General features: G+C 29.9%; 1 long non-coding RNA gene across 1 annotated transcript; it reads left to right on the top strand.

Annotated features, from left to right (window-relative positions):
* Positions 1–16,901: 16,901 nt before the first annotated feature.
* Positions 16,902–61,042, top strand: LOC125067295. Its single transcript, XR_007119717.1, has 3 exons — positions 16,902–17,139; positions 26,391–26,428; positions 61,005–61,042. It is a non-coding gene; the product is annotated as an uncharacterized LOC125067295 (long non-coding RNA).
* The last annotated feature ends 11,047 nt before the right edge of the window (positions 61,043–72,089 follow it).

Below are 72,089 nucleotides of genomic sequence, written 5' to 3'. Positions count from 1 at the left end.
TGATTTGTTGTATAATTTTTCATTGTAGTTTTATTACATTGTACTTACACGAATAGAATAAAAAATAATACATCACATTTGTTTTTTATATATTTTAATAAATGTACCATGAAGCGACTGTTAAGGTTCTCCGATGACGTAATTATTCAAACGAGTTCGAGAGACCAGCCCCCTGTGCGGGATTAAGCTCAGGAAACGACGCATTGTCGTTTTTCATATCCTTACTTTCATTCCTATTATTGACTTAATAACTAATAAGAATAAATTAGCGTCCCTGTTCGATTAAGTTTATTAGTTTTTTTTTTTTTAACTGGAACTTGTGGCATTCGTCTAACGAATGTAGTAAAGATAAATGATGCTGTGTCCTCTAATTAAATTGTTATAATATTTTGTATTTATTTTAGGATTTTAATGTAGGTATAGGATTTTATAATTTTTTAAGGACTGACTTGTTTAAAATACGAACCGGCCGTGTACTGTCATCGCGTCGTGAATATTAAATAAGGAATTACGTTTAAATATTTTGAACTTATACTTAAAACGTGGAACGGTAGATGTACTTTTGTAGACTTTGACTATGGTTTGATTTTTAAGTTTTGAAAGGATATAGCTGGATTGGACGGATACAGGTTTCGTAGGGTAGTGATTTGTTATTCATTTCAAATACCGTCGGTATGAGACAACCTTCGTAACTCGATTGTTATCCTGGTTTAAGCAGTTTAGCCCGACCAACCTGCATGGATGTAGTAAAACTAGAGTGCAGTGCATTTTTAAAAAGGGAACGCCCAGGACCGTTGTCCGAGCGTTTCATTACTTTAAATTATTCAGTGGTGTGCAGTGAGCCCGAGCTAGACCTACCCTAATTCGCAGAGGTAAGTCCTGTTCTCTTTGTATATTTTAAATAAATTTCTGTACTGTAATGTTTAAATGTTTATTAACAGTCTGACCTTTATTTAATATTCAGCTGTCTTTTTGGCTAAGCGCAATTCGAAACGACCGCAAAATTATTTTGCAAAGCGCTCTTAACATAAACATCAAAATTAATTGTCAACTCGTAAACCAAATTAAATTTATACCCTTCATATTAACAGAACAAGTTGAGGGACCCATTGCCTCATTAGTTCCCATCGCAGCTTTTACAGAACTCATTTCAGAGATCATTTTCGTCCTTGGTCCAGTGTTACATAAGCATAACGCAGACCCAGCGAAACGACGGAGGTCCGACATAACCTTATATTAAGCTCTCCCGAGCCCTGCATTGTACAATTATTCCCTCAAGTAAAACCCTTCGCAGCCTACAATTACCTTCCATCAAGCTAGCGGCGTTCCGGTTAAGAAAATAAAATAAAATTGATGCGGAATATAAAATATCGGAAGATTCATTCCAATTACTGAGTTTCGCTTTAAGGCTTTCCGTATAATGGTTTCAAGTAGGTGTCTCGTTCGAATTAACTGTTGTGTACTTAAATGATATTACCTAGAACTGAAATACAAATTGGCAACACTTAAACAGCGTTTAATTGAATTACTGATTTAATATACATGAAAACTTAATTCAGCTACTAGCTTGCATACAGACGTGAAGACAAGTCGGTCGGCTTAAATTACATTTTTACAATTTTTAATATTAAAATGTAGACGCTGGGAATCCACAGACTAATCTTACTAAGTAACACTACCTATATTGTACCTAAGTATATTTACACTTTAATGTATTTAAAGCATATTATATTTTTTTAATAAATGTTTATCATATCACATTGCTTAATAAGTGGTTAGCTCCTTCTTTCATGTTTTGAGCTTACAATAGTATGGAATCATACTTTACGGTCACTAGACGTTTGGTAAATAGCAAGTAACGAAGAGTTTATGAATATATGACTATCTACATATTTATAAGTAAGGAATGTTTTTGCAAATGACTACATGAGTAAAACTAAGCCGGCTAAAAAGTTATTCGACGTAGATTACATTGCGATTCGTTCAGAAATATCGGAAGGGTTATACAAACATCACAAGTTTTTCATGGTAAGCTTCTGAAAGCGTAAAATTTATTTCGGCCCGCGGGCGCTGTATTAAGAACCTCCTTAATCCTTTCGAAGCGAACTTAACCTAATATCATAAAGATGGAACAAGCCAACTTGTACCTACAGAGAAGTCAAATATTATCCTTAGAACACATCAAAGAGTTATTAAATTTACGCCGGAGCAGATCGCTCCAACGCAGTAACGCTAGTTCACAACGTAGTTTAAAATGTAAAGATATGTTCATATTGTGCTATTTATTTTTATTTTCAAATTAATTAATTGTTAATGCTATTATAAAAAAGATTAATTTTATTCTAAATATTTTAAGTTTATCCATTTTTTTTAAATTTTATCATAATTAATGAAATAATATACTTAGATATTTATAGGTAACTAATCCTATTTAATTAATTAAAAATATAAAACAGTAATCACATTTTTTTTAAATATTTAATACACATACTTACTTCTATAACTAGTACAATTTTAAAAAGGAAATAACAAGTAGAGGAATGTTTGAAAGAATAAGGGCCGATCAGCTGTACGGCAATAGTCGGCCATTTTGAAAGCGGGCCGGGCCGGGGCGGCGCATGCCCGCAGTGTATGATTTATGTACTTAACGCTTCTCATGCTTTTTGTTGGATAAAAATATTGGTATTTTAAATAAATATTTTTTAATAATTGGATTATATATACATTTTTTTCTGTTATTACATCGCATTTAGTATTTTTTTAATTTTAATAACTCGTCAATATTTTGTATTTTTTTAAAATAAAGTTAACTTTTAAAAAATAATCTTAAGCAGGTAGTTTCTTTCCCACTTGATAGTTACAAAGTTTAAATCTTTAAAATTAGAGTTGTTTTTGAATTGAGACCTGAGGTTGTATTATCAGGTTTAGCTGAGCCATGAGTTCACCGTCCTTCTCTAACACAAATAAAGATGTATTTCGATAAGGCCATCTCTGTCTGTGGGACAACTTTAATACCCACTGAAATAATGTTACGTGCGGTAGTAAACGATAACTTTCAATAACTATTGATAAGGTGTTTGATTAAGGATATGAGTATAAAATAAGATAAATGGGCCATTTGATGCTATGTGGTCACCGCCGCCGATGATAAACTAAACAAAGGATTAAAGTATTTCAGTACGATCCACCTAATTAATTTGTTGCTAGATTATTTTTATAATTTCTTTAGAATTCTATGAATTCTCATTTGCACTACAAACATGTTGCTTTAACTAGGTATATCATTTTTAATTACCTTCATATTTCATATCATATAATGATATTGTAGATATATATCTTAATTTCAAGTAATTAATTTTTTTAATTTAAAACGGTATATGTGATAGGTAATTTTTTCTACGATTCACTTAAATCAATCTCTATATTTAAAACTATAACTTACATACAAAAAATAAAAAGTTGTAGTAAGTCTAATGCTATACATACCTAGCTGCTTGCAACTTAATAATAAACCCTACAAAATATAATAACAGGGATAATACCTCGATGAAGTCATTCAGTTTTATCTAAGCGACAAAATTTCCAGGCCACAGAGGTCTAAGCGGCATTATCTCGTTCAACGCAAAATGCTTCGCTCGTCTATCGCGAATATCGACTAAGCGCTGCCTTGCGTTCATACAGTCATAATAGATAGATACTTACCTACTCTTAGATATGAAACAATAAATATCGTTCTAATAAAGAACACCGCTCAGTTAGTCTTGATATTTTATAATAGACTCGTAAGCGCTCCTTTAATTTATATTACAATAGGAACAACTATTTAAAAAGTTTTAGTACCTATGTACCTACTTAAGTGGGTATAAGCAAACGATCATGATTGTCCATTTTCTTGTTCTATAATAAAAACATATTTTCAGTTAATTCATCATTATTTAAATTGTTCATAGTGGTTTAGGAAAAGAAAGAGTAGTCATTATTGATAAAATGATAAAAATTTCATCCGTAAGACTAAATTATCAAGACATTATATAGATCCTTAAACTTTAGCCTGGCGCGTCCTGGTAATTTCACAATTTCACGCTGAGACGGAGATCTCGTTACTCGGCCGGGATTTAGTCCCGGCATTCGACCCATCGCTAATGTAGTGGAACGAATCACTCGGCATGTGAAAAATAATTATAAAGTCATCCGCTTTTCGTGAGAACAACGCGTTGGTTGGGCGGAAATTATTTATCGCAAGAAATATTAATTTTAGCTAGCGATTTTTGGAAGGGGTCGCTGTGGGAGGCCCAACACCTGCTCATTAACATTGTTACATTTATAGCTGAAAAACTTTGGTTTTAAAAATATTTGCAAGATTAAGTACTTACTAACATAACATGAGACTATGGTATTCTTTAATTAGCGTGTTGTTAAGCGTAAATCGCTATATACAATGCAATTCGAACAGTTTTTTTTTTCCAACAGAATACGTCTGAATTAGAATTAGATTTTATGTTCCTGGATCCCACAAAACTCTTGTCGGCGCTGGACGATAATCCAACGCTTACGCGTCGTTTTTTTTTGCGTAAAAACTTTTTTCTTTTGAATAACTCCCTTATTTTTGCCAGAGGCGACCCTCTTTATTCATAAGCCGCTGACGTAACTTGAAGAACCTTAAATGAATGGTTGTTCGTTGTTTTACGCGCCTATTCACAATATTTAAGGTCGGAAACTTCTGAGATTTTCCCATGGAAAAATATAGTGTTATTGCCCGATTTATCTATGATTTCGATCTACTTATTTTTCGCAATATTCGTATACGTAAATGATTTACTAAGTTTTTATATGGATCATAAACAAGGACATCGTTTGTTTTATAAATGTAGGATCGAAAGTTCCGAAAGTATTTAGAAAATAGTTGATTTTTACCAACTGCTTTGATAATAGTTTTATATCAGTAAATTTAATGAACAATGTTAGGTAATAAAACTCTTTATACAAAATGTGCAATTTCGATTCGAAAACGGAATTAATGCAATACTTCTCGTGTTATTTATTGCGTTAACCTTGTATAAACCATTTCGAATCGCGTGGTCCGCCGTCCTTACATACATTGTAAGATTTAATTAGTCGGCATGCTCAAAGCGTATTTATTCGCAAAACAAACCTCGACGTTCAGTGACATTTTTCTTTATAATTACTTCATTTGACTGTAGAATCTAAATTCTACTAACGAGTAATAAAAGTTTAGTTGAAGCAGATTTACTTTGAATATTCGAAAACATTTCGAATACAATTCGATTTACTCGGAACCATATAGACTGGTATAAAACTCAAGATCTAAAATATATTTTAAGTTATGCAGATTCAACGTCTTACGCTATACCTCGAAATAGTTTGAAAAATTTGAATACAGATGTCGATTATTCGTTGTAAAAGACGGGATCTTTCGCTTTACGACGCCGGCTAAAATGCTGCTAGGTGAAGACTGTTTAGTTTATACGAAACGGAGACGAAGTATCCAGAGAGTCAAATGGCCACCTCTCGGGGCAAATGCTACGGGCGGCCTTTTCTACGGGAATGAAAGTATTTTGACCTTATTACATAAACGTAAAGCCATAGACTCTGCATGGAAATGTTTTATATTTGCTAATACAATTTTATTATTACAAGTAAAATACCAGACTCCATAATCAAGTTGCTTAGCTTGAGTAACCAAAACCTAAATACCTAATGGGCTAATTATTATGTATAAAATATTTATTTATATGTCGGGTATTTCTACTGGTTTTATTATTCATATATATTAATTCTTATATCGGATAATTGTTGGATTATTTTTTTCGAATAAAAATGAATGGTATCGTAACTAAAATGAGAATCATTATCTTCTATCGGAATTATGCGGATTGCGCGAACGTTTTATAAATTATTGATACGTTGTCTGTCTTAGAAACAGTGATCGTATCTTCAAATCGATAGCAACAGTCACGCACACTTGCTATGCTGTGTATAGGATCAATACGTAATGAGAACCATTATCGAGCCCGGGAGGAAACTTACTCGAGTCCGTTACATACAAATGTCTTTCATTAACTTGTCGATGTTTCATCCAAAATACGGTTACACAGCATTTCTGTTTTAAATCGCTTTGCGCATCACCCTTAAAAATTTAATACCCATTGTTGCGATCAAATATTTTGTGTAGATTTATAAATAAAATTAGTACCTAATAAACATAAAAGCATTAATAGCAGCCAAGTTGGCTCGGTGGCTTGAACACTTGAAGCTTTACTGAAGATTACGGGTTCTAATCCGGACCACCTCTAAAAGAGGACCTCTGTTCCGGACTAGCATTTACAGGCTGTTAGTAAAAGTGGCTATCTAACAATTTACAATTTATAAATATTAGACTACGAACTTATTACCATTAATGAAATTTAAAAAAGAAGATGGATATTTCGTATCTGTTTAATCATAAAGCTCATCGCAAAGACAATAACTTTACAGTTTAAATACAGTATAACTTACTAGTAAAAACGTCGCCTCCCAAACTCGAAACAGGGATCAATATTCAACGTTTGTTTGTTATTTATTCTATCATTTTCTCCGAAGGTCGAAGAAAACAAAAGGAAACAGCTCTGTTATTTAACTCGTTTCCGATACGGCCTCCCGTATCGACGAATCAAATTTCCTCTTCTATAGGAATAAGTTTCTGAGATCTCGTTCGAAACGAAGATGGCAGGCGACCCGGAGAATAACAATAGGTAAATTTATGTAAATGAACACTCTCTACGCAACAAAAAGGAAATGAAGTGACGGTGCTATACACGACAGATGAGCGTTACGTCATGCTAGTTGTGACTGCGGCTTTGTTTGCTTTGATTACATGATATATAGTGTTACCTATCAATATAAAAAAAAAATTGATAATTAAAAATAATAGTAACAATATATTATATCAATAGATCGAAATAATCTGTGTATACATAATGTTATATACTTAGTAATTTTCGCCTGCGGATTTGACCGCGTTAGTAGCTTTTGTCCTTTTTTAGGGTTCAAACTTACCCTTTACTAAAATTCATCAAATTCGGTTCATTGAACTATCTGTGATAGCACAACAGACATAGTTATTATCGTATTTATTATATTAGTATAGATAAATACGATACGAAAATTGTAACAAAATGTAGGAAACATTCACAAATCCAGTATATAACATGAAATAGATTTTGTTATTGTTGTAAAAGAGTTCTGTTCTGCTAACAATCAGAGAAGGATTGGACAGAGGTATCAAATTAAAAATTCTATTAGGTACTATTGTGTCATTAGTAGCACTTCCTTATAGTAAGTAAAAAATATAATACAAGTTTATTGTTTTTAGTTAAGTGTATTTTTATGTGTAGAACTTTGCTTATGTGTATTAATACCATTTGTCACAAATAATATTTTTCATAGAACAGATAATATATTAAATTAATCATGTCTCTTCATACTATCATATGTTAAATATTTCATTCGGTAAAGTAAAGATACACATACCCAATATATTAAAACTTTTAGTATAACATATAACGCTCAAGATACCTACATATGCAATTCTATATGTAAGTACATGAAGCATTTTCTTTATTAAATTTAGTTGATTGAAGGCTTGCTATATTTGCGAGGCTCGCGCATTTTTGCGACATATAGCTGAAATATCTTCCAATTTCATTTCTCTTTCACCTCCCTGGAGCGCAGTAAACACCATCTCATGCCACCCGCCACCCTCGCTTATATTTGTCCGACAGATATTCTTACAGATACACAAATGTAACACCAGCTTAAAAAGAACCGTCTATCTATTTATCATACAAACAAACGTTCGTAGAAGTGAATACTACGCAATTGCTTTAAAAGTTCTCCATTAAATGGTCGGGAATTCTCTTCGTTCTTTGAAGTTTAGTAAACATCACAATGTCTAGAAAGTTTCGTAGAACTGTACGTTACGAATGTTTGTAACGAATTGGTGAACATTGTTGTTATTCGCATTGGGAATAAAACTAAGTATATTTCATATTTTAGTTTGGTTCTATGTCTTGACTAATAAATAAAGTCGTTCAAAGATTCCGGGCTTAGAACAATAAACTTAAACTATGAGAATATTTTAGTTGTGATATATTTCCCCAAGTACTAACAAAGATCATGTCTTCATTAGTCATAACTCAGAGAATACACTTTCCAGAGACCTAGTTTATCGTAGCAGCTAATTTAGCAGCACCTATCACCCTGTACATTAAGATTTAAATACAAATATTTTAAAGAATTACAATGAAATAATACAATCAATATAATAAATCTGTTGATTTATAAAAGTATTCAAGAATTTATTCGATATACGCAAGAAACACATAAATGCGTCTAACAAAAGCAAATACATCAGAATAACGCCCCTCTGCAAACAATCAGGACAAGCGTGATCACCCTTATTGGTTACAAGGGCTCTTCACACTCAATTGCGATGTTTGCTCGCTCTCATTAACTGTGTTTGTGTGAAACCTAATTTACGACGTGTTTGCATTTCGCAAGACCTTGCTAATTGACGTACACTAAAGTACATGTAGGTACCATACGTATGTTGCTAAAGTGTATTATTTCGGTATGATAAATTTCAAGATTTTCAAATTGTTAATTTTATCAATAAGTGATCGGCTTGAATATCCTATAAATGAAACAACAATAATTCGTTCTTTGATCCAAAAGTTCACCAACCAAGTTCAAACTTTGGTGGTAAAAATGCCATGAGACAAAATTTACTCATCAAAGCCTACAAACTTTCGAAGGAGGAAAAACAAGTCCTTGTTACGTAGCCATAAAATTTATTGATAGACTTTATTCGGTACTAAAATCTTTCAAACCTATCGATGTCAGAATAGTATTCACTTTTTCAGCACATACAAATTACTTGGCAAAGTAACAAGATATATTATATATATATATTTTTGGTAAGAATATAAAAACAAGACATCAGCATTCATTTAAAACACCACGTATATCTGTTCACACTGCCTCTTAACAAGCTTGACTTTTAGGTCAACTAAATACATTCGTCGACAAGATTTATTCAGGGCTTAAAAATAATTATGGATATTTATACAAGTATCTTTGGACGCTCTCAATGTAACGGGGCACTGTATTTTTTTTTTAATTCTAACCAATAAATAAGAAGAAACATCACTTTCGAAGTTTCTTTCTCTGTAAAAGTATTATCTATGTCCTGGCCAAAACTAACTATATTGGATATCCCCAAAACATGAATAAATACATAGATATATTATATAAAGTGTTTTGCGAGGGTACCAATAGCGACTTTAAGTCAGTCTTGAATTCCTGCCAAATAACTGTGCCAAAGGCCAGGGGTAATGAGATATTGGACAAAATTTCTGGTCGTTACTTTCGTTCAGATTAAAATTCCTCTTTATTGAATGCGACACGATTTTTTAATATTATAAAATTAAATCAACGTTTGTGTTATCATTTATGGTAGAGTGATAGTTAATACTATAGATAGGCTTCAGCAACACGATACTAGCTTATATGCTGTTTTTATATAAATCCCTCACCAATGTTCAATATCAAAGTAAAAATATACTTTATTCAAGTAGGTTCTAAGAAGCACTTTTGAACTGTCATTTTTCGAGATTATTTTTAACATTTCGCTAAAACTGGTTCGGTTTGTTGATTCTACAGAGAAAACCCGGAAAGAAATTCAATAATTACTAATTTACAATTAACTAATAATTAAATTCGCTAATCGCAAATCGAAACTTTAATATACCTAATTGACTGGTTTTTATGATTATTTATCGAATAAATTAGTAATATGCTATTTATGTATTCCTAATTATTATATTTAAATTTTGTCAATAATTTACATAACTTGTTTTCAAGGAGATTCTTAAAACAAAGTAGGACTATTCATGCATCATATTTTAAAGAGGAAGTTGTTTACTTTATATGTTAATTAGTTCTACTTGTATCGGTGTCGTTACGTTGTCGTAAGATAAACGGCCCTGTAATGGCAGAAAGGTTTGGATAGACTGAGTCCTCGCCTGTAACGACGGGCCGACCAATATGTAAAAGCTTACCCGCTCCGACATTATGTTACGCACACTGCTGACAACATTGAGAAATTTTAATGTTTTATTTTTAGTTTGGCTGTATTTTGTATTACATTTTTTTTTATAACAATTGGTGTGAATGACATTGAGTATGCTCTAGATATCGGTTCGTTAAGTATGTTTCTACCTTTATACTTTAATAAATTTTAATTTACATTATGTAGGTAAATATTTAATTTAGACCATAAATTAGTGTCTCGGTGTCCAATTGTTAATAAAAAGCCAATATTTTTAATTTTCAACGATAAAGGAAACAAGTTTTATCTAATTTTAAAATTTTAGAATCTAACATAGATTCAACGTAACAAACAATACAAAAACCAGACGAATTTATTCAAATCAAAAATAAGAGTATAAAAATAAATGTTTATTTTTTTACTTCATATTCATGTTTATCCTGAAAGGAACAGTCTCTCCGTGTGCGATAATAGTGTTCATATTAAAACAAAGTAAAACACAACACACTGAATACGAACGGGTTTCGTAACCTTATAAAACTTGATATAGTAGGTACCTACTATATCAACAAAACAAAAATGTCATAAGTACTACTACTAATAATAATAAATCCAGTTTGTAAAACTAGTTTCGTATAGCGGTTTTAAACGACGTTTTACATTGTATATTGCTATTTACTTGTTTCAATTGCCGTACAATATTATTTTTATTATTTATTTTACAATTCCAACCCATATCTTAAGTATAAATGGTATAATGCTTATTGTATTTTATATAGGTAAGCCGAACAAAGTACTAAAAATGTGATGTTGATTGTAAAAATATAAACTGAACCTAAAAGAAGAAAATATTTAACTTCGACTAGGATAACGTACGCTGTGTACGCAGTGGGGACAAATACGGCACCAATATGAGACATTTTAGGTTACGCCTCTTCGTATATCCCGTGTTACACCTCGCACGGCCAAATGAGACCATTACCCCAACCTTATCTATGATATTTCAAATCGAACCTTATCTCCTTATAATAAGGATCATTGTCTTTTGATTGTCATTTCAAACTTAAGTGCAGATACAAGCATTTTTGGAATATGGATCATATAATAACCTATATCTAACGCTTTACTTCTTACGACTAAATGAAAACGTGCCTTAATTCTTGAAGGCCCATCTATGTATATTTTTTAGAAATTAGGTGTTTTAGTAATCATTACTATGATCCACTTCAGTTTTATTATTTTTTCAATGAATTATGAGATAAATACGAAATATAAAAATAGAAGACTTTAAATAGTAAAGTAGTCATTTATTCTATTTAGGAAGGTTTAATTGATGAAGATAATAAAGACCTAACAGTATCAGATAATCTTAGTTTCATTAAAGTTTGAACATTTAATTGTACAGCTCTATAGCTGATGATCAAATCGAGCCATGAATAATCTCAGTTCAAGTTGAATAAACTGTCATTACAAGTGTCTTACGTCTGTATGTACTTCATATATCCAATCTTAGTATCCTGCAACGGCGGGTCATGGCCGCTTAAAGCCCTTGACGATGTTGCAACCGAATTCATTGGACAAGCGATAGCGTTTTGTGTAACAGTATCTTAGACAACATGAATACATGATTATAATGTTAACGAGTTCAAACACATTATCTCATAGTTCAATTTTATAGTAAAGATTTACATAATAAGCATTGCTACATTGTAATAATCACTAGAGTAGAGCCGAGATGGCCCAGTGGTTAGAACGCGTGCATCTTAGCCGATGATTTCGGGTTCAAACCCAGGCAGGCACCACTGAATTTACATGTGCTTAATTTGTGTTTATAATTCATCTCATGAAGGAAAACATCGTGAGGAAACCCGCATGTGTCTAATTTCAACGAAATTCTGCCACATGTGTATTCCGCCAAACCGCATTGGAGCAGCGTGGTGGAGTATGCTCCAAACCTTCTCCTCAAAGGGAGAGGAGGCCTTTATCCCAGCAGTGGGAAAATTTACAGGCTGCTGATGATGATGCTGATGAATAATCACTTCACAATCTTAAATGTTGATTATACTATCTGATTATTATATATGTTGATTAGATTATCTCATCTACTTACATTGAATTATGTAAAATAAAGTTGTTGCAATATAATTTAAGAAGAATTATAAAAATACGTAGCTTTGAACATCCTGGAAATAAAATAATACTAGTAATCATCAGCTATTAAATTTTTATTTCGATAAATATTTTTTGACGCTCGCTAAGCCTACCACTAAATCCACAGCAGAAGTTAAAGCTTCAATCGTTGCGCTCGGTCGAACCCATAAATCGTAACGAGTCCATGATTTATACGCAACTGTGCATATATTTAGAGTACACTAAAAAAATCTGGGCTGATGCTCGTAGGGCAGATTAATGTGTAGGTAACAATAAAGAGTCAGAGGAAATCGATTAAGTATTATAATATATAGGTTGTTTGCGATAAAACAAATACAACAATATATGTTTATAGTAGGAAAAAATATTAATTTCTCTTTCAAAATTCCACTTGGGTTCAACGAAAGCTGACGCATCAGCAAAGTTGAGGTTTGACATTCGATTGGCAGACTGTACATCGTTTAAGAGATTAAATTTGATCGTATCGAATTATTACAATTTATAAAAAAACCTAATTCGTCAACGTTTTTGTTACTATATAGAATTAATTTATTTTTGTGTATATAACAATAGTGTACATTACTTGAGTATACACAAATCAAAATTATTAGGTAATTAAATTTAAAATATTAAAGTATCTTATATAAAAAGTTGTACATGTGTTACATAACTTCTAATAAAATTTATCATCATACCTTAATGAAGAAAAAAAGAATGTAATGAAGTAAGTAGGTGATTTGTATTATATTAACTATCTTTCCATCCATAGCTTCAATAATTATTATTATTAATTGTTAATTATATAGTTTGTTCTTACTGTTATCAACAAATGAAAATATATTAAATTGTTATCTATATAAAAGCGAAATTCCATGATTAATTTCGAAATGTCAGATACTGTAACACCTACAAACACGAAGTTTGGTAGGTAGGTATCCTTATAGGATTTTTCGAAACTCCACCCATAAGGGGGTAAAACGGGAATTTGAAGTTTGTCTTTTATAAATTTTGTGCAGGTAAAGCCGCATATTCAGCTACTTATATTTTTCCATAAACACTTACAATTGCTTGTTCCTCCACGGTATTATTTCGCTTCTTAGCTGATTTCTATGTATTGAATATTATCAATTATACTTATAGGTATTTAGTTTATTTATACATACATTTATATATAGAAAATTGAACATAATATTAATGAGTATTTGCGTGTCTAACGTAATGCTGTTCTGATCTTTATTAGGATCATAGTCAGCTTAATATTTTCTCTCACAGTCACGGTATGAGCTGTCCAATTTTCTTTGTTTATAGCCAATTATCTGGATACAATTGTTTCCGTTTAGAATAATGTCTTTTCCAGCTTTTGATATCTTGTTAGTATTGCATTATGGACACATAAAATGCAACATTGCTTGTTATTTTAGTGTTTTTTGTCTATAATTGTATCTATAGGTCATGAAAATGATAATAGATATTCTTGTAGACGTTGAATATAAAAGTAAAGATGTTTCTTTCTTAAGGCTTGGAGTTTATTCCAACACTTAGGTATCTTTAAAGCGGGTTGGTGGATACACGTGTCAGCATTATCCGACTCGTGTAGGTTTCGTCACAATATTTACTGAGCACAAGCACGAGTTAATAGGTAATACATTTATTAACACAAACTAAGCACATGAAAAATTGGTTTTAAACCCGGAACTTTAGTTATGTTTCACGTGTCTGTTAAGGTTAGTTGATGGAGGTTCGAATATGTAAGTACGTTATTTTAAAATAATGTTGTTTTCTATTTAAACGTTCGCGCCATACATAAACTCAATGCAAAGTAGGTAAATGGTCACGGTTTTAAAGAAAATTATAAAATACGAATATTCCAAAGTCGTTTGATTTTCTAAAGAAATAGTCCTAACCCTTTTTTGCATATTGCATAACAACTTAACGACTTCCTTGACAAAGATTTGAATAAAATAGTTTAAACTGGAGCAAAAAGTTTCCTCATATTGTTCGTTCTTCCGTTACCTAGAAAGGGTTCAAACATTGCGGTTAACTGTTAAACAATCGGTACAGTTATTGTGTTGGCTTATGGCTGGGCTGTAAATCATTTCAAGAAAAAAGTCCGTGTGACGTCATAGGCCATAAAGGTTTAACGGCGAGACGATCAGCTGAGGTGAGGTCGCTGAATTCGATGACCCGAGCTTTGTTCTGGTGTAACCACTTTTTCGAAGTTGTCTTGAACCTATGTATGTAAAACATATAATTTATTTTTGGACAAATACTTTAATACTGTTTTCTATAGCAATTATTGTCACGTTAGGAATGTATACCTACATAGGTATGTATAGTGAATAAGTGTAGACCAAAGAGTATCTAAGCAAATTAAATAACATGTTACAATCATGTCAAAAAAATTAGAATATCCCTATTTGTCTTTATTTAGCGTATTTCATAGCTTCAAACCATGGATCATAAATCCGGATAGGTCCGCATTACAATACATATTGTAATTCGGATGCTATCCGGATTAATAACGTTTTTCATAAAACATTTTATGTACCTATATTGTAAATAAATTAATATATTCCTTTATTTTAAAAGCAAAAAGCACCAACTCTGCAACGAATAGACCGATAGTATATATTCCTTTAAATATTCATTTATAAAAAATCTAGAAGGAATAAATTATATTCTCAAAGAATATTATGCAAACATTGCAACATCTAAATTTTGGCAGCGTTCATATAAAAAGCGTACGGATCGACAATTTTCTTTAAGATTACGCTGACGTTAAAAGCTATCTCATAAGATCTTCTGAATGTATTATATTTTTATAAATGTACATAAAAATATATTGTTATAACTTGTATGTCAAATGAATTATAATTTAAGCCGTAAGCGGAAAACCTAAAAAAACTTATTTAATTATATTACTTCGGTAAAATTAAATAAGTAAGTATAATTTGTAATATGGATTTTTTTGGTTCTAGTAAATATGTTCATTAATATTTTTTTTTTAATATTATTTTTATTATAAATGTGAAATTACGTTTATGTTGTTTATCATTCAATCACACTCGAAGAAATCTGTTCGAAATTCAATTTCCTATGACGTGGAATAAAACAATTCTAGAAGTATTTTTGTTTATTATTCTTTAAATAATAATTAGGGTCTTTATTTATATTTATAATCTGTATTTTATATGCAAGTGTTTTATTGATATATCATCAAACAAAAAACATCAAACATCTTATCTGATTATTTGAGATAAAGTAATATTTATTATTCTATAAAATTAAAAAAAAACGAACAGCACTCACACGATGTCATTTTTTAAGATATTATTTTTATATTTGCATTATAATTAAGAGTAAAAAACATTTCAATTAAGAATAATGTTTGGATTAGTTTCGCTTGAATTTAATTAAATTTTTTATGAAATGTCCAAAGTGTAATAAATTATGAAATATTCTAATATTTAAATGTTGAATTGCAATTATTGTCCAAGTTACCAGCGTCGTCTTAGTTTCTTATTATCTTGACGTTAATTGACCTCCTGTGTATATTATTATAATTACTCAAGTAATTATCTTAATTCACTTCCTCATATAAATTTATATGGATAGAATAGTTTTTGTTTTTAAACAATGATATATTTTTTAATGCATAATTATTAACACTTTTTTGCAATTTGATTGTGTAATGGTTTTTTAATAAAATATGTATTGTTTGTTCGGAAGCAATACTAAGTCAGTTCTAGCAATTCTTATTCAAATAATTATTTATTAGAAGTATGTTATGTTGTTGATTACTATTTGTTTTATCCACTCGAATCATATTGTGTTTTATTCATTAAATTTATCTCCATCCAAAGTTTTAGTAAGAAGAACACCTTCTTTCACCTCAAAATATTAAGTATACCCACCTATAGTGGGTTGGTATATATATAATTATATACTTGTTAGTTACTAACAACTAACTTTAGATCAATACTTAATACCTCAAATGTATATTCAATATTAAAACTAGTAATATAAATGTATCTAGGCTGTCGCTTAATCTCCTCAGACCATATATTAAGCACAATAACAATTTCTACGGCAACCTGCACGATAACAAAATGGAACGCGTCCCTGATAACGAATGCGACTTTCTACGCATATTAAACTCGATAAACAGCGATAAGACTGGACCATTGTTGTTGAATTACTAATCAAAAGATCGCGATTGAAAATCCTTCGAGAAGTTTTAGATAAATGGGAATCGATTTTGATTTATTCATTACTGAGACCTTAATTTATATTGATTGTGTATATTTTCAATACAATACGAAGATTAATGAGTTTATTTTAAGTTGCATAGTGTAATAATTTTGTGATCGATGCAGAATAATTATGAAGAGTCAGGGAAGGCTATATGTTGTTTTAAACTGACCAAAAGTGTCTGTAAAGACTTATTAGTAGAGTCTGCTACGCGTTGCTGGTCGAGTCAGCGCAGTTTAAATCTACTTATGCTACATATCGTCATTAAAATCTGACTATAAAACCTATTATGACTCTTTTTATCGGTAATGCTTCAATAAAAGGCGCAAGTGTAACCGAGCCGTATAAATCGGCAAACTAAACAATAGCCAGGGCAGTTTCGCTTCACATTTCTACGCGGCATGTTTTTTATTTAGTGAAACAAATTTTACGTTTTATCACAGTTATTAGAACACCACGCGTTGGGCAGCACGTCTTTGTTTTAATTATATCTGTAAGAGTGTCAGTGTGAAACTGAAAGTTTCTGAACTCAAGCGTTTGTATTATGTGTTTCGACCCGAATACTGTCCAGACGTGTTTAACAGAAAACATGTGTGGAAAACACACGTAATCTTCCCGCCTTGTATTGGGTGAGTGTTTCAATCTACCGATGTAAGCTGTACTGTCGTATCCATACGATACACCCAATGCCATCTACCTAACCAATAGACAACTTAAGGGCAATGGAACAACCGTTGTACATGGGTCCTGACAACACATAAAAATGGCTACTACACGCACAATTTGGAACGTGTTTTTATGTCGGTGTGCGTAAATATTTCCACGCATACAAACGTGCTATAAAGTCGTAAAAAGAGCGATTGAAAAGCTTCAGCCGTTCGCCGCACGGTGGCGTTGTTGCCAAGGTTCGTAACTTCGTATCAACATTTACTCCTGAGCCGAAAGTGTGGCGCCACTGTGCGCTTAATAATTTATTAATCTTAACTTATCATCTCAGTAAAATATAAGTGGAAAGTTTGTTATACATCAATAGTTGCAAAGCAATAATTATTGAATTAAATGTTTTATTTTTAGATCTATTTACAGTATGTATTATTTAATTATGTGGTATTTGAACAAATTAAATGTATTCAGTTAGAATACACTTTTATGGTTATTCAATAAACGAGTTATTAGTATAAGTTACGAATAAATATTATGATCAGTAAGATAATTTAGATCGGAATGAGATAAGTTGTTCTGTCAAAGTTAAATAAATATAAATCATACTTACCTTTTAATATTATTCTAATAAGAATAAATACTACTACAATGCAAAACTATAGATATAGATAGATAAGTATCTACCTATATTTTAGAGTAATAATATTATTCTGTGAGGTAGGAACTTGTAGGTACGCACTTGAGTCTTTTTCATTATTTTAAAATGGCCGTAGTTGGTAAATTTAGTCAAAGTTCAAGTTTTACTTTCGGGCGGTGAAGGAATGCCCCTTTCCCCTCCACCCCCTTTCATCTAACTTCAGCCATTACTTGGGTCTTCCGTTCGTTCCAATTTCAAATTTGAAGCTGATGCTACGATATATGGCACCGCAACTTTGGAACGCGGAATTGAGCGGGACCATAAAGTAGATGAGGCAAAGACCTCGCTGTATGCAGCCTATATTGTGATATCAATACTTTTTTATGTTACCTAATACAAAAACTATTCTTCTTTTAGTATCTTTTCTAATATAACGGTAGAAGGTAATTTAGTAGGTACCTACTAGTAAAAAGATAATTTTTGTTTTTATTATATTGTTAATATTTTTTACTCCATACCTATAAATTTTCATTAGACATTGACACAAACAAAAAAAAGTCGTGAATACGTTAGATATGCATTTTATTGTAGATGAATAATATTTATTGATACACTGATTTGCATCAACAACATTTTATAACATTCACATATACCGAAAAATGACGTGAAAATTTTAGAATAAAATAAAATAAAGACAGACAGATAATAAATAAAGACAGTTTGAAAATTATAAAATATACACAAATAAAAAGAAAGACTAATTTGAATAAACATTTTAATGAAAACAAACATAAATTATAATATTTGTTACGATATCTGTTACAAAAGAACGGCTGCTTATTTCTTATTTCCAATTAACAGCTAAGACAATAAAAACATGCCCACAAAATGCTACATTTAACAAAAGCACGCGCGTCTCTACATTTGGGCAGCTTAAAAATAATTTCTTAAAGTTGCAGGGCACGTACGTTCGTTATTCCAGTCGGGCCAATTCTACCGTCTCGACTACACCCGATGCTGATATCTGAAATCATTCCATTCTAACACAAAGAGAAATAAAACTACGTTTTTCAGTAAATAATATATTTTCTCATCCGTTCTTACATGGTGAAGTTTGAATGAAATATCGTTATAATTCTATTTCTGTAATCACTATTTTGACATAATATATAGTATACCAGTAATATTTATATTGTTAATACTTGGTAATAGTTTTGGCTTATTTGGAATAAAAATGTATTGTGTTTCTAACTAATCTATATGAATATGCCGAGGCAATTTAAATAATTATTGTATTGGGATTGACTATTTAAATAGTTTCGGTATATTTTTTTTAATCATTACACGCGACCTTATGTAGATGTTGTATTTAACCAAGACTCTTCTTGTAGAAAGACATAAGCTTGAATATAAAATATGCTATTATCGCGGCCAAGGTTCTCTGCTAATTAACCTACGTAAATTATCTACAATGTAAATATAAATGTTACGTATGTAAAAATGAATTTTCAATATTCCCTCAAGATATACTTATGCATATACAATGCGTGGGTGGTGTCATAGAACATTTCTCTTATGACGCTTTGACAATGTCAACAAGATCCACTTAATTTATATCAAAACATAACTCGTTTAGTACCGTCGTTTTTATAGTTTTATTTCTGTGTATTTAACTTGACTGGTACTTACGCTTGGTTCTATAAATACAGAAACTGAATTGTTCAAACATGCATAGATTAAATATAGGCACTAAAAACCGAAATTTGTTTTATGATGTGCAAAAATACTAAATTATAATAAAATTATTGTATTTTGTGATAAATATATAAATCATATAAATATGATTTATATAAGTTATTCCCGTTTACATTTGATATATAAATGTATCATAAATCGTTACAGTTGTTGTAGTATCAAAATCTTTGACGAAAGATATGTTAATGTAATAGGTATATAGGTGAGGATGAATGAAACGAAGAACTTTTGATAAAATTAAAACAACACAGTCAAATCCGGTATTATCTAAAAAAATATAATTTTTTAAAGTAAAAAATAAAATTCTAATGAAATTATAAATTACCAAAATTATTATACTTATTGATGTATTTTCTATTTAACTCTCTGATCTATGAGTAAATACTATCGCCTTATTACAGCCTCGTGAGAAAAGGACACCCAATCGTTTTATAAAGTCAACTTAAACTACTTGTATTTCTAAGATTACGTGATTTCACTTATAACTTTATAAAATAGCCTTTGAACCTTACTAAGTATAATACATATTTTGAGGTTATATTTTTAAAACAATTCAATATGTTTAATTAAGAAACAACTTTGGAAATAATGTATATATTTAATACTCTTGTACAGATAACAATAAATACCGACATTTAATATAATACATACCATAATGTAAGGTAATGTAGGTAAAGAACAAAAATATAATGAAAATGTCCGTTATTAAAATTATTAGGTAAAACTATTTCTATATACACATTCATAGAATAAGTCAATACTAAAATGACCTCGATTGTTGACCTTTACTAGGTATTAAGTAACAATATGCCTATTAGTAGATAAGGTGCCCATTACCTCTATAATTAAATATCACATTATTATTTTCTTAAGCTTTACATAGAGCTGTATAATTTAACTGATAAAATTATGGCGTTTGGTAACTTAAGTTAATAAGTAGATTTATGAATGTATTTAAGTTACTTAACATAACTTATTATACACATACATGGCCAAGTAGGTTATAAATGTAGCATATCACTTAATGTATTGTAAGGACTGCTGCCAAATTAATAACACTAAGTGATAGTCTTGAACTGCAACAATAAAGTTTTCAATTTCATAAAGTTGTGGTTGTCAAAGTAAGTTCTCTAATCAAAGAGTTAATTTATATACTAGTAACACTTGACGGGAACAAATAATAACTAAAACTCAACTATTAACAACGACATACATATATATTACACGATACTTATAATGCAAAGGTTGTGTATCAAAGTTAAGCCGTGCTATTAAATTGCAAAATTTGGCATTTTATATTTTTTATTTATTCTTCAAGAGTTACATTATACCTTTGTGTATACTTATAAAAAAATTAAACTCTCTTGATAAATACAAAATGTTTACCTTTAGTACTAACAATAGCATCTGGACCCTTAAAACAAATCAATGAAATATTATTAATACTTATAAAATTATAAACCCCAATCCTTCACTAAATAGTTTACCAAGCGAGTGACCATGCATACTCATACCATTATTCATTCTCCGTTATAACCCATCAACGGACTGACAGCCTTACCATAAATCTCAGCATATGCTTAACGATGAAGATTTTGTTTCGTCGAATAAGTATAATATTACAATGCTTTTATATTAGAGAAGCTTTTACTTTGATAAATCTGGGAGTATTTTTTTTATGAAGCAACGAAATATTAGATACAAAATTATTAATATATTTTTTTAATTTTTAAACAATTTGTATACATGAGGATTTTTCTTTTACCTTTTAGTTTAAAGGTTATATTAAATGTTATTTATATTATATATGTAAATTGTTAAGATATCTAAATATATAGGCTTATATCATTATTTATTGTCTTCGGAATGCATTCACCTGCCCAATAAGTAAACAAAATTAAGGCAGATGCTTCCAATTATAGCTTCTGATTACGTTATTTCAAAAAAAAAATAACACAACAATTATCATTAGCATACTATTAATGATACGTTTTATAAAGTATCTTGTTTGTTTACCTTGCAATTTCGTATATATATATGTATATATATAAGTTTCGTAATTATAGTATCTGGAGACTTGAATATTATATACCTAGAATCAGTAACAATATCCTTCGGAATGGTATATTTGCAAACTTTTTCGAGACGGCCCGGAAGGTTCATGCAAAATGTATTTGCGCGACTCGCTTTCGTGAAATTTATATTAGACAGGGAATAGTTTGTCCCTCCCTTGACAAACTTCATATTTTTCGTGAATATATTCGAGAGAATTACGTCTCGTCTAAATCGAATGGATAAATAACACGCAAACAACAACGACGAATTTGTTTATTTGTTATATGTATACAATATATGTTTATATCCTAATAAATGTCTACGTTTCGTGTTGGAAACTAATCTAAAATACTAAACAAAAGATACAAGTTGATCATATAAAATTTAATAACAAGGTAATTTACAAAAACTATAGTTATATGATATCTATACCTATATCTAGAAGTGAATTTAGGTAGTATGTACCCACTACCTAAACTCACTTCTTATTTATGATTAACGTACAATTGACCAACCAAAATAGGCAATAAGTTTATTCCATCACCTTTTTTTTATTTTAATGAAACGGCTAAGTATGTAGTACCTATGTACCTATGTATCACTTATACCTAATTTTTAAGCATTAATAAACACTTTTTATAAACTTTACAGTCTTATATAAGTAAAATTCAAAATAAATACATGAAAAACAGTGCTAATAAAAACTCAATTATTTAAAATCAAATTTATGACTTTAAACAAAGATTAACAAAATAAAAAAAAAATACCATTCAAAGTTATAAAAATATAAATATTAACTAAATTGGATTGAATCAAGTAATTTTTTTTTTGGTCATAATTATTTATTTTTTTCTAAATGTATTTAGACATGACAATGACATTTTTTATATCACAACGTTTATAACATAAACAATTGATCGCTCACTCCAAATCCTAGAAAACTCACAAAAATAAAAACTGGCTTAATTTCTAAGGTGTTTATCGGTAGTTTTTACTAATGGGACTCGTTAATTCGGCGCTTCCTACATTATTTAAAACGTATTCATTTTATTAAGCAAATTATATCGTTGACTAGCCTCGGTATAAACATATATTTTTTTTTAAATATATTTCTTAAGCTAACAATTGAGTATAAAGGTTTTCAGTAAAAAATTGGGACACTTTTTTTTAATGTTACCTGATTGCGTGTGTCACTGCCGTAACGTTTTTATAAATGAGGATAGTACTTAGTTCAAAAAATTTAGTTTTTGTTGAAAGTGAAAGTTGAAATCCGTCGAGGACTAGAATTACGTAATATAAGTAAAGTTAAGGGTTTTTATACTGACGTTCGCTAAGCGCAGTGTTCACTGTCTGCAGGGCGGGCTCTTTATTACTTTGTATACTATTTTTGATCAAAATGAAAAGCGATGTACCCAATCTTAATTTTAATCTATTTAATATATATTTTAGAAATTACTATATTAAAACACATTTGGTAAATATTAGTAAAAGAACATTTTATTTCGTAGTCTTATTACGAACACGCAGTTGTAATTTGACTTAAGAGGTAAAAGTTAGATGAACAAACCTTATTTCACCTTTTTGTTTTATCTCCGACTAGCAAAATAGCTAAAACATACGAGCAACGAGAAAAGTTGTAAGTAGACTGCCTTTGGTACAACCACGATTATTGCCCTCTAGATAAAGACACTCGTTATATCCTGTAGCCTGCAGGTGAATGCAAATGTCTGAAACTTACAGTTGTTTATATAAAAACTCTTTGTTCCGTTTATTTGGCTGAATACCTGTTTGCATAAAGCTAAAAATAAGTAATGAATAAATTATTTAAAAGTTGTTTTATAAATCAATAGTTCTTCGGCGTCTTCTTGTCTTCCATTATGTAAATATTGCTTTTAATCTACACAGAACAATCTGGAATATATCGAATGATGGATGCAAGTCACGAACGAACCAATATATATATGTAAATCAGAAAAACTCGCTAATACTATACTGGAACAGGAAATCACAATTTTCGTTCACCATCCAACGGAACCCTGGAAGGAAAGAAATTGATTTCATTAACATGTTTGCGCTCTCCGCATGTTATCCGACATTTTCCTTAAGTTGTTTATCTCAGACGAGTTCAATAATGCTATACTGGCACTCATAGATAACGATTGGAACGTTTTCCTATTATTGTCGGAATTGAGCATTTTGATATTTCCATGTCCATTAAGGATCAAATATATTCAATGTGACATAACATACAATTTGTAAACAATTGTGCTGTAAACAAAACTTTACTTAGTTAAACTAACATAACACAGAATTGTCTAACTATTTTTAGCATACATCCATTATTATATTAAATGCAAGTTGAACGTTCATAAGTCGTTTGAAGTACATAAGTATTTTAAAATGCTAAAAATGATGTAACTACTACCATAAACTCTACATAAGTTTATTGAATTTACCGTGGTAGTATGTATTTCTAATTATATTTACCTACGTATTTAGATAAACATAAAAGATCTAGAGATGTTTACAAAGATTAAAGTAAAAAAGTATTGAAGCGTTCCCCATTTCTATGCTAATTTAACAACGCTTTCTTCTCCGAATTATAATATTTTGATCTTTGAAACTAATTGGCGTAATTAAGAGAGTTTTACCGTTTCGCAGAATGTATTTCATTTCAGGAGTATCCACTGTTATGAATACCAAATTTATTATGACTAAGTTAGACCTGTATTTTACACATTTAAGTATTAGGTTATGTATGTATTAGGTATGATGTTTGAAATTACATTTAAAAAATGTATTAATATCTCTATATATGTAATTATATCTATATTTATACAGTACGAACTAAATAAGCAAAGGAAAGATATATCTTAGGATTAAAGATGAATACCTCGAAATAATAGCGCTCTTAAAAAAATTAAAACCCTTAAGTAATTTGAAAATCATTTGTTCCTCTTCGTAGTGACCTCGTTTTGTCGCGGGGAATTCAAGGTTTCATTTTGAGAAGGTCTATTGTTTCGTCTATGTGATAGAGCCCCTATTTAAACGCGGCAGACATAAGACATTTATATTAGATTATACATTTATTTAACAATCGCGTGCGACTTAAAACCAACATGTCATAGGAGTGAAACTACTTTAGCGGTCTAAGGAAATCGTGAGAAAAATATCGTTTTGAATAGTATCCACAGAAAAATGGAGAAAATTAACACTCTTTGAACTTAAAATCAACTCACATTGTACCATAAGAAATAACACATCAAACATTTGAATTTATATTAGTCAGATTGTTTTATTTAAAAAGTTACGGCTTGCGAGAAAAAAGTGGGGCGTGCGATAAGATGAATTAGCACAATACGGGCGAATAAATCGTTTGGCTCGGTTTTGGCTCTATTTATAATATTTGTTTATATTTCAAAATTCTTATTTAAAAGAATTTAATACAACATTCATCAATTACCTACAATATTTATTTAAATGTAAACCACCACCACCACATAATTGAATTAAATCGGCAAGAAACTCAGTAGCTACTGAATTTTAATTAAATACAATTAAATCTTGCACAAAATCAACGAATACTAATTCATACTTTTTTATCATCTACTTATATAATCTTTCCTTGAGTAGTAAGCCTTATTTATCAATGTTTTTTTATATGAGATTAATATATGTTGTAGTAATATAACCTTTAATAAGTATATTTGTTTTTAAAAATAGGTATATAACAAGTAGGTAATTACATTTTATTAAATGTATATAATATAACGGTTTCAATATACTATTTCATTTGCTCTTCTAAATAAATATTTCTTGATTCTGTCGCAAGTCTACACATTACTCCTGAGGGTGAACCTACGTACAATTATAAGGGTATATACAAGAAGATAATTATCCCCCGCGGCCCGCAACCCCGCGCCTCTGACCCTTGTTCTGCTTAATCCGTTTAAACTTTTATTTACTTAGTTCATTTGAATTGATGCGATTAATGCTTGGTTCTTTATATTATATATAAAAAATCTTGTTCATTATGTTCATATAGATTATATTTGATATAAATATGCATTTCTAATGCATATTTATAGTTACTTGAGAAAAATTTAATTGCACTAATGTTAAACATACAAATTAAATGAGTATTAAATTGTGGCTTGATATTTGGATAGTTCATATTATCTCGTTTAAAGTTAGTTGTTGGTTATAATTATGAAAATTTATTGATGAGTAATTTGAGTAGATATTATATGACTCTTATACTAGACAAAATCAAACTGAATAAAAGTTTTATAACCTTTAATATACGTACAGGTTATTTATTGCATTTTGTACTGCATTATTCGTACGCCGATAACCACTAGACACTTATAAAGCTGCTTTCATTTTAAAAGATAATATTCATCGAGGTGAATATCTAAAAAAAACTAATTAACAGTAAATGAGATGCATACATATCAGGTTAATTTATAAATTACTATAAACGTAATGAAGTGAAAGAATTTTATGTTTCCTCTATATTATGCAGTTGCAGTAGCCGACGGCCATGTTGCTGACCCGTCTCTGAGTACGCGCGACTGTATCTATCCTTGTCGAACGTATGCAAAATTTGTATACCTCTCTTTATCTCTCTTAGCAAAGAGCCCCTGCACCCAATTAGAGTAATACGCATGCGTATCGTGTCAATGTCAAATCAATCCTCGTAGGCTGATGCAACGGGCTTATATCATAACATTTTATTCTATTATATTTCATACTATGTTTTTGTTTCAGGATGAATGGTTAGCGACTTACTTACAGTGGATTATACGGTACGTAAATTAAATTACTGCAATGATTCATTTAATGTACATACACTATGTATAATAAAATAGCATAATAATATCCTACCTATCTATAATATGTATTTATGTATAGCAGATAATTATCGTATTAAAAATACTACGAGGTCGTTAACCCCAATTATTTTCATTATTACAGACGATAATAAGGTTTGAGAATTTGTGGTTTAGGGACGAGTTGTTAAATATTTAGTCATAGATCGGGAGCCAACATATTTTTACGAGTGGCAAGATCAGCTCATTACTATCTTATTACGTACGGTGTTGGCTTGGGCCTCGATGAGCCGAAACACATCCAATTTCCCAACTTCCCATTTATTGATATTGACTCTGAGAGGACGCTCCGTAAATGATCTCCGGACTAGACACAGCTGGATGTGACTAAATTAATATATATATAATTTTGATCACTGTTAGCAGAAACAATTATTTCGTCTATTTCAATATTTATTGTTTATCGATTTATTATTATCATTAAAAAACTTTGAGTTATCAAATAATTTGAAACTATCTCATTATAAGTAACTTTTTGTTTAGATTTTTTGTATATTACCTACATTATTAAAATAATACATCGATACTGAATCAATGAACGTTTCAAATTTATAAATTGTTTCGTGTCTCAATTTGTGTAATACGTATTTTTAATTTTTCATTTATTTATAGTAAAATATACTTATAGGTACCTATCCCGTGATCTTACAATGTTTAAGTTCTATACATATTAAAGTATAACGTTAAGACTTTTATTCTGCGTCATTTAATATAATTACTTTATAAATGTATTGCGTATTATTTTACAATGCTTATAAATATAAAGGTGTGAATGATATATTTTGATCGAATTATTTAACTTTGGCAAACTTCATAGATTGTTTTGAAAATATATTTACTTTATTATCTGTACTATACTTATATATAATAAATATACATAATATGAAGACATATCCAGTGTCAATAATTCATCTGTTTCGATATTTCGCGGTATCACTTATTATCATCAAACCTAACGCCAGATAAGCTCGAGACGAGACGTGACTTGCGAAAAATAGTCATTTTAGCTCCCGCATTCGGATTTGTACTCACATCGCGTAAGAACGGATCAGTGCATATACGACGCCTTAGTAATGAACTCGGCACATGTAGCAACATAATGTATGTATAGCCACAGAGACTTGCCAACTCACAACGTATACCTAGTAATATAATATATGTGTTCATTTTGAAAAAGGAATCAATAATTAACTTGAATGTAAAAGTCTTTTAACAAAAGAAACCAACTTCAATAGTATACAAATGCAGGATAGCATCAAACGCGTTTGATTTGCTGGTATATATAAACTCATTATCAGACCATTGGATTATCGAGACCATTTTGGAATAAAACTCATTCGAACAAAACGAGAATTTTACAAATCCTTCTACTTATATATGACGGGGTTAAGCCCAAATATAAATAACAAAATATAAGTGTATATTAACATTCAAATTGAGAACGTCCTCACTTTTTGTAATCAGTTCAAAACTGTTTGTTATTTAACAAATTTGAAGCTTATTTAAAAATTATTAACAAGCTATACTTTATGTGTACACATTTAAATATCTAGGGTATAAAAAAGTTTCTAAATAAGTATATATAATATAAAGTACGAATATCTACTGAGTAGATACATATCTTCATTCCAAACATGTCATATTATATAAATTGAAAGGATAGACTTCTAAAATGTTAATTAAAAATAGCAAAATAAATAGTTATAGTGAGTAGAGCAATTATGCCTTTAATATAAATAATTCGATAATATATACGCTATATGAATTACTTATGGCTATAATAACGTCTTAAGTAACATTATAAACATAATTATATTATTATTTTGTTACGTTAATCGTATCTAATAATATGACAAAATCACATTACGGAAAAAACTAATTTTTGAAAATGTAAAACAGAATAAAATAAAAGAGGGTTTGCTGATATTCCTAATATGGTAATGTGATCGGATATTCGACCCCAAACAAACTCAATATTGGCCTCTCGTATTCGTTGGGACAAAACGTAACAAACAACTTACTGTTATAAGTTCTCGTTATATGTATTTGGTAAAAATGCTATCCTTATAAATAGAGATTTTGGTACCTACATGGGGTTGGATATTGGTACAAGTTTTTGGAAGAATTTTTATAATGCATATATATTAATATTAAAAATAGGATAAAATTGTTTCAATTATCATCGATAACCTCTGAGACTATTGATTTTGAATAATTACTAGTTTTCGCCGTCGGTTTCGCTAGCGTTTAAAGGGTTGGTTGTCGGGTATTATTTATATAATATCTTTAAATATTCTATAATTTTTATATATAGGTACTTATATGTTATTCTGATGTATAAAAAATATTATTGTAGTTTCATTAAAATCCATTCAGTCGTTTTTGCTTGGAAGAGTAACAAACATCCACACCACATCCAAAATCACACACCCACATACAAAATACATACATTAAAATATACTTTTTATCCAAAAGAAATATTGGCTTAAAACATGTAATAATAAGATTTATTACCGTACATGTATATGTATTTATTTACTCAGACACAGTTTGCATATTATTTAACTTAAAATACGAATGAATAAGTACGTATTTTAATTCTAAATTATGGTATTGATAGGAGGTAATGTAATGTAGGCGGCAACGACAATGGTAATTTCAATGAATTGTTTCAGATACACGTTTACAGGTTTGCTGTATAAATAGGTATTAATTGTTGCTAGATAATATAGGAAGTAAAGCGGGTTCGTACTTTATATGACTACCAACAGGAAGACGCATACCAAACCTAAAGTTTTAATTAGTTTACTTGATCAAATAATTTATGCCCTCGTTCCAGATAGCGCATTCCTTTTCTCACTATAAATTGTTGACTTAACTCACTTTCTCATCGGTACTATTATTATTTATTTATAAATAATTGTACACCAAAAGAAAATAGAACAGAAAAATCTTAAAAGCATTCAATGTATAGTAAAATAAGTTGCTGTTTTTTTAATTACTAATCCCATTTTTCTTATAGACAAGTCAATAAATTGGGAGCCATTAAAATATAAACCGGATAATATGGGACTTACATATATGTAGGTATATTATGTAAATACACACAAACACATAATAAGAACATTGCGTGTAATATGCATAAGCATATAATAAAAATTAAATGTGTATGTATTAAGATAATAAGGTAATAAATATCCTAAACGCATAGTGTAAAATGTAATTTACAAAAAATATATTTACCTATGTAAGTATATAGTTTTTTCCAGGAATTTGTAAAAGGCCATTTGAAAATCGATATGAATTCAGATTGGTTTAATTTTTCTTTTTTTTTCTACCTATTTTTAGTACTTACTTGGGTAGCATATTGGGCTAATTTCCAAGAAGTTGTATAAACGAAATGCAGTCATGAAATTCCAAAAACATCATTAATTGCAACGTACTTAACCGAATTCAGTCATGTACGCGAGTACTGAATTAATTTAAAGGCAAGCTGATTTCATTTGGAATTAGACCTGTCTTCGAAATTGGAATAAATGAAGCCAATCAGAGATAAATAACCGTCGGTCCACGAGCCGCTGGCGTGGGCCGTTTCATTTACATGTCAATGACGCGGGGGGAGGATAAGGGGTACATGCGGGTACCGCAATGGCAGCTCACCTGACTTTAAATACGTGATACACTGAGTAACTATTTCTATTGCGTGTTTATTTCCTTTACTGGCCCATTTACATTTTTCTTTAATTAATAACGTCGAGAGAAACAAGATAAGACCAATGATGAAACTAACGAGAAACGTAACTATAAAATCGTGTCGGAATTGGAAATACTTTCTTACTTATCTCCTTTAATCATTCAGCTTTATATTATAGAGTCGTGTAAATGTATTCTGGAACGATCTTGCAAACTACTCTTCTGGCAATCGCGTCGACTGTCATAACAATTGACGTTTACGCAAATTATAGTTTTAATGCTACAGTAACTTCATTCGCCCTCTCTTGCTTGTAAACTTCCTCATGAGATCGCTGAAAATAAAAGGTATCAAAAATAATAATCTTTTACTAATAAAGTTAAATAGATATATATCTAAAAGTTCGTTACACAAGGCACAACGAAACTTTTATGTACCTAAGTAGGTATATTAAATAATTGTATTTCGATTTTTTTGATCTGACACTTTTGTTAGGTATATTGAGATATTACAACTGCTTAATATATTAATTAAATAATATTAAAAATAATCAACTATTATTTAATTAACATATCAAGTACTCCGTTTTTTGGTTTGAAGTGCCTAGTGTAATATGATGACGTAATAAATAATCACACAAGTTGAAACAATAGGTCAATTTTACTATTCGTCTTATACCTACCATCGAATCGACTTTAGGTTAGCCTGTGTATGAATAAATAAACAACAAATAAAAGTATGTTATTGTTCTCAAATGCCTTAATTATCTTTAATTACTTAATATTATATTAAGCTAATTCTTTATTCCCAGTTTGATAGTTGACCATGTGTGATAGCAGGTAGTTACGAGGACATATTTAATTGTATTTAACTAGCATACCTACGTTATGTTGCAGTCGTACTGTTTTAATTTGATGTGCGCAGTGTGAGTAATTTTCTTTTAAAATAAAGTACAAATTATTCGTGCAACATAATGTCCTACGTTATATCCGTCCGTCAGTATAATGTCTATCTTTGCTTCTTTAAAATTAACCTGAACTTCTTTAAAAAGTATTTGATAAAAACACGTCTGTACTATACTACTTATTTCAAAAAGCTTTCTCTTCAATTAATGAAATTAAAATATATAAACTTTAAATGAAATTGTTTTTTTTTTTCTGAAACTATTACAAAGTCAATCTTGTTACTCCGTAAACTGAATTACAAATTGCGAGAATCCAGAGAACTTTTGCGGTGGTTTGAGTTACACCCATTAGTAGCTTTTTCATTTGATCTAATAAAATAAATACAGAACAAAACAGACAACATTGCACAAAATGAAAGATATGAGTGTCGTAAAGGTAAATCGAGAATGTACTATTTAAATATTTAAAAGCGCAAGTTACTCTCTTTTTTACCTTTTTCGACTTAGTCACTGAACCAATCGTAATTTAACATAAAAGTCCTTAAGTGAAATCCTTAAATCTGACAAAGACGGGACTACTAAAGCAAAAATAAATTTGACGCAAATGAGGTCGCGGATAAAAGTCAAGAACTAAATAATAATAATTTAGTCTTAACATATGTCAAGACGATTTTGGAACTAAATCTAATAGGCCTAAAACAAATTACTTAAACATTTTTAATCTTTTAAGAATAATTCAATTTATTTCATTGTTAAACATAACTTAAGATAGATGAACCCTGAGTTAGCTTTAAAAATAAAAGAAAATCCTGTGTGGTTGGTTGATTAGAGTAAAACAATTCAAACTTACAACCTTCATTAATTAAAGTAGATATCTACCTAGTCCGCTTGGAAAAAATACTGACGCTTCAAAATGTGTAGGTTGGTAGGTACGTATTATACCTAGGTATAATAGGAATTATACTTATAATATTACTTTAATATTTCGCCTTTCTTTAAAATGTGGTATTTGTTAATTAATAAAACAAAATATTAAGACTATTCTTTGGATAAACATATTATATTCAATAATTAAATTTAGTAAGAATTAAATACACGTGGCGAAAAGTTTTTTTTTTTAAATTTATGTATTTGTTCTTGTACCTTAGGTACTTACTAAGTATACTATATTTTTATGCAGACGAAAAATAAAATGTACAGTGAGCAATATTAAGATGCAAAAATATCTTTGAAATGTAACAAATTATAAATTATATACATTTACATTTTTTTTAAAAGAGTAAGTCAAATTATAATATTTAAAAAATCGCCGTATAAGCGAATACCTAAACCTGAGAAGTGAAACCGGCATTCGGTAGCGACCATTGGTCGCGTACGTGACCTTCCCTCGTGTCAGCAATTCGTTCCTAAAACCATTTTCGTCGATTCTGCTTAATATAACCAGATATGGCTATCTTTTAACTCAAAGAGGAAATACAAACGTAAGCTGGATATTTAAATAAAATAATCTTTTTAATTTGCTGTTTGGTAATTTAAAGCAATAATCTTTTGATATCGCTGCTTGTAATTAATTAAACATGACATTTAAATAAAAAAATTATTAACGCTGTACAGTTACATGACATCGATCGATCGATACTGTATTCGTTTTAACTCTCAAGCTGATATTTTAATTAGATCACGCAATAAAACATTTTTACTACTAACAACTACAACTTATAATATAGTTTAATAAAAACACGCAAGTATGAAAAACGGTGTCATGTCGAAAGCTACTTTTACGTCCTGTCTCTACCCTTCGAAGTATTGCTTAGATATTGTTCGAACGAACTCAGTTTGACTTGTTTATCCTAAAAATAGTTGGTATACGTCACATGAAGTTCGATACAGACATGCCCATCGCAGGTGGGCGAGGGTGGATACAAATATAGGTGGGGGGCAATATGGGCGCATGTTTTATATTATTGAAGCCCCGGCCCGGCTGTTTACCTTGTTTACAGAAATGCGAGCAAAACTCGTGTACGGGATAGCCACTGTTACCTTAAATGTATTCCAACACACCGAGCTCAGAATTTAATTTTGTTTTTTTTTTTAAACGGAATAAGTTTTTTGTTTGAAATATTTTGTCGTCTTGTTCATCTGACGTAATCCTCGATTTATATGTTTAAAAGGGCGATCCAATCATGTATTTTTATATAGGACCATACTGTAGCGAAATATCGCCTCGTTTCAATCTGATGTTAAACATTTGCGTTCCTTCGACCATCGTCCCCGAACTATATAATATTGAATAAAAACGAGAATATGTTTGGACGCAACACGCATCCCTGATTATATTTGAACAAATATTCCTTGTATCTCGTGTACACAGTATAATAAGTCTCTTGGGCCGTCAAATGGAGCCTAAAGGAAAGCCATCGTGTCTCATTCTTACGTTTTACGTGATCCTTGCTGAGATGTAGGTAGAAATAGAATGTACGGAGGAAAATCTTTTGAGCTACGTTAACTCACAAAGGTGGGTACCCATTCCCAGATGGCCTGGTTATTTTCTTATATTGTCGTCGCAGTCGTTGCATGTGACTAGGTAATAGAAAGTCATTGGCGAAATAGAAATATAGTAGGACTTGAAGGTTTTCCCTGGAGTAATATTGAGCATTTCGAGGGTATATTTGAATTCGTTTTACGTTACTTATAAAAACTATATGTACCTTCATACAAAATATTTATTATTAATGAATATAGTAAAGGAAATATACGCTGATTAACATCGATTAATAACAAGTTTTATTAGCAATTATTCGCAAATGTTTTCAACGGAATTTATTAATTTAACTTCTCCCAAAATCCGATGCCGTGACAGTACAATTTTGTGGAGAAATTTTGTTCGAGTTCGACCATGTTTATGAAAATCAGGCCTTGTACTGACATACTGAAGGTCCATAATCTTTTATTAATATATATAAACCTTATTTATATCATCGTTGAAGAAAATACAACTTTACGAGGAAAGATGTAGGGTTCTGTATCGAATGTGGGATGGTGTAAAATTCGAGATCAGCGTGCCCGCCGCCTGTTGAGATGGGACCGCCAAATATTTTGCTCTTTATTTATGTCCACTTGAAGTTTCCCGTAACTATAATGAGGACATTTTTCGTAAAAGAGAAACAACAAGTACAACGAGTTTAAGCAAGTTCCCGTGTGTAGGTATTTAAACCCATTTGTATGTAAATATAAAACTCAAACCTGGAACAAGTTGTTTCAAACTTATTTTATTATATAAAGTTGAAATTTTCCTTTAAAGAAAGAAACCACGCTTAGGTAGGTATCCTGTTTTTGTTATAAAAATAACAAGGTTACGATTTATACACTTTTATATATTTTAAATTCTTATCTCTGAACTGTATTTATTTCATGATTCAATAATATAATTTGTATAAAAAAAATATGGAACAAAATAATACAATCGTTCGCAAACCTAAAATCTTGTCTACATAATATATCACCCTCATATGTCGTTGCGGGATGAAAATCCGGTAAAACACGACGAAATGAAAATTATCCGACCAAAACTCGGGATAAAAAGCCTCCTTCATATTATGTAGTGGTGTGTTCTTTGTGGTTATATTCACATGTACACATCTAAACGAATGAAATTATTAGTAACATGTACCTATCTACAATTTATAAAGTTTATTGTAATTACCTAATATATTTTTACCTTTGCTTATTCTACAAAAAGAACGACTCTTCGTGCGGACGAATTACTAGAAATATAAATCAATTGTCTCGAATATCATTTTATTTTAATCGATACAGGAAATAATAGAGCATGTTTTAATATATTTAAATCTGTATTTTTTACGTTATAAAAAAAAAAATAACGCAATATTTTTAAAGCTGATAATATATTTATATACAAGTAAAACCATATTATTATCTATGTTGCACGTATTGATAGGCAAATGTACCACGTAACGATTGATTTACTTTTACTAGAATACTGTTTATACTCTCCAGTAATCGATTTACACGCGAACTGAAATTATTTATAAAATACTACGTATCCGAAGAAGTAAGACGAAAGCTATTGAGTATATTTACATAACCCAACAATATTATTCCTCTCTTAGGCAATGTTTTGTACTCACAAATAATCCGAGGCTTTTACTTTGAGATCCGTCGGTATTAGGTTGATCTGCCTCGCGCTCCCGCTTTGATTACCATACACTCCTTAAAAGCCCACATCCTGCCAAGGATTCACAAAACATCATTTTCACGGATATCTTTGTTTCATTTGATAATTTCGTTTACAATTTGTAACGCATTATTTAATAATGGAATTGATTCGGAACGGAATTTTATAAAGGCTTGATTATTTAAGTCCAATAGAAGTATTATGTTTCGTTTTAGAAAATATATAAATTAAAGATAAAAACGTAGCGAATAAAACTGATTATATTTAGTATTATCAGTTAGTACATAATAAAATCCGTTCAAAAGTTAATGTAATTATTTTATTATAGGTGATTTGTAATGGATTTATAGCATCGTGATAATTTATGTTACTTATAAATTTAGATTTTGTATCAGATATTATAAGCAAATCAATGTAATTTAATACTCTTTTCTTTTTATATAATGATAAAGATTATTACCTTATTTAATTTCTGAAATTTAAGAAAACAAATACGTAGTCCATATTTGTTTCGTGGTTTTCGAACCGAGCTGTAGATACGCATAGATACTAAATTAATATATTCCTATGCATACCGTGGAAGTTTAAACATTATTTCCTTTAAAATACGCCAAGAAACGCTCATTTTCTGCCTGTTTCAAAATTGTGTTAACTTTAATCAACTGCAAATTGCTCTAATGTAACCTTATTTGGAAGATAAAGGGCTAAATATTCTACGCTACGACGTATGAATGTTTATTTCACGGAGCAATTAAAATGAAGCGCCAGTCTTATATTTTATGATAAACAATCATTTAAATATTTGAATTTTACTTTATGTTTATAAGTATTTTTACATATAAAAATATTTTATTTGATAATATAACTATTAAAAAAACTTATAACTGGCTGATGCTATGTGATATTATTGTATCTTATACGTGCCTACCTACCTTAATACCTACGCATTACATTATATATTGAAGTGGCGGTAATAATGTGAATGTGAATGAAGAAAAGATTGTGAAGTTGGCCACTTTTTTGGTAAAACTTTTAAAAGACATGACAAGGACATTTCCTATTTATCTTAGTTTATATTAGGTACTTATTATATCTCAAATATTAGGTATTAGTTTCATTTATAAGATACTTTAACAGCGCAAAGTTTAGAAAAAGCATGAAAATGTATGGTCATATTATGTCGATATTGTCTGATATAGATTTTTGTAAGCTGTATAAATCTTTATACAAATTAATTAATTTTCTACAAAAAATTGCATTTACAGTTTTTAATTCGAATCAATAGTTTTGTTGACAGGAGTATAAAAGGGTAGTACCTACTCGGTCTACTGAGTAGGTACAGCTGAACTGACAACTCATTGTTGAACTTGGCAAATAAGCGAAGCAGAAATATTCATGTTATACAATGTTAATCGTAATATATTAACGTGTAAGTAAAAATAGCTTCTAAACATAACTACACAGATTCAAGGACCAAAGTGTTTTGCTGCGTAAAAAATTCAAAACGAATATATAAATTAATTTTAAAAGAACAAACGTAAGAGTGTTGGCATGTCTCTAGACATTTCTCTATAGATTTAAAAGTGACCGCTGAGTGCAGTCTATCAACTAGTCAATAAACGTTGGCGGTAATGCATAGCACTAAGCACGTGAGATATGTATACCTAGTATAGAGCATCTACTATTCCCTGAGGGTTGTTTTACTTAGTTCTAGTTAGGTATAAAAGTCATGTCGAATTAGAAGCGCTGACTTGAATACTGTTCGTTTTAAAAATAACATTATTTTAATTTCAATTAAATAATTAGTTATAAATAGAAGAGGTATCAATATAATGCTATGTATGTATGTATATGTCGCAGCTAGTTTAAATAGCCTTTTAATTAACAGTCTAGCCATTTCACTCAATGATGTTGTTCAACCAGCTGACTGGATGATATTCAGTCAACACATATTTTGTTTATATAATAGGGTAATGTTCTTTAAGCTCTTCTGAAAATAAAAAAAATAATTATATGGTCTAAGTTATAAATTTAGAACATTTATTAAAATAAAATTTAATAATAATTAATAGTTTAATTCACATACCATATTATTCAAAAGACTGCATTTGTATTACTATTTTTATTTTATTTTTAAAGTAATTCTAAATATACGCGTTGTCCACTATCACAATACAGTGCAGAGAGAAATACTTCGCTCAAACGGTCCTTTATTACTTTCGTAAGGGCCTGTACTCACGGCCGTTGAGACAGCGAGCTATGCAAGTACACTATACATCGGACGTAGCTTGCAACTGAGTCATAAACTATCTACTTTCTACGGTCATGCAGTATAATATAACGTACCTAGATACACACACGTGATTACGAATACGTATACGTCAAAGAAATTTCATAGTGAGAATTGGAAATGAAATTTAGGAAAATTCTGAATTTCCAAATAAGTATATCCAATTTAAGCCATTTATTGTGTAAGATATTTATTTGACATTATTAATTTGATAATTCTAAAGATCTAAATAACTATTAATAGTAGTGTAGTAGTAGTAGAATTTCATACTACGGATGATATTTTATGATAAAGATTTTTTATTTCATTTAATACCCGTGTACATACATTGTAATTTTCATTCGATGATCAAATAATTTATATTTTTAACATAACATAACGTAAATAATAATAAAAATAAACGTTGTTTAAAATACAGAGTAGGTACTACCTATATTAAGTACGCACTATTGAATCGTAAAAGTAATATAATGCAAAATAAATATAGGCCTAATCATTTATTTTTTAACTTGAACGTGTTTACCATTGGAATTATTTAAATATCTGTAAAAATTCTTACCTGATAGGTTTCCTTACAAGTTATTTTTAACCCGAATAATTTAAGAAATAAAACTAAGTAGGTGTTATATTTAAATATAAATCATGAACTAAACTTTGTAACAACGTATCACGTCTATGCGATTTCACTCAGAATTTAAATTAAAAGGGCCATGATAGCAAAAAATAGGGAAAGCGGGTCTCATTGTGTCACCCTCATGTAAAAACTGGGCCAATAGGGAATGGTTATCCCAAACAATTGATTTTTTCCTGCCAATCGATAAAGTTTAGCAAGATGGCTGCGTTTCTATTCTTTTTTTTTTTTATTTGCAATTCGAAAGCGTTAAATTATGGAGCCAAATGAATAAAGGTTCCTACAGTTCCTAAGGAAAAACGGGTGTCTAAAAAATAAACAAATAGGTATTCAGATTTTTTAAGTGAAAAGGAATAAACATTGTGAATATAAAACTTATTACTTTAAACTAAACGTATTTCGGTCTTGGTGTCTAATAACCAAAAATACGTTGTACATAATATGTCAATGTACTTTTTTAGTAAACTAGCATTCTTTTTTAATTCTCTTAGTTTAAAAAATTAAGATGTCACAATAGACCACCAACATTTTTAATAAATAAATAATTAGTGCCACAAGCGTATCCTTCATTACATTAATCGTAAATTGGTTAAAACTAAAAAGTTCTTTAAAAAAATACATATAAAATACAACTTGATACTTAATTGTAAAATAATATTATAAGGCTGAATAGGTATATCGTTCGTCTCTATATTTTACTACAACTAAATAAAATTCATCATTCGTATACAAGATTACTTGAAAAGACGACGACCTCGCGATCGAATAGGAATACCAATGCTATATAACATTCGATTCTACGATAATAATCTGCTACTACTAATACTATAGCGGCTTATACCTTTTTGGCTAGAACTTATAAAAGTCGTCGCCTCTATGAATATCTCCATCAATTTTATGTTTATGAACTTATAACACGAGACCCAACGTTCATATATTAACGAAAATATAAGTATTAAAATAAAATGTAAAGTTTTTTGCAAAAATCCTTTAAAACTGAATAGACTAACGCCATCTATCGATGTTTTAGTAGACGTTACATTGGTATAACTCTCAACGCATTTATTCGTATTTCACGCAAGAAATACACACACACGAAATACTTTTTTATTTACCGTGTCCGACTAAAAGCTGATACACGAAACAATACGTGTTTGTGTGAGTTAGCTCTATGCTTACGCGACTTGTATACAATATGCGCATGTGTTGTGTGAATTGTAGCGTCTACGTGAAGGCCTGCACACATATAAATTGTTCAATGCACGTGAAGCGAACGAAAGGTTGCTAAAACGGACTAGTAGCGCCATCTAGTTTGTACGAGTAAAACGAAAATGTTACGCTGCTGATGTATCAGGCTGTACGTGAAATTTTACTTAACAACAAAAGTGATGATGCATATTAATCCTCTTTTAATACATAGAGTAAATGATATCAATTTAAAAAAGTGGATTGATGTTAAACTACTTTCACTATATAACTTATTACTACAAGTATCTAATTCGAGATATTTACCATTTTTTTTTTTTTTATTTGGTGGAGCTTAATGGTAACCAGTGTTTACGCAGCAAACGTACAAGTAAGAAGGTAGTCCGATATGGACACTTCTAATGCCGTTAACATCTACTTCTTCTTTTTTTTGACATTTGACAAACTTCAGTCAAATCTTGAACAAGATTTTCGTAGATAATGTCGAAATATCCAGCTCCACTAATTAAAAATAAAAAAAAAACATGGTTCATATCCCGTATTAAATAATTGTAGTAATAAAAATAACCATGTTAATTTAAAATCTTATATATAATTAGTTTTTATACAAAGACGTAAAATTAAAATTACAACTATGATATTGAATGTTTAAATGATATATAATTATCCCTTTGGATTATACTCGAGATGGAATCTTAAAAGATCCTATAGATATAATTTATTCTGTTAGTTCTTATTAGAAAGTAATTATGATTTTCAGTTACTCTTCAATTATTTACGTTTAATATTACGAGTTTGTTTTCTAATGGCTTTGTAATGAACTGCCAGTTACTGAAGTGTCACATTAATTTCCGCGTATTACTATGATTGCGATGAATGAAGCTCATAGAAAATTTATTAAATGAATCTATTCGAATATTATATTTTATCATCTAATATGATCTGATTAGATTATTTTTGGTATTACCAAAAAAACAACTCCGAGCTTTGGCTCAACTTGTTACTATCATTTATATTGTTTGTTATAAAGCAAAATATTCTATTTAAGTTATCTTATCATTTATGGACATTTAAAAGAATGCCATGCTGGACAAAACTAACTATTACAACCGTATTCTAATCCATCGTGTGGATTTAGAGAAGAGAGAGCAGCAAAAAACAAGACAGGTGTAGAAATTAACTTTGATTACTAAAAAAACCTATTCTAAAAAAAATTGTTTTTTTTTTTTTTACTTAGTTATAAGTATCTCACTCATATTAGCTAAATCATGCAACAAAATATTTTTTTAAAACCATCTTATAAATCTTTAGTCTGAAAAGTCTTATTGATATAAATACTTAATGGAATATAATTTACAACAGCAAAAGAGTACGCAAAATTTGTGAAACCCAGGTCCACCAGATCATTCAGTTACAAAATGAAATAAGACACATACAAAAGTCTAAAATATTTAACAAATTGTATATTTTTAAAGTTTAATAATGTGGCTATTGCATATTTATAAAAAACAATTTTTTTTTTTATGTTCTTTTTTAGCCTTTAGAAAATAAAACGGTTAGGCGTCAAGGTTGTGATATGGCTAGGTTTTACAAATGAATGGACTAGTTTGTATATAATATGTTTCATAAGCATAATATGGAAGTTATTTTAATTGAAAAAAGAATATTCAAAATTTTTTGATGAGTTTTTTTTAAATATTGAATATAAGGAAATAAAAATATTATAAAGATTTACGATTTAGATTTTTCACGTGCAACATTTTGCGCGGCAACACTAACTTAAAATAGAACTTTATCAAAGACTTACTTTGAGAGAAGTGATGTTGGAATGATTTGGATGTTATAATTAAAATGAGTAAAATGATGTATTGTGAACAATCAATAACGTTGTAAAAAAATACAATTTATAATTCATTTTATATTCATGATGATTTATATAAATTAACACATCATTCACAATTACGTTATTCAAGTTAAAGTTTTATGTTTATCACCTTTTTAAATAAGGAGATCGAAAGAAAATACCATCCAAAAGTGCTATAGTAAAATATTCCAAAAATTAAAAACATTTAACACAGCATCGTAACACACTCGACTATTTATTGTAATTGTAAACGTGTTTGACTTGTAATACATTTTTCGACGTAACCTGTCTCTATTGAAACGAGTGCTGTAGCGGTCGATAACTATGTATCTACATAGGGTACGTCCTTGTCACGCTTATTTAGAACATCATTTTATTATTTCGTGGGTGTAGCTATCGTATAAATATTGTTAAAAGTGAAAAAAACTCGAAGTAACAGAGGTCTTTTGAAATGTATTCTCGATTCGTTTATCTGTACAAACCCACGTCATGATATCTGCTGTCTTGTCACGTGAGCATTACGTAAGTCACATAGTTTATGACGTTCCGCTGATGATCAACTTATATATAGAAATATAAACAAATGATAAGTCGTCATAAAAAAAATCAATCAGATCATAAAATTCTCCATGTTTTCGTCTAGCTAAATTTGTGTTCATATATTTAGATCGCGAAACGAATTTAGACTCATTATTTTTGCTCTTCTGATTCAGACAACTGTATTGTGGGGGCCTGTAGCCAGATTAGTTCATTGACATTCGGCGTAGACGACTCGAGGGGATGGTGGGCCGGTGTTCTAACCCTCTTTGTTTACTCATGTTAGAGGGAGACGAAAATAAAACGCCTGCAAATTGTCGCCTGCTTTCGTGGTAGCAGGTGGCAATTATTGGCGTTTAGTCGGTCGGCTGCGTTTGAACTTTTGAAGGTCGAAAAATAAACACTCGTATGGTTTTAAAAAAAATATTTACTAGTAGCGCAGGTTTTGGCCAACGTTAATGAATGCGGTATCATAGTTGTTACGTTCGGTTGAGCTCAAGGTTACACGTGCTGCCAAGCGTGCGTGCCACATACCTCGGCTTAGTGATGAGATTAGCAATAGGACAAAAGTAAAATCGAATTCCTTTCATTCGTTTAAACATCGGTCTTTTGTACATATTTTCTATTTATTGTTCTTATTTTAACAATGAACATAACCCGAATACTTTACTTGAGCGTAATATAGTTTCGTTTTAATAAAGAATCGTATATTGTCAGGAAAAAGTTTTTCAATAACGTAAAGAATGATACCGTATCAAAGGAAAACCAAGCGGAAAAATCCGACCGTATCATAAATATAGAGATAATACGAAAAGAATAAGTTGGTACGGACGAATCAAAAAATAAACATTTCGAATTATTAAGAATGTCTAGAAGACATTACTTAGTATTATACTTATGACCTTCTTGTGTGTAATGAGGAAATAGACAAAACAATGTAATAAACTGTGTTGGGTACTTAATTTGTGATTTTAAATTACTTCAAATTAGCAAGTCTTGTAATGACACTACTGACACAAGACGTCACACGTAGACATGTCTATTTCCTACTTAAATATGTCTAACATGTTGAATGTATTTGGAAACTAGAATGCTTGCAACCTTCTTAATAGTGAATGTTGGCATAAAAAAAAATTATTAGCGTCTCTATGTCGCTCTAATAAAACCATGTGCATTTAATGATAGACGATCATTTATGCAGCAAACAAATAAACCTTCACATGTGTATGTAGGTAGTAAAGTTTTGAACATTATTTATAAAAAAGGTAGGTAAGGTAAGGTAGGTAAATTTCTAAAAAAATTACAATTGGATATCGCACATTTTTAATACATATCTAATAATAAAATAAATAAAACATAAAGTCTTCTTAAAAGAGTAAATTAGGTACAAATGTTTTGTATAACCTATCCCAGAATAACCTCCAGAAAAAACTGCAACCTGGTACATATTCAAAGAAAATTTGCTTCAAAAGTTAGTGTTTTTTTTAGTACATATAATAATAGCACTATAATATCAAATGGATAATTAATACTTCTCACTATGAATATTTTAAATGGTAAATTAATTTTAAGTGTTGTTGTTTTTTAGTAAATTTATAATTAATTAACTTATTTTAATGTCAGTTGACCGGATTTGAACTCTTGGGATGTCAGACATTAAATAATTACATTTGTGGTATAGGTAATATAATAAATTTTAAATTTAATATATTTTATTTTAAGCAATATTTGAAATTCGTTATATTTTGAAAGGAAGACAATATTTATTATAAATTGTAGTTATTACAGAATATAAACTACCTATACGTCTTCAATAAAATATTAAAATGGTCATACCAATCCTTTGATCTTTAAGATGCTTAAAATTTATAATAGGTATGTTTTTATCTCTTTCCAACATCAATTGATTGTATCATATGGAAAGAGACAACCGATAATTGAATTGCACGTCTTTAGAAAAGGCTTCGCTAAGGAAACTTCCTTACGCCGAAAGCTTCGGGACGTTGTTATCGAAGTATTATTTTAATATATTTTTATATTTTTTACTATAAAAATATAAGTATGTATGAATAATAGTTTATCTAATAGTATTCAAATTTGTGTAATGTGTACATGCCATAAATAATACTGGTATAATATTAGTAAAATAAAAAGTTTTCAAAATATATAGAGATATCAATTATTTTCTACAGTCTAAAAAGTCAATAATTAACATAGTTATATAATTGTGTATTTTTAATTAAAAAAATTATATACCTATAATGGTATTTTTAAATAAATATAAATATTTTTATTATAATTTATAAAAGTTTATGTCAATAATACTGGTTAATAGTAATTTTGACTATATCTAAAAAATGCATATATAAAACAATTGTTACATATACATTTATAATAAAATATATTTTAAAATGGAAAAAAAAATGTTGCTACGTCCCGCAGCTTTCGGTGTGGTTATGAAGAGCCTCCAAGGATTTCGGATAGATGGCGTTACGTTCCACTTAATAGGAAATCTCTACCGTGTGTTTCAAAAAAACTTACAAAAAAATAATATTATATTTTTTTTACTAATTTGTTTTAATTTTTTATTCTGTTAAGTACTAAACTAAAGATATTAAACTAAAGCTAAGAATTTCGCACGCAAAAATAATCTTTGTATTGTTCCGTCGTGATTCTGTCTTGAATAAATTTGAATACATCATTGTTCTAATTTAGATACAGATAGGCCGCCGGCTAAATACTTGGATCTTTTTTCGCAAAACTGATATATTTATTACGTATTCATTGTAATATATTCGCTAAACTACTCATTGTGGCGAAAATAGTCGACGAACAAAATCGGCACGTTATTTTTGCAATTTATTTTTCTACTATTTCATTAATCCTACCAAAATATATAGAGCATCAGTCTAATTAGTTTTAAAGTAGTTAGAGGTTAATCTCATCACGCTAAGCCTAACAAGATAAATAGATAAGCCAGAGTCGAAGAAATATTATTTAAACGTGACGAATCTGGCGCTCTGTGGTGTTCGTGTGACATTAATTGCCTTGTTATTTTATTTTACTCAACGGTTGTACAAATTATGAGGATGTTTCTGGATCAAACGTTGTTGCATAACCGCGGTCGGCTGGGCGTCCCGACGCCATATTTATAGTCACTCACACAGGCTCATCGACGCATGCGTAGTATCATTTTCGTCTTATTTGTTGGTAAACACTAGCAACATTATGTTTGGTCGATAATATCAAGTCTCTAGGAAATAATAGGGACAGAATAGGCTAGTCAGAAGGCGTTGGCGAATTCAATTAACACACTTATGACGTTTCTAATTAGAATTTGCAAGTATCAAGACGGTTTGTGTACCTATATAATTGAATTAATCGACACTTTATTTTGTATAAATATTGATACCGCTTCGATTGAGCTAAGTGTAATTAGATATGTCAGTGCTTATAAGATAAGGAAATTAATATTTTATGGGGTACGATACCGATATAAGGTACATAAGCCGCTTTTAAAGCCAATAATTTTATCTTAATATCTTAAAATATAGTTAGTTATTACCATTTAAAATTGTTTATTGAATCATACAAAAGGATAGATATAGCACTGAATTTGTATACTTTTACCAATATAGGTAGGTAGGTCCGTAGCGAGTGGACCCCGAATTCTTTCACACTTTTTCTACGTATACCACGGGGCAACATTTATTCTTATTAAAATTGTTTCGGGTTAGAAAGACACGATTTCCCGAGGGTTGCCTATCTACAAAGTAGGGTTACATTAAATAAGGGTCAAAAATGCCAAGAACGTACTAATTCCTAACATCCGTAGTGTATACAGGTGAGGTATAATCAAATCATTCGTTTGCCTCTTGTTTTTATTAATAGTGTACAATACGGTCAAATAAAAATAAAATTGACACAGATAAAGTAATTATCTAATTTATAGTAAGTAAGTTAATTATTGTCGTATTATTTATATAAAAAACGAACGGAGATAAGAATGAAAAATATAACAACAGCTAAAAAGTGCAATATTATGTTAAGATGAAATTATCAAATTTTGTATAAGTAATTAAGTAAACATTTTTATGAAAACACTTATAATTACTTTGGTATGGAATGTGCTATTCGTTAAATATATTAAAGAAAGTAAAAATTTAAGGATTTTAACTCGTTTTAAATAGTTGATCACAGGTTATCGAATATAAACGTCAAAACATTAGGTAAGTAATTATATCTATTAATAAACAATTTTATTTTATTTTTCGTTAATTACCTACCTAGAGCTACAAATGACAGATACATTAAATGTCAAATGTCAAAATAAATGTCATTCTTAATAACGTAATAAACACATTTTTTAGTAGACATCTGCTTTCGTAGCTAATTAGGTATGACATTATTTAGAATATCTACTAACTTATACCTAATATAAGTGTTAAATTAAGCGTTTTTGTAATGATTTTATTCGATATAAAGATTTAATAAGAATTGCTTGAAAATATCGAAACTTAGTAACTTTTTTAACATGATCTATTTATTCATTACATAATTCGTATACTATAGGCGTTAGGTACGATTCAAAACAATTTCAAGCACATCGCTATCCATAACACGTGGCTATTAAGATAGCAACAGCCAAATGGTTAGATTACTTCACAATTCTAATGAGAAAATCGTGCAGCTCTCATTTATTATGATAAAACACAGCCACAGATAACCCCTCGTGACTTATTGGAGTTGCCATTCAAATTTATTATACATTATCACTGATAATGCATACCTTTTATACTTGTATAGATAATACCTATTTCAATTGAACTTGTATAAATAACAGATACACACACATACACATAAATATATTTAACGACTGTGTTGCAGATACTTCTGTTTTCTTTTGTTTTCGTTGTATAATTTTAATTTATAATTTTATATTAATTTTATTGAAATATTTTACTAGATTTTCTATATCTTTATATAACATACGGATGAATAGGCTGCGTAATTATTCTCGTATTATCCAAATGTACCTAGTAACTACTTCAAACATTTCTTATACCATCAATACGCCGCCAACCATAGTATAACTATACTGTATAGGTATATTCCTATATATTTTTAACCTTGTTTGTATTTACACTGATTTACTTGCCCTTCGAACAATGTTCATTCGCAATCAAATAAAATAAATACTGGTATTTTTTTTAATGGTACATAAGAAGATCTTTCTACAAGTAAGTATATCAATTATTATTGTGCGTCAATCACGTGAAAACTATTGAACGTATCATATAATACCAATCGCCGCGGAGTTATCCGTAGATATCCGTAAGATACGTAGATTATATACTTTTTTAATTTTATTGAGCATTACTCATTTTGTTAATTAATGCCGCGAAGCAAAGCGGGCGAATAAAATATAGTAGGTACATTATCAATAAAGAAGTTACATAACAATATACGCCTTTTATGTTTTGTAGAACTTTATATATTCATATTTACAAGTTTTCTACGTTCAAATATGTCATTTCATTGGATCCGAGAAATTTTGTTACATTTCTATTTGTTTCCGATCGTATCCGATCCATCAGTGAGGGGGTATCTCCATTCCTTAAGGGAGCCTTATAACAAAAGGCTTCGTTGCATTCACATTGATCTGCATGCGAATAACCGAATTTGCGAAGTTCGATATTCGAAAACGATTTTCTGATAGCACTGATGAGATTTGATTTATCCAATGATATAACTACTGAAGAGCCGTGGTGGCCCAGTGGTTAAATAACTTGAATCGTAACCAACGGTTCTGAGTTCAAACCCGGGCAAGCACCATTAATTTTCTTTAGCCAATCAAGTATATATGATTTATATCGACGACTTTAATAGCATATCTATACATTCTATATTAATAATTCAAATACTACTCTCTATCATGTTACTGAATTATTTTATTAAAAGCTTTAAGCATTTAAATAATCTCAATATAGCGTGAGTTAATTTATTAAATATTCTTATAGGTGTATATTAACTTAAGAACCTTTTCAAACCCGACTATTAAACTCGATATATATCAAAGACTTTACGAACAGTATTAAAAAATATCACAATTTTACATTAAGCCTGCACTTCGATTGGATAAAAACCGGTACGGGTAGGATACAGTCATGTTTATCATAATATTCATTGTACTCTAAATCTTATATCCACGAGTTAGTGATCATTTTTCCGTGCAATGATTTTAATTCCTTATAAGGTAGACGTAGTGCTTGAAGTATAAATGTTTATATACTTTTACATGGGTCTAGAAATACATATGGCAGCAAAAATATGTAATAGAAGTATGTAGGTACTGAAAAAGGTTGCAAGTATTTCTTGTAGGAAACCTTTCTAGTAATTAATCTTAGTCTTCAGTTGTTGGGAAGGTTAAATGATTAAATGGGTCTGAGTGTTTTGATTTAAGTTGTAGAAGTCAGCGATTTGTATTTTATAAGTTTTCGGTCACTCGTTAACTCTAGCGGATCAACGCAGGAATTAAGATTCATAACTTTACTAGGAAAAGGTATGATATAATAGTTTCAAGCGGTAAATATCTCATAGTAAATTATATACTTATATAAAAATTATTGAATTTCAGAAATATGGCAATGTCCGTAATTCATCGAAAGTTTTCCTTTCCTTGCGGCAAGAGTTATTTGATAAATCTTCACTTAAATATATTTTTGTTCGTTTCATGATACCTAGACCATTTCTAGAAGTTTACATTCCGAAGCACGCTCTCGTTCTCGGCTACCGTCTCGGCTATGTTGAAGGACATAAACGCCGTAGAGAACGCTCGAGTTTTTGAGCAAATATCTCTTAACTAAAATATTAGAGTTAAGAAACCGACTCGTTATACAGACCAAGTCTTCCGCTGAACTTTCTCTTTTGAGCGTAAAAAGAACGTAAATTAAGTTTTCTACTTCGAGTAAAACATTTACATGAAATCATATTCATTGAGAATAATTTTTTAAACAAACATAGAGTGGTATACCAGAGATCTATATAAAATAACAAGTAAAAATTATACCGTAATATAAAAAATGAAGAATAAATAGGAATCGATACATCCATCTTTGTAAATTAATCTTGGAGTTAATTGGTAAGAAAATAAAACGAGATTAATCACACGCCTCGAATATTAAAAAGGCATGAACAGAATAATCTACCGACAATTTTAAAGAGATTACACAAAAACAACTTTGGGGGCATCTGTTTCTCTAAGCTCCGTTATCAAATGAACCTAACTTAGTTTTGCTCCTTAAGAACATCTCTCTAGCCTTTATATCGTAGGGATGAAGACCATATTTATTTTATACGTTAGATATTGGGTTGGGAGCTTCAATGTTTGGTCGCGTCAATGTTGTTCTGTTCTTTAAATTAATTAAGGCCTCTTGAGACTGCTCTTGGTCGGTAGTCGAGATTAAACCTATTCGGATCCAATGAAACTGGCAATATCCTACCAATCATCGTTGAACGACCGTTCATTAATTCGGAAATGTATTTAACAATGAGAAATAGCATAAAGAAGTATATTTGTTCAACTGGGGTAAATAATAACTAACGTGCCTTTAAATAATATAATTAATTTTTGAGATGGTTAGTTAATATTTAACTATTTATTTATTTGCAAAGTTAAACAGCAGCATTCGATTTGAACAGCTTAACCGTTTTTGAAAGTAACATTTTAAGCTGTAAATCAAGCTTAACGCAACATGTAGGTAGTTATTAAGTTCTGTAAGTCAGTGCAGGTACCTTTTATCTGTCATAAAGTTACAATTTTATTACAAATTCATTTACGATACCCGCGCATAAATTGACAGTAATATTTGTTGTTACACAACGTCCAGCCACAAAACGAAATAAGACAATCTTGCTACATACGATAAATACATATCGATACGTTAATTTGATACGTATTATAAAAATTGCGAATTTATTATGTATATGGCATTATCCCCGTACATAAAATGTGTGTTCGTATGTCCAAGTGTCAGGCAGGCGGTCCTGAAACACGCTTATGAGATTAGTATCGAATAATTTTCGTTTCACGCTGTGAGCCTTTTAGCGAAATTTTATACTGCAGTGCATTTAAATGCAATATTATAAGATGGCTTTTATTGGATCTTACCTTATAAGATTTCGTTAGTTATGTGCCGAAAACTGACCTTAACCAGAACATTATGGAATAAAAAATATACCTAGTCGGTAAGTTAATAACGTTAAAAATTAGAAGATTAGCTGCGAAAATAAATAAGGAAATATTGATACTTTACGTCATTACGAATTTACGTCAATTATGACTTAGTGTGATGAATAATTTCTATATACATTTTAAATGGATACGATATTTACAACCCTTCTATGAACTGTTTTTCGAAACAAATATTTTTATATGTTACTTATTTTATCTTCCAAATAGCTCGTCATCGAACACGGCCATTTTGGAGTTGTATTCCATTAGCGATCGAGTTAAAACATGGTGCCGAGTGCACCGAACCCCATTTCAATATTCGATACAAGCGACCAATATCGTAGGATCCCCGAAGTTTCATACATTACTTCTTTTATGACAATAATCCCTTTATATGAGAGGGGTGAGGAAGGTCATTTTACAGTGGATATATCGGCGCCCAGCCCTTGAGAGTGGGGACGCAACGGTACCAAGCAAGGGCTTGTCGTCATTCATCATGCATTTTATGGCGAAGGCTTGAAAGCTCACCGATTACATGCAAGTTTTCATCAAGACCTGTTAGCATATTTCGAATTACAATGAATGTATTTAAATGAAATGTCAATATAAATTCAATGTTTGAAATCACAAAATTTAATCAAATAACCATTAGATTTAAAAATAATTTTAACTTTACAACGTGAAGTACTTTTGATTAGAACAATAATCAATCACTGAGAACATAAACAGTCTAAGTAACTCAGCGTTCATGATAAAATAGTGTTCATTATTATTATCATAACGTAAAAAGATAATTAATGTATATGATTTAAAAGATAAAATTCGTTGAATACTTTTTTGTCATTCATTATTAGTAATTACAATGCACATTAAGCTAAATCATTTGATAAAATTTGGTCGATGAAATATATAAAATTATATTTGATAACATTAAACTTTGCTCAATTCGGGTTATTTCGCACATCAGCTAACCGTCGATCTGTGAAATTGGACCATTTATAAACTCCGTACTCATTTAGCCATCGTCGAATTTAGTGTTATCAAACTTCCACACTTAATACCGCGACCTTTGAAACGAGAACTTATCTCTTCTGATATCAGAAACGGATTTAATCACGTAAAATTGAAATTGGGACCGTGCAAACCTTCCCACAGCGTACATACTTATATGTATTGCAGCCTAAATATTGTCATATATTATTTCGAATCGAAACGCATTGACGCTGACGTGTTTATATTCTTGCATACTAAATTAAACTCAACACATGTGTATTTAAGATCTCGATTAGATTGATATATATATAAGCGTTTATTGCCTTTATAAATACACAAGTTCATTGATCCGCTATTTTGGTTAGTAAAGAACCCCTGTTCATTTTTGAAACAGTCTATTTGCATCTTTCCGTAAGTATTATCTAAACACGATTCATGGGTACAAAAAATGTATACATTTGCATTTAAATTCTGTCCTGCTTTAAATATATGGTAATGGAAATCTGTTCATGTGCGGTAGGTAAAGGCTGTGAGTCATCGTTCGACAAAGAAATGACGTCGGAACGAAAATTTATGTTTGTTATTTTTTATATTGCCACGTTACATTTATTCGTTGATATAATAATAAATGTTATTTACGATATCGTACTCCTACGGGCTCCATTTGGCTCCTGAAAATTGACGAATTCCACTAAGGCAGTGGAATCGACGCTTTATTGTAGCGAAAAGAAAAGACGACGAGATAATAACACATGTAATAACAGAATATGTCGTTCTGAGCAACGTGTCACGCCTTGATATGTTATATTTGACACGCCGGTCGACACGTTCCACAAATATTTTGCTTCAGACTCGGCAAATACACGGTAAATAGTATACTCTAGTGGCGTAGAACAAACGCTAGCGCATTACGAGAAAACAAATTGTGCACGTCGATATGAAATTACGTGTCGTTTGCACCCATCGCCTTTGTTGTTCGTTCTGTATCACGTTCACGAATTATAGTTAACTTATAATAAAAAAAAATACCCATTTTAGATACACACAGATCTCTTGCTAGTTTGTGGAAAATATAATAATATTTTCATTGAAAATTCAAGCTCGTAAAATGTCCTTTCGTTGGTTTAATGAGTGCAAACAGCCGAACTAACTAAAGGTAAAGTGATTATGAATTACACGTACAAACCATGTCCGCGTTGTCGGGCCACCGCTGTTACCGCAGCAATAAATCAATGATTAGTTATAAAAGAAAGCAATTAAGATCACGTTGGAGACAAAAAGATACATAATCACAATAAGAACAAACCACCTTCACTATTTCACCTGTAATTTTAAACTGATGCCCTCATCGTAATGTTACAATTGTCGCAATGCGGAAGGGTTCGGTGGTTTTTTTGTTTATGCTCTATATTTTTATGGTCGCACTAAAAGTGCAAACAAAAAGTAAAAACGGTCTGCAATACAACAATAAACTCTCAATTTCTTTATAAATTTATGACAATGGACACAGACAGAAGAACGGGGTGAGGTGTTTTTTGATACGCCGAAAGAAACAATGGTGACTTACGCAACCTTTGTTAAGATGAAAAATATTAGTTTTAGGAGTCAATTTGCGTTGCATGTGCCAGTCGTTTTTATGAAACAGTGCAATACTGAGCAAAAAGTTTGGGTTTCTGAGTAGTTCGAAAAGCAACGCTTCAATTATATATGTCTTTAAGTTAAAATAATATCGTATTATTTAAACAAAACAAATTTAAAAAGATATAGTTATTGAAATATTGTTAAAATATCGATGAACATATAATTTTCATATAAGTATCTTGCATTTGTTATAAATACTGTTAAGAATAAAAGTGTAACAAGGTTCATTTTAAACATATTCCTACTGTTTTTTTTTTATTCGTGATTGGACTGTTTTATGTACAAGGACGCATCACTATTGATATTGCCTGCATGTACGGTGCCATGAGAACTAGGTATGTTCAATGTTTTTGTGAGAACTCGTGTTTAAACCATTAACGGTTTTCGTGACAACGCATTCTGTTTCAAACATTTTATTGACGTTCTTTTGTTTATAAATAAAAACAACGAATCATACATAATAAGATTTTTCTAATGTTACTCACATTCATCACAATCAACACACAACTACCTAGATTTATTTATGCAATAAATCTAGTTGTGATAACGTTATTTTGAGATATAAGTCAATTATGTAATGTTTGCAAATAAGTATCGGAAGGTTTCAGTAATTAGAACTCTATTAAGACATTGGAAAAAGAAAAAGACAGTTAGTAAAAACTTTTTTAAATATTAAAACTTGAAACTTGAGTCCAATTTAAGTAAATGTTTTTTAATGAGTAAGATAATTTAAAAATATAATGTATCTACCTATGTCAGGGTATTTTAATATTATTTAAATCTAGATAATATGGTAATATATATGATATTACCACAGTAACTCAATCAAAAACACAATAAGAATTTAAGAAAAGAAATTTTTTGACATTAAATTAAATCATACTCATGATTTACGTTAAAATAAAAACCATTCACAAAGATAAAACTCATTAATTTTATGACGATACAAATAATTTAAAAAACAGCACAAGTAATTCCATCTCGAATTAAACTAGGTAGAAGATTTGTATCGTACCGAGTTAACACTTTAAAATAGTTGATTCTTGCATAATAATTGTTCATTATTATGTTTTTGTGTCTTATCTTAAGGCGAATCAAAGATATTTGCATATTTAATTGCAAGTAATTGATAACAATGAACTGTTTTTACATATGGATTTGCTTGCGCGAACATTAATAGGAGAAATATTAATTTTAATATTTTCTAGAATTCCTCATATTAGGCCTAATCTATTGTAAATTATCCTGCAATGATCCAGAATATTTGTCTAAAGAGTTTAACCTGCAATGAAAAAGCGGGTTTCTCACGCGGTATGCAAACGAACAACTTCAATATTTTACAACATATAATGAATATCATTAAATAATGATCAAGAAATATTTATGTACCGAGAAAGACAGTCCCGTTACGAATGTATTACACAAATTTATGGAAGATATTATATGATATTTTAACATACATTATGTAGCTATAACTTTTTAATTTGTTTGGATTATAGGAATACATTTAAGCAAAAATTTTAAATAGAGAACTGTTGGGTAGAATGTCTTTATTAATGACTATTTATCGGCTCTCAAAGTTCTTGCTTCCTACCAAATTTCATCAAATTCGGTTCAGTGTTAATCGTGAAAGAGCAACAGACAGACAGACAGTCAGAGTTACTTCTGCATTTATAATATTAGTATAGATAATCTTATGAATACAAATTAATGCATCGTCGTCTATGCCCGTGTTCACGCATCGTTTGTCAGATTGTGTTGAAATATTAAACAGTTGTATTTTGGCAATTGCTTTTGCAATGGTTTTGAGGATAGCATCGCACGAACCGTATCGGATAACAGTTACAAAAAAGAAAAGTCCTAGTACAATAAAGAGGTTTCAGCATTTACGTGTAAAATTAGTTTTATTCACTCGTTGATGATTGCAGAGTGCTTAATATATTTTTACTAATCAGTTATCATTGAAATTCATTTTGTCCTTCAACTAGCTACACAACCCGGCTTCGCGAAGGGACATTCGCGGACATTTAACACTCATGGTCACAAAACTGTAATAAATCATACTTATATACGAATAATTCCGTCCGTTGGTAACTGTGTGAAAATTCATTTCCAAGTTTTTTTTTATAGTGTCCAAGCAGACAGACAGACAGCCTTTGTTTTGTAATATGTAGCGATGAAAACAAAAGTTAATGACATTGAAAATCGAAAAATTGTACGATAATATATTTATATTTTTTAAGCTTTGTAATAAAAATTCGCAAGTAAAAATGTCTTAGAAATATTGATGAAACCTCAACAAACACGCAATATTTATCTAAATAAATATTCACCGAATAGGATGAGTTTATTAACCTTTGGTGATACCTAATCATTATTTTAAATCTACGTCTGTTACTAAAGAGAATAAGTGCGTTTTATACATCTGAATACCCATAATCATTTACACGTCATACGTCAAGCCCATACAAATGTTTGAATTATTCAATCAAGTTCACTTTTGCTGATCTTATTTGATTTATAATCAACAGCTTTGCGCCAACGACGTAGGTACATCCTCTGCATGTGTACCTGTGTAGAGTATTGCTAACACAATGATAAAATATTACATGCATTTTTATGCAGAATTTTATTAGTCTCTCGTGTCCTGCCTAAATAACTAACTCGTGCATACCTTTTTATTGTATATATGAAAGTGGAGTATTCTTTTACCAAAAAGGTGGTTTGTTCGTTCATAAGACACGCTGCTGTATGGCGCAGCAGCAGATAGCATATATAGCGTTCAACTGATCAAAATGATAGTCGATATAATGTGTCATGGCAAACTAATTAAAAGCCTAGCCATTTTAGCCTAGTCTCCTTTCAACCAATGACCTGAATGACATCAGCCATTACAGCTTCGGTTCATAGAATATTATAATTTTCTTTAGGCTCTCGTGAATATAAAAAATATTCTTGAGTAAAATATGGTTTTTTAAAACGCCGTTATTTGGTTAAAAAAGAATACATTAATTAAATATTAAGCTTGTTTGTCTTGAATGTCGTTTGGGCCGCAGAGTTAACGGCGCTGCTAAGCAGAATGGCTAGGCTATTCGTTTAATGGCTAATTAAGCTAGTTAGTCTGAGATATGTAAGACAACGTCTGAAGTGTTTTGTTATATATTGGAAGTATCTAAGGCATTGAAACTTTATCAGTAGGTATATTGATCAGCCAGCTAGACAATCAGAAAAGTTTTTATATATAACTACAATTGTGGTACCTACATTTTCTTATATAACCTTACCGACAGACACTGAAGGTTATTACTCAATGTTTTCTTTCTACTTCAGAACTAACCAATCTTATTATACGGCACATTACTGGAAAAGTCTAGTTTACTGACAACAAAAGCGATATCATTACATACGCAAATAAATATAAGGATTAAAGGTTGCCGTTGAATATGTAATCTAAATAGGATCTTAATAACGAATCCATCTACATTATCTATTATTTGTAAATTATACTACATATAAATGTGGAAATTAGCCATAAAGGATGTCAGGATTTACCCATAATACATAAATAAAACAATCATAGACAGCACAAACAAAGCTTAATAAATTTATATTCTTTATTCATGATAGTCTTTTTAAATGAATCGACAAAAGGTTAAATTTTCACCTAGATAGTGATGAGTACCTAGTAACTATATCGAAACATTTCAACAATTCGTTTTTAATTTATTTTATTTAAGTTGGTAAATTATTTCAATTCTTATATTGTGAATATGTTTAATGTATTTATTTTGAGGTCACATGGATAGCACGAATACAATTAGTGACAAAAAATGTTACTAAGTCATTTTATCAGAAGTTTCAATGACATTTAACTAGTACAGTACCTAGTATTCTGTAAAACTCATTTCCTATCTCGCTCGTGAAAATTAATAAGCTTGTCTTATGTATATCCATTTAAAGTTATAATTATTATTAGCCGTATATTATATTAAATATTTCAAGCCGATTGTATTCCACGACGAGTTTCGATTTTATTCTAACAGAATAGATCTATGTTCACACGTTTTTCACAAGTTTAGAAATTGTATATTATAAGCCTATGCGAGCAGAAAATTCACGTAATCATGTGTTTTGATATGTAGGTATCTTCCGTTTAATTTTCGTGAGTAGGAGTTGCGAGTATGTACTAAAATAGTGAACTGTAGCAATTATTTTTTTCGGTTGTATACAAACTATTATTATATAGTAGTATTTGTAGACTAGTTTCTCGACCTAACTTCGTCCGGGTGTAACAAGAATTTTATTTACCGATTGAACCGCCATCTACCTGGTCTTATACAAAGCAGCAAGGAACCCACTCAGTCACTCATCAAGAATTTTATTAAAATATATCGTTTAGGAGGAGTTTAGTTACATATTTAGGTACAGAAGATTTATATAAGTATATAAAATAATATGCTATAATATTATGAAGAAGTATTCTAATAATCTGAAGTTAGGTACTTAGTAACCCAATTGCTATGGAACTGTCATAGTACATAGGCTATGTATTTTGTTTATGTTTCATATTTTATTAGTTAGGTATTACATATTATGTAGGTAAAAATTTTGGTCCGGCTCTTTTGAAACAAAAATGTAATTAATGCCTTACGTGAATATATAAATGATCTAAGAAATAATGACTTGGAAATAATTTGACTTAACATATAATAAATACATATTCATATAGTTTCTTGTCAAAGTATAATGAGCAGCTGTACATTTTAAATGTTCTATTTTTAAACAACGACCATCTCTATAAATATATTTTTTTAAATAACCAATCCATGTGACAAAGAAGTTCATAGTTGTAGTAGCCGTGGCGAGGAACTGGCTGCTCGCCAAGCGTCGGTACATCGAAATTTTAATATAGAAACATGGCGGTATTAACGTTACTTCTTACTCTATTTTCGATGCTTAGAGTTCCTTTGTTTTCAACTGAATTCAACAAGCGAGTCTTTAAAAAAAAGTAACCCCGTTAACGGCTCGTACTGATATAATAATCGTAAAATGCTAGTGTTTAATAATGTTTTACACTGTATTTAGAAGCTAGTTTGAACTAACAATGTTTTATTTGCGTTAAAGCTATCATTATTTTTTGTATGAACAAATATTTTTGATGATTATGTACCTAGAGAATTTAAATTTCGTATCTATTATACACATATATTTAGATCAGCATTATATTACCTATACAAGAACATTATTTTGAATTATATAGTTATCGTCATTTTTCGTGGCGTTACTGATCATTTTATGTATATAATAACATTATTATATTACTCACCTAATATTGGATTAAATAAAACAGTAAAAAGTGTGTTAGTGTGTGTATTACCTACATATATGCATTATTACAAAAGAATTCTTTCCCAACAGTACGAAAACTTTAACTTATCTTTTGAAAATCGTATAAACTTTCTACTTTTTAAAATATGCTACAAAATTTAAATATAAATATTCACAATTTAAACCGAGAGACGATAAAATCTCAGGGACTTCTCTTTCCTCTTCGATTTAGATCATTAGTTCACCCTTTGTATCGCGCTTTCAATCCCAGAGGCGCTCGTTGGCGAAATGGTTCCTATTTACTTTGGCTCAGCTCGAGCATACGAATTGTTCGTTCCTGACGAGAGACGAGGTGCATTTCCTGCATCCTGCCTTTTACAGTAGCGTCGGCAGAAAAGTTACTAAAATCATTCCTAAAATAAATTATAAATTTTCCTTTACCTATATTGATTCTTACCAAACGTTTTTAAAACAAATAGTAATTACATTGGTTATATATTTTTATCGATATGTATCACACATTGATGCAATATCACACATATAACATTTGCTTTAGTACATGGCTAAATTTATATTTAGTATTAGATTTATTAAAAAAACGTTATTCTATAAATAATATTCTCCTAGGCAATTCTTTCAATATATATTAAAACGTACAAATATTTTTACAACACCATACCTATCGTACAATAATATAAATCCGATACCTATAAGTAGGTATAACTATAATTGTGGATTATTGAATAGGTATCTACAGGCGAATGACGATGTATTAACCATTGAATTGATTCTTAGTTTAGTAATTTATATATATTTTATGAGATTAACTGTAAAACATGTATAATGCGCTAAGCAGGTACCTATTAAAGCTTGATCACCTCGCAGCAACTTTAGGTGAAATAAGTTTTCTAAAAGAAGGTATGTATAAAATATACACTAATTGCATACATTGAAATGTATTACTTATAAAAAGAATGTTAAATTATTGAGCAAGTATACATATGTAATTATCTACTACCCTATATTAAATGGTTATTAAAATTTGATAATATCCTCCAGTTATATTCTTTCGATAAATAAATTAAGGAATAACGCGACGACAACTTCACCTCTCAAATCGAATTATTTTATTTAATTACGTTAACAAATACTCCTTCAACGGAGCCTTATTCCAAGAAAAAATTTAACCCCAATCATAAGATCATACGTTTCGAACGAATATGCTATTTGTACTTTATTAGCTATCGTTACAGGAGCACTCAGTGCTTGCAATCTTGGCACCCCATCTTGTAAGATAAAAACATGTATCGACTCAGCTAAAAATTTTCGACGCAAACAAGAGACCAAAATGAATGTGTAATTTTATAGAGGCGCCGTCCGACACGAAACACATCGTGATTCTCCGTCACATAATATTGCAGATTTTATTAATACATTCAAACAGTTTTCGGAAGGTACGTAATGCAGAAACGGTGTTAATATTGGATTTTATGCATTGAACCTCCGATCGGTTGATTAAGAATTAAATACCTTCGAATTCCTTGCGGAGTCAGATTTTTTGGAAAATATGCTTATGTCGGCAGTTATTTATGCCAGGTAATGAGGGTTGGCTCGGATTTCATTTAACTTCTTACGAGAGTAGGTACTAAATGGGAACATCATGTTACAAAGGATTACCCGAAACTTTATATACCTATGGTGGTTTCAACTGATAGCTTACAAATGCCGTAATTTCTGATTAAATATACGTAATTATGAATGTGGGTTGTTGCTTAGGCTTAATAAATTGGCGAAAAAGGCGTGCAATTTGACTTACAAATTGTTCAATTTTGATATAATAAACCATAATTTTATTTTTTATTAGGTTTCTGTAGATGATAGAGAAAAATATGCACTTTGCAATTTTCTATCAAAAGCTCCGTGCCCCTTCGAAATACACACCTGAACCCCAAGCGAAAACATAAGATAATAACAAAAATATTTACCTACCGGGGCTCGAAAGGAATAAAAAGATGTCCCTTAATGCGGGCCCAGATGTATTGGACCTATTATTTGTTCCCGGGACGTTACCTTACTAAGGAAATATGGATGCAAATACTACTTTCTCGAGGAAGAACCATTTCGCTGGTACGATTTGCTCTGCCTTTATCCAATATGTAAATACCTGAGGGAGCGATATATAAAATATAGATAAGTAAATTCTACTTCGAGGTAAAGGTTATCTTAAAGTTACATTTGTGAGATATACGTAGTGTGGATAATCATGTGAAAGTGAGACTTTAAAGCTTTCGTTACATTCTCATACAAAACTAAATTTGTTTATTGGGAAGCATTATGACAAACGAATTAGAAATGAAAAGTTACGGCGTATCAAATGAGGCATGAGTCAGTCCAGGGCGTACGTTACGGCCTCATATTAAACACGTCACAGATTACGCCACGATCGTAAAATTCGTCCGTCCATTGAGCAAAACAATAAAACGCGATTTGGATCAAACGGTGTCACTAGCCTGACAAGTTCAAGTGTGCTATTAAGTTGCACAACAGGCAATAAACACTTGAAATAAAAACGTAAATATTCACTTGTCGTAAAGGCGGTATCATTTATAATAATAGCGTGTGCACGCAGTTTTATACGACGGTTATTTTTATAGGCATCGGTTGGGTCGTAAAAACAGTAGACTAGAGGCAGACGGGTTTTACGGTGTGAAGCGCTGGTGACGGATCGGCCCAGGTGATGAGGCGCGGTTACGACTTCGGATTGAAACATACTGCACCGCACAATACAAGGACAGCGGGGCGTGCGCTTACGTACCTACATGTGACCTAACGCTGCATGTTTAAACACACGTCACGAACACATTCTGGACACATGAGGCTTCGTTTCTTTAGAAATCTTTATTTTACGTACGTTCTTATTTTGCTTTATACCTTATGTTATATATATCTTGTTGTATAATTTATAATATTTTGTTACAGATTCAAGGATTATGGTTGACAACGCGTGTGCATAAGGTAAGATATTTTTTTTAATTATTTAAATTAAAAAAAAGAACATTCGCTATAACTAATTTAACTTAATTTTAACCTTGGTAGTGTAAGTCAATCATTGTGAACGTGCTCTGACGATATTATTCTATACCTACAATGTTAATTATAATCAAAACTCATTAGTTAAGAGAGAAAAAACATATCAATTTTATTGATCTGTTTTTATTACCATTTTAACCTTATTGTTAAGAAATAAATCTTCATTAAACATAACGAACCTTGTGATATGATAAATTATTAGCAATATATTCTCATACATACAATAAAATGAAAGCATCCATTAAAAAATACCAACATTTACATTACGATACAGCAATAATATTTCAATCAAACAAAATGGTAATTGTTAAATGTAACTGATCGAAGTTATCAATAAAAAAAAATATTAAATGGCGTTTGATCGAACGATAGTAATAACAATTATGAAACTATACTTACACTGTAATAATCGTATAACGTAATTGCTATATTCGGTCAAAACAACGTCGCGTGACGGCAGACGGTAAGTTTGGTGAGTAATAGGAGGTGTATAAAAACGTTGTTTGCGATTACAAATTGGCGCTTTCACAGTACATCCGTTTTTAATTATTTCTAGGTTAAATTTATTTCTGTTACAAATTGGATCTTGTTTTGGCATATAAATATAGTTCCTATCGAAATTCGTTTTAACAACATGTAGTAGGTACCTACATGTTTTCGATCTTTACCTAAATTCAGTTTTTGTCATCAACAGTAAAGTAAGTATAAATAGTAATAAATAGTATAAACATTATTTGAATAATATAAATATTTTAAATAATGTTCATATAGGTAGTATATTTAGTAGGTACCTACAATTATAGGTCTGTTGATAATGAACTTTAAGAAATATGTCGTTAGCTTTATTTGAGCTATCAGGTTGATAGTAATATTATTTACAGCTTAGAGATTTGTTTACTTTCCTTACATACATATAGATATACTTATTATTATACCATAATTATTATAATATTCTCTCCTCCAGTAAAGCAATCAAAAATAAGTAGAGCTCCAATCCATTTAGCGCCATCTTGCCTTTGTCAATGTGAACAGATGTCAGCGAAAATATAATAAGGGTCAGTAGCCGCAGGCGAGCGTCTTCCGACCCTGCAGATAATGAGCCAAACCACGCGTTTCCTTTTCAATTAAAATTATAGCAATATTATAGCCATTTCGCTCTTAAAACCTAATAACTAAATATAATGAATATGTTTAAAGGATGTATACAATTATACATACAGAAATAACACAGTATACATTTATTTAAACAATTACGAAGACCTCACCTACCTACTTAACTACAACAGTCAATTTATTATAATTTTAAAGTTAAGTAAAATTTACCTTTTAGTATCATTCATATTATTATTCAAAATATAGGCAACTCTACATTATAAGCGAATAAACTTACATATATTCATAGAAATTACATTCAAATAAAATTTATGTAATCTATCTAAATTTTACATGCTAAATATCTTGTAGGTAAAATTGAACAGCTCCAAAACTGATATTGCGTGATCTTTAATAAATTTTATTCTCTATCCATTCAACTATTATATAATCCATTTTGAATATTTATTTATAAGTACAAGTTATTGCTCTTTTGGACAATGTACTTACTCAGGTAACTATAATTCTCTCTACATTCTAGCAATTTCCATAAACATGTTCACAATTTACGTAGGTACTTACCTATTTAATTTACAACCGTATACATTTATTTAATCGTTTGTTTGGACAGACAGATTATAAATTATTGCTTCCGAATTACAAATCGGATTTTGAATTTAATATATAGGTACTGACATAATACACCAACTCTATATACCTAAGTATACTTATATGTATTTTTTAATTTAATTTAAACACATCTGTTTATTTTAACATTTAATTGTCAGTTTATTTTCGTAATAAGTATATGTTATTACTTATTGAAGGCATAAGTTTTAATTTAAATTGCCCTGATAATAAAAATTAAAAAGCGAAATTGTTTTTTTATATATTTTAAATTTATTACCTACATGTTTATGTCATCACTAGGTAAAACTAATTTTACGACGCCAGTTATAACATCGCAGGTGAAACAAAAAATAAATAAATAGGTACATATATGTTATTATGGGCTACATAACAAATACATTAGTAAGCAGGTAGGAATCTATAGGTACCTATTAATCATAGGTAAGTATGTTCCATACCAATTACCAAATTAAATAATTTAAAAACACATATAGGTAGGTAAGTTTTAAATGAAAAAAAGGTGTGACAAAATAATCGGTTCGTAAAAGTAGATAGGTATTTTAAAATCCCATTTAAAATCGAACGGCTTTTGACGAGTTTTAATGTTCAAGAGATTCGAGTGATTTTATGACAGCCCCGCACGCGTCGCTCGTAAAGCACTGGTCACCTGTTTTATGGTTATATTGAGGTAGGATGGCGTTAATAGATATTCAAATACACATAACATTAATTAGGTCAGACTTTTGTAAAGCGCTACTCTATCTTTAGTAGGTATAGTTCAATGACATAGGTAACTAGATAGAAATTTAAGATTTTTACTAATTTGCTCGGAGTATAATTTCTCAAATACCTACTGCTCATACAGTTTTATTCTTGACGTTGCCAGCATCAAATCAGCAAAAATATGATTTGAGACTGTATTAATATGTATTTTTCTAATGCTGAATGATATTGCCAATCCCAAGTAATGTAGACAATGAATAAGCCTACTTAACCCAGATATTTGGCACGTATTTCACTAGAAATATTGGAAAGAAAACAAAACTCAGCAGATTTCTTAAAATACACGAAGCTCGAACCTATGACGCCATGATCCATAACTCAAATGAGTGCATACGTCAGGAATATAAAGGAGGATCTTAAGATATGCCCCGCCTAAAATAGCATGGCCGACAGTTCTCAGAACTCTCTCTTTGTTTCTATTGGTACGTTCGGCAAGTATCGGCTAATATGTCTTTTTTTCACCAATCAGCGAGAAGATGATATTCAAAACCTCATTCGATAGATAAGTTGTGATATATATCTTACTCTTTCTTTACTCAAGCGAGTAAAGAGTACGGCGATAATGTCAAATGGGAGAGATGGTTTGAGTTACTGCTACAGAGTGTTGCGGATAGATGGCGCTGGTTATATCGTAGTTCCTTCACTTTGTAGTAGATGGCGGTAAGAGCTATATAATAATAAAATAAGATCATTTATAAAAAACTACTTAAGAATTAATATTGAAATCATTATATTTGACTTGTAGTATACGTGAGTACTTGTATTTGGTAACTACATACTATTATATTATAATCGGTAAGTTGCAATCCTTACATTTTTTTATCTAACTAATGGAAACCATTATTTACCTAACTTACCATATCTACCTGGACAGATTGAGCGTTATGAAATAAATACCTGTATATTATAATAATAGGTATATAAGCCATTTTGTACATACCTACCTACTTCGATTAGGAAGCTGGTAAATAAATCAGGAAGAATTTAGGTATCTACTATTCTAATAAGTATAGGTATCTAGTAATAGGTGTGTAGGTAAGTAGGTATTTGTAATCTGAATAATATTACCTTTTATCTTATGTCTGTATTTGCACAAGCATCGATACACCCCGTACAAACCGTAACACACCAATACAAAGTAAGTACCTTTACATACTTACACTACATTTTAATGTTTTGATGAGGGAGTGGTTACTCCTCGGACAGACTGGCAATATCCTACAATTCTAAGAATTGTTTAGTTAGCTAAGCAGATAGATATATTACTAGACCTACCAATCTACATGAAGCAAATCTAACTTAAATCTATAAGAAGTTGAAAAAATCCAGTTGGAAATATGATCAAATTAGAGTAGGTAGGTAGGTAGAGTCTTAAGTAGATAATTATTGGAGATCCAATAGAACTTAAATAGGTACCAACATAGTTTTAGTAATATTATTATTAAAATAGGTACATTTGATACTTTTTTTAATTATGATAAATAAATACACTTTTTAAATCTGAAGCGTTAGGTACGTGCTAAAGAATAAATATGTTTTAATAACTAGATGTTTCAACCTAGGCGTTATCGGTACTAGTAATAAAATACACATCTCAAACAGTTAGATACTTACCTCCATAAAATTTGAAAAATATATTCTACCTATACCTTTAACTAATTTTAATTTTAATTGGATTATGTTCTGGACTTTCAAAGAAAATAAATACTTGATTACAAATAAACTATAAATTACTGTCCACATAGGTAGATAGTTAATACCCTACCACCTAAGCAACCATATACCTGACTTCTTATAAAGTAGGTAGGTCGGTCTCATAGAAGTCTAAACTGTTCAGTAGGTATTCGTACTGAACAGTTTAGACTTCTAGTTTCTAGTAGTTATGATTATAAAGCTCATAAGTTTTACAGTCAAGTAGGTAAGGCACTTGATAGCATAAAGTGCAATTATTTGCATAGCAATATAATACTTTTTGGTTTTCAAAATAGAAGCTGTTTTGGATTGCATCACGTCAAACGCTGATTTTGTATTCAAAGGTAACGTCGAAGTGCGCAATGAACATAAAATACATGATTTAAACTCAATTTCAGACTATGAAACTTAATAATTTTTAAATAGTCAATCTGTAATTATATAAATAAATATACCTATATGGATCGATGCAGGTCGATCATTTTTTTAATAAGTAGGTACATAATATTACACGTTGTTAAAATTCTTTAAATCTCTTAAGCAAAAGTTTCATTGTAGTGTAATGTATAGCATAGTTTTACTTTACACGGGTACTCTTAATGAAAGTAAACAGACACTCCTTCCTGAATATGTTTAGACGGAGGTATTGTGTTAATATTTAAATGACTTCCTCGCTAGGATTTCCCGTCGGCTTTCCGGAAACACGCACGCCTTGTAGGTACAAATGTACTTCCACGTCACATGCAAATCATCTAATACCTAAGTGTACATAATTTATCACGACAGGACAATGAACCCACGCTCTCCGACGGAATAAATACGCTGTATTCTTCGTATAGGTACCTATTGGTAAAACATTTATAGCAATAATCTAAAATGATGTGTAGGAAGGTATGTTGTGAAGATATTACGGATAGTGGGAAGAATATTTAATAAGACACGGTTTACTTGTATAAATTTTTTATTAGTAATATTACAATTCCTGAAAATTTTTACATTTGGTAAGTCTGCGCTATGGTAGGAAGGTTAGACAGACGCAGACTGTACTTACCTAAATAATATTCTTTCGGTAGATATTTATTACAAACACATTAGAAAAAAGTTAAAGAACGTAGGTACAACATACATAAAAGTAGATACAATTTAAAACATTTAGTCTTTCTACCAAGCTACTTAAAGATTTTATTAGATATTCTGAAAAAATGGTTAAAATTACATTTAAGTAATTATTTAACAAGGAAATAATTTTTAATAGAAATAATAGGTATGGGTATTAGAATTTAATAATGAATAACACATTTTTCTATTTATATATTTCTTAAATACCTACCTAAATAGGTATAGTAGGTATTGTAGGTACCTAAATATTATCGAAATACCACCAATATAAATCAATACACCTATTAATATCTCTTTGACGGTATAGGTAGGTACTTATACTTACTTACACTTGGTAGGTGGGTAGGATAATAAAATGTAGGTATTATTGTTCTCTTAATCATATAAATGATATCTTTATTTAATAACTGTAGCTATGTTTTTTTCTGACATTTTCAATTTTTTTTAGTGCGGTTGCAAGTATTATTTATTATTTTATTTTATTTATTGAAAAAATTATACCATGAACTTATCACTAAGCACTTAAAATTAATATCTGATGTGGGTAACATTCAAAGCGATACTTTTGATGAGTTTTTAAAGGTGTAAACAACACAAATATAATTTGACTAGTTATTTAAACAATAAGCGACATCATTAGCTTTATTTAGGTGTTTTTTATGGAACATTATTTAACATATAACAATCAAATTTAATAGGCATTATTTAAATTTATTAAAATGAATTACTTAATTAAAAAAAAGAATAAGCAAATGTAGCATGCGGCTTTGATTATATATACCTACCTACCTATAACGTTTTATTTATGTATTTATATTCGTTTTATTTCATATTGAATATAATTTATAATAGGAAATAAAATCGTGAGATAATAGCGATACCTACCTACGTAATGGCATATTAATAGCATACCTACTTTAACTTATCTAGACGATTGACGGTTAGTAGGCATTTGAGAAAAATACCCGCATTTTATTTCTGAAACGGAATGAATTTCAATTGTGAATTTTATTTTATTTATATCAAAAACAAGAATCCACTCTTTTATCATTTTTATTCTAGGTATTTATGCCTACATATATTTAATATTAAGGGTCATATTTTTTTCTTCAATATCAACTAAATTAACATCCATATTAATTTAAAGTAAAAGTAGGTATGCCTCGAAACATCACACAGCATAGTCCTCTTATATCAAGAAAAAGATTAATAGCACCAATGTACCAATAAAATATTTAATATTCAATTTAGCCAACAATTATCTTAATTAAAATAACACACACGACAATAATATCACAATAGGTACCCATATTATGTCAATACGAGTACTCGTACATCAACTTTTATGTAAGTCCTCAATAATATTTAACTTAACTAAAACTGTATTATAATTATACATAAAATTATAAATATAGTACCTATTATCAAAAACTCAAAAATAATTGCATTTATATCTAAACATTATATCGTTCAACCAATAAAATAGTATTTATTCGTTTTTCTTTCATCCGAGGGTCGATACAAAACACCCTAACTTACCCTGTAATGAGTTTTATAGTATAGTAAATTGTTCTTGTTACAAAACAATGTTGAAACAGATGTAATGTTTAATAAAAATAAGGTTCATTAGTCAGGAGCTACGAAAATATCTTATCAAGTTAATTTAAGAAATGGGTTTGAAATAAATTTATTTGAATTTAAACACTGTTCATACTGCTGTATTTCATATTGAAAAGTAAGCGTGCTAGTGTATTTAGTGTTACAAGGGGCAAACGTTTCAAATTAGGTATAAATCCCGTTGTTGGAATGTTATGAAACCGATTTAAAGATGTATGTCTACCATCTACCACCTCTAACCACCAGGATGTTCCTTTGCATTCATATTTAACAACAGCTGTGTCAAAATCATCACTATAAAATAATTATGTATCTATATATCAAGGTATTATCTACAAAGATCCAAGCTAGAAATTATTTACTTTAAAAAAAAAACAAAACATGTTCAAATTAATATAAAAAGTAAATACTAATATTACGATTAAATTGAGCTTATTCATACATCACATTGACTTACGAATAATTGAAATTGTATTTAAATTAATTAAAAAATATCGATCGTTAAACAGTGAATTGCCAGCTAAAGACGTATAAAGGCTATTTAACCTTTAAGGTAATTTATAAGAACTTCAAGGTGATAAGTATGAAATGGTCGGTTATTAAAAATACTTTATATTTCGAGTCAAATACACTGAATAAGCTGTTTTTATATTTTTTATTTTATAATAAAAGAGAAAAAATAGATCTGTCGATGATCGTCATACCATATTACTTGTACTTATTTATCAAAACAGGTCATTAGAATAACTAACCAGGCTTATAATCTTTGACATTTTACTGTGAAAGTTTTATCTTACTTTAATACATTGGCGTTGGATTAATCTTTTTATTCAAATAAATCGTAACACAGGTATATAAATTAAAACGATAAATCTCAATAATTTAGATAGTTCTCACAGAACTAACATTAAGATTATCATATCAAAAATATGTTCGAATCTTGTTATTCTACATATTATAAGTTTAAATACGTTCGATACCTACCGATATTCAGAAAGTAACATTTACGACATAATACATCAATCAAATGTTTTTAAGCTAAAATTATACAATTTTAAACTATTAATATATATACTAGATCGAGCATTTTTATATTAATAAAAAATAGTTACCGATACGGGTTATTATGACATCGATAATATCAACTTTTATTTACGATTTGACAAATTTATGTCTATTTAATTTTAATATTAGCGGGACAGATGCTTAATGAGCGTGAAAAGCCACGACTCGTGTTTAATAGATCTTACTTTGAATGTATAAATAAAACTACATATATAGGTACCTATTCGACTAACATCCCGTTCTTCAAACGACATAGCGATAATAATTAACGATTAGAGACGAATTTATCTTAACTTATTGCGTTAGAAATAACTTTAAAATTTTATTGAACTGTTTTAAGCGTATTTTTACATATGCCATGATTTTCCTTCTTTAATCTCTGGGATTTAAGAACCCCCAGTGCTTCTTGTCTTGAAAAATAATGAATTATTATGATTATTTTCAAGATAAAAGCAACTTATTAATGTTATTATTAACTATGTTTGGGAATCATATCAAAATTTGTGTTTCAATGCGAGTAGAATCCACGCTTATAATAATATACTTTTATAATTTTGTATAATATTCATCTAGGTACAATTACAGATACTTAATCAAAATCTTTATTACACATTTGATCTTTATAATTTAAACTACAGTGTCGATACCTAGGTATCTATCGGTTAGCATTGCATATAGTATATACGAGTGTATACGAAATATTTATAGCTTTTTAGCAATAAATATTGCGTACAAAATACATAAAACTGTATATTTAGAAAAACGTAAGCCTTACTATAAATTAAGTACACCAGTACTATAAATTAAACTTCTTTTCAAAAATAAATTATACTTATTATTATTAAAATGAATTCAAAGACAGATAAAGAATTTTGTATGCAAGTATTGGTGCGTGGCATGTATGTATGTAGTATATTATGTGAGTCGGTCGGAGCCCTGAAGTGCAGTTTGGGAATACCGCACCGACTGATACGCCGTAAAGAACAGTGCGAGGTACACCGGCCCTGACAGGGAGGGACGTGTTTGAAGATTTGTTTTTTTTTTTCATACGAATTTTAAATGTTCATATATAATTTAATTGGGAACGTTACCTTATCATTTAGTTATCGGATACGTTAATTAATGTCAATATTAATACAATATAATTAAGCAATACTAAGTACTAAGTAGTTGTAACTAAAATAAAACTGATTAAATCAATATCAAATTGCATTTAGCTTGGATTTTGACTTTTTTATATGGGCAAGTAAATGAACATTAAAAATTATTATTGATGATTATAATTATGTTAACAGTTACCTATCGACATACTTAATCTAATATTATTTAGTACCTATCTACATACTGTCCGTAGCCAATATAACATATGAAATAGATATTAAGCCAAATAACCCACTTCTTATACTTAAGTACTTATTATGGACAAGCGATTTTGCAGTCATAGGTAGTGTATCTACTTAGGTATATATTGATATATATCAATATATTGAACGAAAATAATTTGTTCTAAGTAATTTGAAGCGCAATTTCAATGATTATCTGAACACAAAACATTCTTTAGATATTATTAACATTATTTGTTACAAAGAGATAAAAACAACGCGGTTTTTAACTTATTATTAGTTACCTATTAGATATATAGATATATATTTCAATATTTGAATTACGTAATTTTGATATTTCAATACACATAAGATACTTATTTATTAAATATAGTACAAGTACGTATTATTTGAAGTTAAACATCGAACAAAAAAATATTACCTAATTAAATTATATATTGTACTAGAATAATCACTAAAGTATCTTTGACGTCGTGGAGATATCTTCAGACTTGTCTCGATCTTGTCCCACCGGCTGCGTGTAGCGAGGTCAATAAAATATGTAGGCATCCTCGACGTGCGGCCCGAGCTCTCTCCCGCCTTTTCTATAACAAGAAAGAATTTTTCTATGCATTTATTTCTTGTATCGGTGAGAATATTTAATACCTTTTTACCTTTTTCGTGTAACCGTATCGAGACATATTTGATCTTGAAAATGTATTGAAAACATTTTTGACTTGGAAATATTTATTATAAAAAAAAAACCTTTAAATTGCCGTAAAATACGCTAACTTGTGATCGGCATTGAAGAGCAGTAGTAAATTTAAATAATACGTTGGATTTAAATCATCTATTCTAAAGTCAACACTGTTATTTTATAGGATCTTGTAGACTCGCGTCGATAAACAAGGTTTGAGTTATATAGAATTTATTATAACTGGAAACAATAATTTCTAACACCCAATAAACAATATTTTAATCAAATTTAAGTGATATTTATTCACTGATCGCAAATAAAGCAATTCTCTAACCTACTAAATATTATTTAATGAGACATAGACTCAATTGCTAAGGACATTGATTATTTAGCTGGTAATTTGTATCGTCTCGTATGTGTTTAGAGTGGTGACGTCGATGTTCTCGATTACACTTACATAAAACGACAAGTTTCAATTGATTTAGAGCTATGTACCCAGTGGCGCATAGATTATTATACTTGATGCTAGAAGCTATACGGTTCACAAAATATGGTTCGAAGATATTCAAAGGCGCAATAATTGTACAAAATAAACATCAATTTGTTTACAAAAACTCTAGAGTCTTGGGATTCTAGGGATAATAATTAGATTTAAGTGTTTCTGATACCTACTACTAGGACTTATCCTCTTATCTAGGTATTTATAGGTAGCTAATAGAGTAGAACACGCTTTATTTTTAATAACGTCGATTAGGTAGGTACTTATTTTATTTCTAAACTTTTTTTATACCATACATTATAAGTAATATCGATAAATTATAATTCTATATTAATTATTTAATTGATTTCACAATTCGTTTGTAAATACATTATAAACTTCATTTAATAATATTTTAATTTAATTCAAAATTAAAAACTATAAATAAAGTCATACGTTTTGATCAATCACAGTGGGCG

Source organism: Vanessa atalanta, chromosome 11 (genome assembly GCF_905147765.1).
Source record: "Vanessa atalanta chromosome 11, ilVanAtal1.2, whole genome shotgun sequence".
Taxonomy (NCBI): Eukaryota; Metazoa; Arthropoda; class Insecta; order Lepidoptera; family Nymphalidae; genus Vanessa; species Vanessa atalanta.
This window is presented reverse-complemented; position numbering and strand designations above follow the sequence as displayed.